Source organism: Gossypium raimondii, chromosome 4, assembly GCF_025698545.1.
Source record: "Gossypium raimondii isolate GPD5lz chromosome 4, ASM2569854v1, whole genome shotgun sequence".
NCBI classification, from domain to species: domain Eukaryota; kingdom Viridiplantae; phylum Streptophyta; class Magnoliopsida; order Malvales; family Malvaceae; genus Gossypium; species Gossypium raimondii.
This window is the reverse complement of record NC_068568.1, coordinates 25,205,172-25,277,260: the sequence shown is the minus strand read 5'-3', so window position 1 is coordinate 25,277,260 and position 72,089 is coordinate 25,205,172. Positions and strand designations below refer to the sequence as shown.

Sequence of the window (72,089 nt, the reverse complement as noted above, 5' to 3'; positions counted from 1 at the left end):
TTTGAATTAATTTTTTTTTAAAATACTTGTTCAAATATGATTTAATATAGATTGAATGAACAACTCAAACTTTGGAGAGGCCTTATTACTATTAGAGGTGTTAATAGGCGAGGCCAGACCGAGGCCTGATTTCAAAAAGTTTTCCAGGTTCAAGTTTGTTTTGCCTAAATGAACCATTTCTCTGTTTAAAAATAATAACAAATGATTTTATATTTAAATTTAATTATAACAGTTAATATTAATATAATTTTTATTATTTTAAACAGTAAAATGAGTCAAGCTGTGCCAAATAGAGGTTAACAATAAAAGGCCAAGGCTTTCCAAGAATGAATTGGGCCAATCAAGCTGACTAGGATACATAGCCCATGAACACCTCTTATTACCATTTAATGAGTAAATAGCGTATTTTACGAAAATTCGAAATTTCTTATGTTTTTAATATTTTTAAAATTTTAAAATGATTTAAAAAAACTAATTTTTTCTTTTAATTTTAAAAGTTTCTTTTCATAAATTTTTAATTTTTCAAAAATATAAAATATTTATGTTTTAATTTAAAATATGAAAAAAATTAAAATTTTTTAGGCAGTTTTAAAAAATAAGGGCTATTAGAACCTACAGTTGTTAAATGCTTTGAAACTTATGTGTTGAATGGAAGTGTTGGACTATAGTGGCCACTCCAGTTGCCATTGAGATAAACAAGCAAACAATGAACACACAAATTTGTTAATGCAATTCGGTTTCCTATGTCAGCGAAGCCTAGCTCAGTGAGTAATTCTACGATCTTTAATTCACAATACAAATGAATAAAGTTTTCTCACTCTCGAAGTAAAGACCTTACTTTTGTATCTAAAGAATTGAACACTTATCTCTAAATTTTCCCCTTACAAATTTAGGTTGTAAACACAAAATGTTTACTATCAAATGCACTTACAAAAATATGTTCCTAAATGAACAAATAAAGTGCTCTCAAGTGCTCTATACAAAACATATACAAGTCTCTCAATAAATAGAAAATTTCAAGACTTGCTAACATACTAGAGATCGAGTTACACTCCAACCTTTTAATAATAAAACTATAAAATAACAAAAACAATATACTAATAAAGACTAATGCAAAGTGGTTTCTACATGCAATTCATTTCTAGTTTCAAAAAACTATTAAAGGGATCAATTGAACATATATACTTAGGGCTCAAATGATTTATAATTAAATTCTAGCTTTTCCTCTATGAATTATAAATTCATTTAGTCACGAAGTCATTCCACTATATTATTGTGATTAAGCTCTCCCCAATCACATACTATTATGAAAGCTACTCGATCAGTGCTCATACAATGACATTGTCATAAGTGTGTTACCCTCATAGGATATGCTTAATTTATTTGGGATAAATTCATTCTCCTAATATAATCCTATTTCATCTCATGGTAATAATTACATCTTCTTTTATAAAAAGTTAATTATTATATAATAGTAATTAAGTCATTTATCATAAAAACAAACGACCCATGACCTTATTTACTCTTTATCTATCATATAATGCTAAGAAGAGGATATCATTTAGTCATTTCTTGGGCTATGGATTTCACTATTGTGAATGATGCTACAAACTGCAAAAGTTGTATACTTAATTGTTAGAGTTGTGTGAATTGAATCCTGTCATTTGTTAAAGAAATAAAATAGAGAGACAAAAAAGGGGGATCTATGAAACACTTGACAGTTTGTCATACTCCACAGCAAAACGATGTTGCAGAACAAATAAATAGAACAATAATTGAAAAAGTTCGGTGCATATTGTTGAATGCTTATTTATCGAAGTCGTTTTGGGCTGAAACATCCTCTACAACATGTTTTTTAATTAACCGGTCCCCATCCGTTGTCATTGAGAGAAAGACTCCACAAAAGGTATGGTTTAGTACTCCTGCTAATTGCTCTGATTTGAAGATTTGTGGGTCTTTCGTGTATGCTCATGTTTATAATGGTAAATTGGAGCCTAGATCAAGTAAGTGTGTTTTTTATTGGATATAAGGCTAGTGTTAAAGTGTATAAATTATGGTGTCCTGAAACTAGGAAAGTTGTAATTAGTAGAGATTTTATTTTTTTATGAGACGGTTATGCTGCATAACTTACCTCTTAAAGAAACTTTCAATAAAGACCAGTAGAGATTAAACACACATATGAAAAATATGGAGCTTCAGATTGATCCAGGATCTACAACAGTCTACTCCTCAGGTTAGTACATAAACTCAAAGTAAAGTTATTTTTTCACCACAATCAACACTACAATATTCTATTTCCAAAAACATACCTAGAAGAGAAATTAAACCTTCAAAGAGGTTTGCAGAAACTAATTTAGTTGCTTATGCTTTAAATGTGGCTAAAGATATAGATGCATATTAAGAGTTGTCTACTTATTTTGAGACAATAAGTTGTAAAGATTCAAGCAAGTTGATAATTGCTCTAAAAGAAGAGATGTAATAACTTCATAAAAATAGTACATGAAACCTAGTGAAGCTTCCTAAGGGTAAAAATGTTGTTCGATGTAAATTAGTGTTCAAAAAGATATAAGACTCTAGTAGTTAAGAAACCAGGTATAAAGCAAGACTAGTTGCAAAATGTTACAGTCAGATTCCAGTTGTAAACTTTATAGATGTGTTTTCTCTAGTTGTTAAGCATTGTTCGATTTGAGTATTGCTTAGTATTGTGGTCATGTATGATTTAGAATTTGAGCAGTTAGATGTGAAAACAACATTCTTATATGGAGAACTTGATAAATATATTTACATATAACAACCCTAAACCGGGTCTAGCATTAAGAGTTAAAGTTGAAGTGGATGATATTGGGGTTAAAGTAACATTAAAGGTAGGCAAGTGTAACAAATCATCATCACTAGACACATTTATTAAAGGAAACAAATGCGACTCATTAGTAGGAAAATTAAAGGGGGAAATTCTCATGAAAAACTACTTCAAGATTAACAAAGAAAATATTGGTTTAAAAAATGAACAATAAATACCCCTTTTGGACATTAGAATTGTACCAGCCCGTTTTCAATAAAATTAGAATAGTGGTTTCGAGACCACAAATACGACATAAAAAGATTTATTTTATTATTATTTTAATGTCTACCGTATGTTAGCGATATCATGTAAAAATTTCGATAAGAAATTTTGATGTTTGCATGCCTAATTAAGTAAAAAGAACTAAATCATAAAAGGTGAAAAGTATAGTTCTATTAGCTAAAGGTATTAAATTTCTATGAATTTTTATTATGAGTGACTTAAATGGTAATTAAACCATTTGATTAGTTGGTGGACATTTATGGGCATAAAATGAAGTGATTATAAAGTAAATTAATAAGGTTAATTATGTAATTTAATAAATAAAAGAAAATTAAAACAAATTAAGGATGGTATCATCTTCTAACTTGGCTTCTTCCATCGAAAATATGAAGAAAAACCCTCCATTTTGCACCTTGAATGTCCAGTCAGCTCTCTCTTGCATGTAAGTATGATTTTGTTCCATTTTTAATAATTTTTATGTTTTCGGGATTGTTGTAGCTTAATCTAGCTAGCCTAAGGACTAGTTTGCAAAATTTTTAAAAGATTAGGGTTTTTCCATGAACATATTTGCATGATATTTAAATTTTAATGAAATATTATGAATCCTTGTTGATAAATAGACAAGTTTTGTAAAGTGATTTTTGATAAAAATGTCAATTAGGGATTTATTTGTAAAAGAGTAAAAGTACATGGTGAAATTGTGAAATAATTATTTGTATGAGTTGATATGTGTACATAATAAATTTGGCTAGCATGGGTTAGGGATGAAATTGCATAAATTCCCATTTAAGAGTGTAAGGACAAATTTGTAAAGAAGTTAAAATGTTAGGGGCAAAATGTAAATTTGTGAAAGTATGAATTTTGGATTAAATTGAATAGTGTGTGAATTAAATAGATTGAATTTTCTTATTTAGATCAAGATAGACCTCGTAGGAATTTAGATTGAGGTAAAGTTAAAGCTTCAGATTAGTCAACTCCGTTTCTATGGCTTAATCGTCGAGGTAAGTTCATATGATTAAATGCCGATTTAATGTTATTATAAATGATATGTTAGTATGTTAAATGCTATGTAAACTAAATGGTGAAAATCCAACGATGCCATGATGTCTATCGAGGCCCATTTGAACCTTAGGAATTTGTAGGATACAAATGACATGTCATTAGGGTTCCATGTTTCGGGTGCTGGTCTTGAATGTCCTATTGATGGCTGAGGTCTTGCATTTGTTGCGGATACTCCACAGTTTGTGTGAATCGTGTAACTTACATTCTGACCCACAATTCGTGTGAGAAATGATGTAAAGGAAATGAAATGTTAAGGTTATATGTTTAGCACACTTCGTGTGAGCTATTCTGCGTATTCGATAATATTCTAAACAGTTCAACGGGCATGAAAATGAAAGAAATGGTAAGTGTTCAAAAATGAACCATGACATGTATGAAAAGTAAAGTAATGGTAAGTTTCATTGGAAGGATACTTTGTTAAGAAAATTGATGATTTCAAATGAATTATGTTTACGTATAAAGGCTTATCTATGTTAAGTTCATGTGATTCATGTTGAATATGCTAACATGTGTTGTTGGTGGTGCTTAGGCTTGTGCCAAGCTTGTGGTTGGATTTTATAATGCTTATTCTTAATGTTTATTAATGAAATGGTAGGTTATGTTTTATGAACTTATTAAGCATTATGTGCTTACATAGTTTTCTTTCCTATGATTTATAGATAATCGAAAGCTTGTTCAGTTGAGAAGCTCTTCGGTAATCTTTCACACTATCCTGCGATTATACCGGTAGATTTTGATGTTTTGGTCTAGGTTATAATGGCATGTATAGGAGAACTTTTGTTTAATGTCTAATTGATGTTGTGGCATGTAAATGTTGCTTTGAACTTGTGGTACTTATGGTACTTTAAAGCCTTTATGGTTGGTGTTGATAAGTCTAAGTTGATATATGTTTTGAATGAACAATTTGGTATGTGGTGATGAAGTTTGATGTGTGTCAATTGTGGTATGTTTTGGTATGGAAATAGGTTAGTTGTGAATGGTTGATGAATAATTAAGTATGCACATGTTTAAATATGTTTGATGTTTGATGATTGAGGTGCCTTATTGGCATATTGGTTGGATGTATTTTGGATCTTTGAATGGGTCTTTTTATGCAGACCTTGATCATGTTTTAAAGTCTTAATCATGCGTGCAAATGTACTTAGGTATATGATTGAAATGGGTGAATGAAATGACTTATTTTTGGCCTATTTCTAGTCCACACAGCCTAATATACGGGCGTATGTAACACACGGCCATGCGACATGGTCGTGTGTCCCCTGTAGGTTTTTAAGGTTGCATTTCGAAAGTTACACGGCCTGGCAATAACAAAAGTAGCATTGGGTGAGAATTTATCATGATAGTGGGGTTTGGTGGCATAAAAAAAGTAGCCAAACACTTTTAAATGTGATATTTTAAGAGGTTTGCTCAATAACATTTCAAAGGGATTTTTCTAATGCAAGACTTCAGTGGGAAGTCTATTGACTATATAACAAGCTACCATAAAAATTCACCCTATAATTTGAGAGGAACCTTAAAATGCAATTTCAATGCTCCTGCTACCTTTAAAATATGTTTATTCTTTCTTTCTGTAACTCTATTTTGCTCTGGAGTATCAACATAAGAACTTTGATGCTTAATGCCAAGAGAAGCAAAAAAGAGTATTACATTTATTACTAAAAAAACTAAAATCCATTATCACTTTGAATAAATTCCATATAAGCTAAAAATTGATTTTAAAGAAGAGCATGAAATTGTTCCAAACACACTATGGCATCAGTTTTAAGTCAAAGCAAGTATGTCCAAGTTATTCTTGTATGATCATCTACCATGGTTAAAAAATCAATGCCCTTTATGTGTAGAAATTCGATACGATCCCCACAAGTCAATATAGATAAGTGTAAAAGTAGTGTTAGATTGAGTATGACTCACAAGAAAGCATAAACAACATTGCTTGGCTAAAGGACAAATGGAACATTTTATAATATGAGTTTTATTCAAATGTTTACAACCAATGAAAGGTATGTAACTCAGTTTTGACAATGAAACATTAGCAAGATGAGCGTGCCACAAAGATGTAGTATCAACAAAAGTAAAAACTAAATTACAAGAAACATGAGTAGAAGGATTTGAATAATTAAAAAACTATAGTTGAAAATGTAAAGACCATCTTACCAATCCCCTTCATCTTTCCATTGTAATGATCTTGCAAAATGCAAAAATGAGGGTAACATAAAATTTAATATCTCGAGTAAGTTTAGAAATAGAAAGCAAAGTGTAAGTGAAATTAGGCACATAAAATGTTGGGTCACTTATATGCCCCGTGGCGCAGCAGAAAAATTATTTTGGCGATCGTCAACCACGGATCCATATACGAGGAACAAATCGGGTTGAAATATGGCTAAAGATATACCTTTTTAGAACTGAAAATAATGAATAATGTTGTTGGTTGAAACCATTTACACGATGTCAATCCTAGCCATAACAAAGTGTCTCGGCCTCTACGTAGTCCACCCAATCAATCGCGAACAAAAAAACTCTTTTGAACTTTTCAAAGAGTATCTAAACTTTTAGTTGCTAGACCTAGTTTAATTTTCTTACTCACATATACATGATTCGAGATTGTATTCTTTTTAATAATATCATGTATATAAAATACAAAATAATTATTTTTTACTTTTCAGAGAAAATCATGAAAGATATTGAAATTATATTCTTTCCAAAAGAATACTAACTTCCATAAATATTAACTCTGGAAAGGTATTGCGAATTGTATCTGTTAGGAAATCCTATTGGCCAGGTAATTCTATCCACCAGGTTATTTTATTCGCCTGGCGATACTATTTTTCAGGCAATATTGTTTGCCAAGTTGTTCTACCAAGCGATATTTCTCCACTAAGGATAATAATTCGCCATAATCGTATGTAAGAGGGTATACACCCATTTTATTGGCGTGAAGTTTGTTCACTTTAACCATAGGGTGTCACCCTATAAGTTCTTTTAACGTTGGTAGAAATACTAGAACCTTTCTAATGTTACAAGCAATGAATGGCATCTAGCAATGCATCATTGCTGCCTAAGTTACAATAAGTCGTGATTCGACAGAACCTTTATGTGATGAACTTTTCATGTAGTATAACTTTTTATCCTTTATATCTAGATTGGACACAAGTCATGGTTTAGTCACACTTGTATAGTTTAATCTCATATTTCTTGATATTTTGAGTAGGCTACAATAAACAAATAAGTGTGATATCTCATATTAACTTATTTGAGCATGACCATGCGTTTCTAGTCTTACTTCATCAAGTGGCCCAAGATATTACTCCCATTATGTAGGAGAGATAAATCCTATCTTGATCAATCATATCCCACTACATGGATTGTGGTAGATCTAACATTAGTCTTTATAGTTCAACCTATTACGGTAAATGTTTAACTACATTAAAATATACAACTCACGATGTTGGGATAATGATGATCTCAAGTATGAGGATCATATACATAGTTATCACTATGAGTAATTTTGTGACTATTACATAATAATCCAAGAAACATACTCATGGTGGGTTAGTCCAGTATGTTGTTCTTTAACACATACTCATGTATTGATTTTGACATCCCTATGTCAATGATAACACTTTGTCATCAATCAACTACACATTAGTCTCAATGCATTATTATTTTCCAAGCCCACAATAATCTTGACTAAGGACCTTTTAAGAATAATCATATTATTCTTAGGACTTTATTATTGATAAGTTTATACACAGAAAAGAAACTAAAATAACAATAGCATTGCCTTATATTAATAAACAATGTAAAATGAGTTTGTAATTACAACCATCTCATGATTGGTCTTCGGGCATACTTTAACATAAAGGACATTAGTGAGGTGGTTAGTTGAAAAGTATTTATAAGTACCAATATGAGAAAGAGGCATAGACTCACCATTCGACAACCGAATAAACTTGTGGTTAGAATCATAAGAAATTGAATAATCTAAGCATTGTAAGTCAAATATCATGTGACCAGTAGCTCCCGTGTCCAAAATTCATTCTAAAGATGTGCTTTCAACATTGTTGTAGTTAGAAATCATACTTACCAAATTGATAACCATATCAATGGAAGGCACTTTATGCAAAAGCTCAAGAATCTACTGATATTGTTACTTAGTGAAGAGTAGAGTGACTTGAGCTGGTATAACATCTTATTTTTCTACATCGGAACTAGTAGCATTGTTGGCTTTTTTCTTTCTAAATTTGTGAAACACCTCTAATTCTAGTTTAGTAAAAGGTACTGCTTTGGGACTGAAACAATGAAATTATGTGGAAATCTAGAGGTGGAGGTAATAATGGTGGTGAGGGGGAGTGGAAGAAGAAGGTAAATTTTGATGATCAAACTGAGACCATTTAGAAATGTTGAGGGTTAATTTGTTAAAATTATGACTAAATCGTAAAATTTAAGGGCTAAATTTATTATTATACCGATTTTTAACTGCCACTTCAGCTTCTTGTCAGAGATTTAACGACACTTAATGAAAATAGACCAAAAAAATAATCTCGATTAGTTTGGTGATCAAATTAAAAAAGATTAATATTTAGGTGACCAAAAAAGAAAAGGAGCAATCTTGGGGTGACTGTTGTATAATTTATCCTAATTTATATATAAACAATTTTTTAGTTCTTTAAATTTTAAAATAAAAGTGATTATCTTTTATTTTAAAGAGATCGGATAAGAGATATGGTTCCAATAAAATTGAAAAGGACACAAAAGAAATCAATATAGAATTCTCATGTATAAAACTTGAAAATTTTAGATCAATATTTTTCTTAAAGAGAAATTATTTTATTATTTTGGACGAAAAATATTTAAAATTTAAATATAATAAATTGGTAAAATATAAATTATTATTTTATTACTAAAATTTACCATGCAATCGAAAATATTTAAATATATGAGTTAATATACAATTGGTATTTAAGTTTAGTTTTAATATATAAATTGATATTTAAATTTATTTCGACAATTATGATTATGACATCATTATTTAAAATTAAAATATATATTTTTGTAAATTATAAATTTTAATGTGACTCAATAAATATTTTTATTATTTTGATTTTGATTTAATATTTTATAAAATTATATTTTCTTTGATTTTTAATATTTTTATTTCTATAAAACATTATATTTTGTGGTTCTTTGTATAAAAATTATAAAATTTTCCTTTTTGATTCTTTATAAAACTTTATAAAAATATTTTTAACACTTATTTAATATTTTTAATTTTTAATTATAAAATTTATGAATATTAGAAATATTTTTTAGATTTAAAAAATTCGGATTATGACAATACATGGTCAAATATTCAAAAAATATCAACGTGGTTTTGCATAGTATCAAGTACCAACTTTGGCAGGGAAATGAAATACAGGTGTACTTAAATAGGAAAGAAAAACAAAATTGGGTATCAAAATGCACCTTAAAGATAAAACTCAAATACCAAAGAATAAAGAGAGAGAGAAGGAAGCCTCTTGGTCGAAGAAACCTAAAAAGACACCGCTTCTTATTAAAAAAATAATAAGAAACACCTTTTCACCTAACAGTCACCGTCAACCAACTGCCAGTCTGGTTTGTCTAAGTAACAAGTCGCTCCCCGTCAATCGTGCTGACCAAATCAGACCAACGGCCTAGATCACCCCCAATTTCTCCAAACTGCTGTACTCAATCTTTCTTCTCCCCTCCATATATTCCCCCTTCATTTCCAGCACTTTTCTCTCTTCCCTAATACCAAATCAATCCTCAAAATCTCTGCAAACTGAGATTTATATACATATCTGAACTTTAATTTTCTGTAAAATCGAAACCAGATGGAGATGATCCAGTACAACCGGTTCACCGCACACCTCTTGCTCCTCTCGTTGATTCTAGTTGTTCCCTTGGCAGTCGCCACCGACGTTCAGTATTGTGGTTAGTTTCTCTAAGCCCTAGGTTCGCTGTTTTTTTTTTTAATTAAATTGTTTTTATTTTATTAATCGATGAAAATTCTATTATTTGTTTACCGAGGAAAGTTAATGATGTTTTTATTTTTATTTTATGAAATTAGCTCTCAATATTAGGATGTAAATTTTTAGTCTTTGAATCTAAATAATAATAATAATACAAATGCAGATAAGCAAGGTGAGTATGATGTAAAGGTTCAAGGTGTTGAAATTTCGCCTAACCCGATCGCCAGGGGTCAGCCTGCTACCTTCAGTATCGCAGCAACAACAGGTAACTTATCTATGTTTTTCAAATAATGTAATTGTTAATTAGATGGTAGCTTTGTGTCGGTATATGATGATTGATGAGGCTTGTTGTAACATGCGACCAAAGTGTGTAGTGCTTTAAGCTTGTGATTGAAGGTGGGCGTTGTTTTTTATAATGATGTACAGGTGCAGCTATCGATGGGGGGAAACTGGTGATCGAGGTTGCGTATTTTGGATGGCACATTCACAGTGAGATTCATGACCTTTGTGATGAGACATCTTGCCCTGTGTCAACTGGTGATTTTGTGGTTTCTCACTCACAAGTTTTGCCCGGATATACTCCTCCTGTAAGTCTGAAACTTATGTTGATTAATAGTTGCTGAATGGTTGGATGTTCTTTTTAATTTTTGTTTGCACCAATATTCTAGCATAAGCAGAAGAGTTAAAACGCTCTGTCGAACCTTTTTGTCTAGTTCTGGTTGAGTGTGCTTTATGTTTAGGTATTTTGAGTTGAAAGGAATATATATGCATATATATATATATATACGCACACACATAAAGAAAGAGGGAAAAGGCTTTTCTTTTCCTTTCAGAGTAAAGGAAAAACAAAAGCAAAGGATTGAAGATCAAAATGAAAATCAGAAAAACTAAAGGCAATATGGTTGGTCCTTCCCTTCTACTTTGTTTTCTTGCAAGGAAATAAATTGGGTTTTTATGGGATTGGAACTATGCTGAACCCTTCCTTCTCTTTCCCTCATTGTATTCTCATCTGGTTAAACTAATGCAATGCTTCAGACTCCCTTTACTTCAAGTTTTTTAGCAACCTTTTCGATCATGCAAAATATGTATTGGTGTTTTTGCAAGAGTTATCGAGTCATAACAGGTTCAGTTCTTTCCAAATTCTTTTGAAAACAACTTTTAACTCATAACAGATTTGAATCATCATTTTCAGTAATACAGTTGAGTTTTAGTTGTTTGCCTATATCCCAAGCTTTGTTTCATCGACTATGATATACCACAAGCTTACTCACTGCAGTAGGCTTGTTTTCTCAGTTTTAGTTTATTCTCACAACTAAACAGTGATTTATGTATGTTCCAAATGCAAAGAACAATCGGGGTTTCTGCATGCATTTATTTTGGTTAAAATGGAAACCTTTTTGACTAAGATTGCTCTTCATTTGCTTAGAAATAAGTCCCTCGTTCTTTCATCTATTGTTTATTTGTTTGACATAATATATTGGAATTGATGTTGCTTGTTGAGAAGTCTAAAGTTTGCATTTATTTGTGAGATCAATCAGCAACAAAATCGAACAATTTTGATTCCAATTGGAAGCCTTTCGAGGTCAATGAGATGTAATGTAATAAGGGATTCACCACAATCAAACCTTGGAATAATTACTTCTGATAAGTTTTAACCTTATGCAGGGCCCGTACTCTCTGAAAATGAAGATGTTCGATGCAAACAAACGTGAGTTGACATGCATCGGATTTGATTTTAGCATCGGGTTTGCATCATCTGTGGCTGATAGTTAAACATTAGGATTTAGAACACACGTTAATGGCCATGTAAAGTACTCTATGCTGTTATGTTCTCTATATGCCTTGTTGGATGGTTACCTGGTTCTTTAATAAATTGCTCGACATTTCGTAGGATATTATGATTTTTCTGAGTTGCTCAATTTTTAAAATATTCGTATTTGATAATGTATATAGTTCGAGAAAACGATACTTCAAATGTATGAGTATATGAACTTTTAAAAATTTTAAATATGCATTTGGTAGTTTACCTCTTGGGTTGCAATTGGACATGTTTTAATGATAATTTAACTCATAACATTTACAATTTTTTATTAATTTGGCTCTTATCTTTTTTTTAGTTAAATTTAATTATTATTTTTTAAAATTGTTAAATTGCTTTTTTTAATAGAAGTACTAACTAAAACGTTATAAAAGTTCATAAAAAATAAAAATATTAATATGAAGTACACCTAGTCAATATTTTTATTAAAAAATATTTCTAATATTTTTTTTGAAAAAAAGACCATAAATGGCCTAAATTTCATTAATAGAATCCTGAATTACAATTTCGTGAATTTCTCCAGGATAATTCACATCAAAATCCCAAGCGCAATTATTATTAGCTTATTATTACTCCTGGGGGCCTACTTCATGTTGGCCGAAGCAAACATCTCCAATTTCCTGCATGTTTCATGCTCGTACTTACCCATGATGGTAATATCCATGCCGCGTCTTTTAATTCTATTTATTAGGCTAGCATTATCGGATTCAAATAGAACCTGCTGGATGTTTAATCTCCCGGCCAGCTGCATCCCTTCATCCAGAGCCACGAACTCAGCCCTTTCGCTTGTCACCTCCATGTTTTTACAGCCCCTGCAACCGCCAACCATGAACCCCACTTCATCTCTTGCGATAACCTCGTACCCCATTCTCCCATTTGACACCGTAGCGTCGACATGTACCTTTGCAAAACCCTTTTTGGCTTCTTCCAGTTATTGCACGCAGGGGTAAAAGGAATGATAGGCTTGTGGCTTAAGTTGTGAACTCGGAAGTCATTACTCAAGGTGAAGGCTTTATCCCGAATCACGCTCGCCCCTTCCTCCTTGCCCCGGAAGGTGAAATTGTTCCTGCTGTTCCAACTATTCCAGAGGAAGATGATGAAGTCTTCCAGCGCTTTCTTATCGAGCAACCTCATTGAAGCTTCCAACCAATCAATGCACGGCTCAAAATTGCCGCTGATTAGCCTATCGTCCAAGCCGCTGCAGGAGAGAATAAAGAGGAGGGCATCATCGACAAAAAATAAATGGTTAATGCTCGGCCCATTAATGCTATCCCAAATTCCCCGAATAAGCCCACCCTGTTGAGCACGGATTAGCATTCTCGAAAATGCCTCCATGCAAAATAAAAAAATAAGGGGATAGGGGATCCCCTTGACGGAGACTCCTTTTATTATAGTTTTGGTTAAAGTCCCATTAAACTTAACAACATACTTAACTGAACGAACACATTTCACAATTAAATTGATCCAAACATCAACAAAATCCATATTCTTCATAATGGCTTTGAGAAACTTCCACTCAACTCGATAGTATCCCTTGCTCATGTAAAGTTTAACCATGAGCCTTTTATTTAGGGCGTTTTTTGAGCTTTGAAGGTAGTGCATAAGTTCTTGCGCAATTGTCGTGGATCATTCTTCTCGGGACCAAGGTGCTTTGATTCTGGCTTATGCACGAGGACAAAACATCCTTCAACTGATTCGCTAAAGTCTTCTTGATAATTTTGTAAATTACCTTACATGTACTAATAGGTCGAAAATTAGACATAGCAATGGGTTCTTTAAGAACAATTATTGTTTTGTTAATGCAAGAAAAATATTTTTGACCGTTAAAAAAATCATGGCAAAGGTTTAGAATGTCTTTACCCACAACCTCCCAGTTTTCTCGAAAGAAAATACCCGAGAGGCCGTCAATGCCCGACGCCTTGCGGGGATCCATTTGGTTGAATGCGGCTAAAATTTCTTCATCCGTAAAGTTCTTCATGAGCATGTCATTGATTTCATCGTCAACGCACTTAGGAATACAGCTCATCTCCACCTCATCATTATTAATAATGCTCGACGGGAACAGGTTTTGGAAATAATCCACAGCAATCTTACAAATGCCCTTGGTATCGTACACCCATCTTCCACCATGGTCTTGAAATCTCTCAATATTATTCTTCTTGTGTTTGCTTGTGGCCCTCACGTGGAAGAACTTTGTGTTCCTATCCCCTTCTCTAAGCCAATTGATCCTGGACCTTTGTGCCCAGTAACCTTCCTCCTCAGTATAGAGCTTACCCAACTTGATGCGAGCTTCTCTAAGGCTGTTAATATTTGACGTAGCGATGGGCCCATCGATGGTCCTATCTATTTGCTCAGTCAACTCGCGAATTTGAGCACTCATTCTATTTTATTTGTTAAACTGCCATGGCCCCAGAACCTCACGAATCCCATCAATTTTCTCCAAAGTATTATCGCCTCTATTACACCAACTATTCTTGATAATCTCCTTAGCCCTCTTGTCATTTGCCCAACACGCAATCGAAAGGAAAACCTAGGGTCTCTTCGTTTCTCTTTTGGCTTCTTACCCATAGTGTCCAGTAACACAGCATCGTGATCCGATTTTGTCTGTCTAATAACGTTAGCATCTATAAAAGGAAAAATACAAGCAGCATTAGAAGACATCACAAAGCGGTCTGAATGCTCTTTAACTAAAGCATTACCGTCCCTGTTGTTTACCCAGGTGAACCAGCCCCTCGAAGGTTTAATATCGACCAACGCCAGCTCCTCTAACACCTCTCCGGCTTCCTTCTCCTTCTTTCCTTTTCCGCGTCATCCATAATGGCATTGAAGTCTCCCCCTACGATCCATTATTCTTTGACTGCTCTACCAATTCTTCTAAGGATTTCCCATGATTGGTCTCTAACATTTGGATCCGCATGGCCCCCCCGTGAACCGAATATTGATCCTATTGTCAATCTTCACTAAGGAGTCAAAATGTTAAAATTGTACATTTTGTTGCTATAAAATTTAGTCCATATACTTTAATTTGAGACATATATCATTGTACCTTTTTTATTTAAAAGTTTTGGTCTCTCTATTTAATTTTTCTATTAAAGTTGACAATATCAAAGGTAAAATAACTTTTTTAGCCCTCAACATTAATAGTTTTTTTTTGTCAATTTAATCCTTACTCTTTAAAAGTACATCTTTTTTTGAAAATGTTATAAAATAAAAATAAAGAGAGTACAAAATAAGAGAAATATTGATAACAAATGAGACATAATTTTTATTGATCTACAATGCTTCTCCAAAGTCTATATTTATAAACATAAGAAGTATAAATAACATAAACACTACTTCTAATGAACATTAGAGTCCTAATATATATCAAAGTTCTTATCTCGATGGACATCCAATCTTGAATACCAGCTTTTCAAATGATCACTTGAACAAATTTGATAAACTTTTATATCATCATTTTTTTTGAAAGCCATGAGTGAGGAAAAATTTTGGGGAAATATACTTTGATCTCTTCAAGAGTTTCGACAATAATCATAGCAAACTTTGATCAGGGTCATTCTATAGTAATAGATATGTTTAATCAATTCAATAAGTAATAACAAAAATATGTTGAACAATTTCCTAGAATTTATATATGCTTTCAGTATTCTAAATCCTTCAAAGTTTTAATATAAACTTCATTAAATAGTGATTGATAGAAATGTTGCAACACCAATCATTGACGCATATCAAATCTTTCATGAACTGCCAACTAATAAGATGCGTAAAGGTTATTGCATCCACCACAAAAGACTATTATATCTTTTAATAATCAATGCCGGAATTTAGTGAAAAACTTCATTTTTCTAATTTCATTTTCACAAAACTACTCATTTGTATCTCACTGACTTTGTACCTTTAGAGATTTGGACTACTAGTCCAAAAACTTCATAAATTTAATTCTACTTGAATTGTGTCTTATCATTTTGGTTGATCTATTTCATGCCTATAATTCTCAATAGATTTCATTCAATATCCTCAATTTCTTTCATTATCGCAATAATACTATTGCATGCAAAACTGTTGTCGGCAACTTTTCATTCTCACACGGTTCCATATTTTTTTTCATATTGACGTAACTTATTGAGATCTCGTTATTTTCACTATTTTCATCTTCAATTTCAGGTATCTGAATCTGTTTTGGATTTTTAATAATTAGTTATGTCTTGGATCACTTCTAGAGTACTCGCCACCACTTTATGACCATATAGATTTATTAATTTCTTTTGTGAGAATTTTTTTACTTTGGAACCAATCGATCGACCATGCTTCAGACATGCATACTTTCGTTTATTCTAACATATTGTCCTAATAGGACATCGATTCAAATTAAAACATTAATTGGTATATAACACTCAGTTATTCTCATCAGGTCAATAAATACATATGACAATTAAATTGTAATAAAATGAATTATCCTTTTGAACTTCTAGTTCAAATTACTTTCTATGAGGATTTAGATAATGATAATTCATTCTAAGTAATTGATTTCATCCAACTATTATTTCCCTCCCCTAATATTGGGAAAACTATCAAATCAAAATAATAATCATCAAATCTGTCATAGTTGAATATCCAATTCATTCAAGACATTTAATAATAAAGGAGATTCATAATTAATATATATTCTCAACTTTTTCGAATACTCATTTTGTGCATTGTGGTTGACAAATATATATTAATTTTTGAATCCAACTTGAATATACATCACACATTTAAAAATTCTAAAATAGATTGTATTTGGCTCTGACCAATTCTAATGGGGAGTATTTATCATAACTTATTGACATGATGTGTACAAGTGTCAAATCATGTAAAATATCTTATCCTTATACATATACACAAAATGTTTTGTCTCAAAAGACATGGTTTAGCTACTAATTGGAGGAATTAAATCATTAATTCTACTAAATCATTTTATACACAAACATCAAGCTTTGTGATACTTACTCGCATAGAGTATCTAGCATATAGTAATCATTGAAAGCTTGAGTATTAAACTCACCAACATTAATAAGAAATGTCTCGATTGCATAATTTGAAAATTTTATTCTTAAACAAATCATTAAACAAGTAATCTCGCAAATAATAGGTTGTGATTTGATAACTCACATGCGATTATCTTATAGATGCATCTACCAAAATTATATCAAAATATCCACTTGTTGGATAAATAGACCGATATTTCTTTCAGAAATGTAAGAGATTTAATCTCAAAATTTTTTAGTGGGGTTCTAATAATTCATTTTGTTTGAGTACAGGCAACACTTGAAAACTGAAGAATCTTTAGGTTCTTTAATAAATTTCCATTTAAATTCTCATTTTGTTGCATCATTATTGATTGGGATGGTTTAACCATGCCAACTAAATAATAGATTTAGACTAGTAAACTTCAAGTTTATTGTGCATGTGATTCAACAATACTAATGTAAAATTTTGGTTTACCCTTGTATGTGATTTAACCATACAAACATATATACTAGCATTATACTGAAGAAAACACCAAATTAATAAGTCTAGAGGTAGTCGTAGATGTCATCTTTGAAGCATCCAAACATAGAACATTAGCCTCAATACAATAAAATCAAAGTCCAAGTGACATGCATTTGTTGCAAATAAAATCTATCAATTTTTAAAATTCGTAAAAATGAATATTTCATTTGTATAAATATGTGCAAAATTAAGCAAAGCTTATAAGAATACTATAAATGCACAACAATTAAAATTTTACATATAGTATAGGACTAGTAATATGAATTTTGACTTTAATCATATAATCAATCTCTATATTATCTTCATCTTTACACTTTTGGCGGTGAAAAAAAATTAGTATGGCCACCCTTCGATGATTACTATAATTCCACCTACTAAATCCACAATTACGTTATAACACCCCTCGTTCGGTCAGATCTCCGGACCCAAGTTTTAGGATGGTACTATAGTTACTAGAACATTCATACGCAAACCATAACATTGAATTCAATGTAAATCATCAAGTTATTCTAAATACATGCATAATAGAAGTTATGAACCAAATAGAGACTAATTCGAGCAGAAAAACATAGTTTAATAGATTTGAGCATGATTAAGGACCGATTTGAAAATTTTTAAAACTTAGGAACTAGGTATCGATAACAAGTAAGTAGTATTGATACTCCCATTAAGAAGAATCGATATTAAATACGGTATCGGTACCATTTTGACATTCTGCCAAATTTGAAAATTTGAAATAAAACCATTTTATCGATACTTTCAAAAAGGATCGTTCCTTAACAAATACGTATTGATACTTTTATGGGTATCGATATCAATTTGGCATTCTGTCCATTTTAAAAAAAAAACATTGTACATTTGGTAAAGTAACGATACCTTGGTCCATGATACCTTGGTCTAGTTTGAAAATACTTTTCATGCCCCAAATTTATAGATCATTATAATGGTGCATAAAGGCACTCAATCAACCTATATTAAATCCAATTAAAACATCCCAAATTACCTCAAGTAAACCATGTTTAATAAATCTACTAATATACATCAAATGGTATTCTAACATGCATCCATTTCTTTACTTAAGTTACCATGCACAACCTTAATACTTATTCATTCCTCACTAGTCACATGAACATCAACCCATTCACCTAGGCACTCAAATATTGACATCCTCATTCATGTGCAGACACTTTTCAATTACAAGACATATATCACTTTAAATGCTAACCAGAATCTAGTTCCACAATATCACCACTCAAGTGAGCATGAACACATAACAAGATTTATCAACATAATATAGCCATCAAAACAAGTAGTATATGCATACCATAACCATTAACATCCAAGATAATACTTATATACATCAAGCTTCTATACATTTATAACTCTATATACATGCCAAAATATCATATATCTCCCTTTCAAACCAACTAATCCAACATTTCCACAATTTGGCATCAAAACATATCAAATTAACTTGAATAAACTCAACCTCATCAACCAAGTCTTTTAACCATATCATGACATCATATTACCTATGTAAGTGCATACTCAAAATGCGATTTCAAATACCAAATGCCTAATTCAATCCATGTACTAAATGCATATGTTTTCAACTAAGCATACTCTTTGCCATAATCATACCAACAAGGATTTCAAGCCATACCACTATACAAGTAAACCAAAACAACTCCTAAGCACATCCACACATAATCGAGCCTTAATACGGTCAAAAGACTACCGAACCAATACCGGGATGGTGTAAGCTTCGATGATTTGCTTGACGTGTTTCGCAAGTTGGCAATCTACAGAGAAAGAGAAAACAAACGAGGTAAGCATATACAATGCTTAGGAAGTTCATAGGCATTAAACAAATAAATTACCTTAGTTTACAATACAACACTACATGCTGCTTAGCTCAGTAAACTTTGCCTAAAATGGCAAATCAAATATAAGAAAGGTGAGTAAACATTTAACCATATTATATAGCAATTCAAATATAAAACAAACCCAATCACTTAGAATCACATTCAATATCATTCTCAACCCAATTCATGTTAAACCATATGAACTTCATTCCCATACCATATCAACTCATATTTATATCAAATATACATCAAACTTAAATTTAGTGTCAACCACTACTTCGTTTCATAATACGAATTTTGAATCACATTCATTGATTTATCACATTTCCATGTTAGCCCTTCGGGCTTGTATAATCAATTCATAATATGTATATGTATCTTCCAATCATTATATCAACTCAATTTGAATATTGGACTTGAATGGATACACGGATCCAACCAATCACACCAGTTTGGCACTTAGTGTCTATCGGATAAATCTGAAATAGTAAGTTACGCCCAGCACTGGTTGGTAAAATAGAAAAATAGATGTGCCTAGCATTGGTTGGTATAACCAACATATAGGTGTGTCCAGCAGTCTTCAACTCGTAGTCGTAATAAACCAGTACTCTTTATATTTTATGGCATGCCAATTATATCCCACTATGCTTGAACAATTAATAGGGTACCATCATGTGCTCACATCATCCCTTATTCTTCAAAAAAATTTGCCCTTAAATCACCATATATAATATTAGGAGATAAATTAGCTACATTAAAACTTGCACTAATGTTATACTCACATAGGAGACCAATTTTATAAGAATTATCATTAATTCTTTCTAAAACTTGAAAAGGTCAATTTCCTCTCGGAAGGAGCTTATGTAATGCCCCAGTTCTGACAGGTACGAGGTTTGGCAAATAGTCTCAAGGTGTTATGATTGGCGGAGTGGTATTCACCAATGTACATTTTGGGTGTATAAAGTGGGCGGATATAGTTATGTGTTTCAGTTAATGAAAACGCTATCAAATGGCTATGACAACTGGAATAAGGTAGTGACCTAGTAGAATGGTGTTGAGAGTATAAGTTCATGTAAGAAGTATAGTGCACCTTAAATTGTGATATTGTGCAAATTATATTGCAAGGTAAGTTGGTTAGGAATCAACCGAATGGGAACAAAAATAATTAAAAGATAAAGGGGTACTCAAATAGGTTTCTCAGAAGTTGTGGACTTTTAGATAAGGCTATACACTAAAATGTGACACTTGTCAAGTTCCAATAGTGATTTAGATTATATTAATGGATATTTAAGATTTGGATAAATGAGTTCTCTTCTTTCTTCTTCTAGAATATTGTTATCTAAGGCTTAAAAAACAAAGAAAGGGTATTTCTTTGAGTTGAAGATGAAGTCCTAGATTATAGGGATGATTCTCTATGTGAAGGTAAGTTTTATGGTTTCATGTGTTATGGAATATTAGGCCTTTAAAAATGTATGAACTGTAAGATGAAGAAGTAAGCTTTTTATGCTGGTTATCTGAGTTAGAGATGATGACAAGGTTATTTTAAATGAGTTTTAATGGTGATTTTCTGTTTTGTAAGGTAGTAGTTGCTGCAATCTCTGATTGGATGTTGGATCTAAGGTTTAATATGCTATCCGCAGTTGTTAGGTGAGTCCCTAAATCAACTATTGCATGTATATTGTTGATGTGAGTGCTTCTATGAATGATGATTGAACTATGCAATCGAAGTAGAAAAGTATGGTATGGTGATGATGCTATTGCATGTTTGTTGGATGAGTCTTAAAAGTTAAAGTATGGTTGTATGGGTATGTCTAGAAAAATGTGATGAGATGTGAAACCATTTGGGTGTTTGTATGAATCGAGTGTTGAGTAATGAATAAAGCCAATGTATGAAGAGTCTATCAAGTGAGTCTATATTTGTTCACCATGGGGGAGTAAAAAAGGGGTTTGTCGAAACTTTAAATATGATCTCTAAAAGGAAAAGTCTATGGTCATGACACCATATTATGTAAGAGCATAGTTGGGCTATGACATCATATGGAAAAGAACTAAAGGAAGGTGATTACCCAAAAAAGGGTTCTCTACGTGACCGAAGACAATGAGGGGCAAACCTCACGAAAAGTGAGTTTAGGTGAATTTCTATGGTAAACACAACAGAAAAATGAAGCCTTTGTGGTGATCTATGAAAAGGAAGCCTTTGTGGAAAATTCCGTAAGGAATGCCTTCGAGGCACACCCTTAATGACCACCCTTTGTGGTATATTCTGTAAGGAAAGCCTTTGTACCATATTCTAATAGATTCTCTTATGGTGTGTTCTATATAAAGTTATATAGAATGTTCATTATAATTCTTTAAAGGGCTCTGTAAAATCAGTATGGTATCAGGTATCTATCAATTGTATGGAAAGCCTTATACAAGGTTAAGATATGATCGAAGATGATGAATTGATGAATCTTTCTATGGTGGTGATTTTCCATAAATTGATGTGGCAAAGTAGGCTTTTCCGACACACTTAAGGAGCTTTTTCTCAAGAAAAATAGACTTTTTTTCTTAGTTTTTCATTATTTTCGTATTTTTATATTTTTTGGTAATAAGTGAAAATTTATTGTTTTTGTCTATTTTTTGACCCAAATTGGCTGATAGTGCCACTGGGAGGTCTAACGTGTGTTTGAGTGATGTAGGGACATGTCGAATATAAAAAACGAGTGAGAATGACATCTAGGGAAAGGGTATCACGGTATCGAATCCCTGGAATAGGTATACATCCAACAATATAGAAGACCAAGAAGACCTTTTAGTGGTATCGCGACATCTTCCTCGAGTATCGCGTTATCCACCTCTCAAGGAAGACCCCCAAATTCAATATGGCTCGAGATATCGCGATATCCTCTTCTAGGTATTGTGATATCGCTTTCGTCAGAGGGACAAACTTGGACAAAGAGGGCAACCTTTATCTACCTGACCTACCAATCACACAAAGCCCGTATTGGGGCAATTTTGGCATCAAAAAGTCAGCAGAACACCCTTCAAAACAGCCAAAAATTGTTAAGGAGGAGAGAGACAAATTTTAGCTTAGTTTTAGGTTTAGTTTTCTCTAGGTCTTCTTTAGTTTTTCTTTGCACTTTTCTAGGGTTTTTATTTTTCTCTTCTTCTACCTTAGATTAGAGTTTAGTTTTCTATATTTAATTCTTGTTGTTGATGTTGTTGATGTTCTTTATGTTAGTTAAGTTAGTTAACACTGTAGCTAAAATTTATTTTACACTTCTAGTCTCTTTACCTTACTTTCGGGACTCTTTAAGCTTTAGTTTAATGTATTTCAATTTATTTTACTTTAAATCTGTTAAAGCTTATTCCTTTTATGTTTCTTGCTTTATATTTATTTGTTAAATGCTTTTGGTTTAATGTTATTTAAGTTTTCTTGCGTGAAAATCTCAACTTTCACTTTTTTCTTAAGTTTTATTTTCATGGCTACTTTTTTTCCTATTGTTATGTTTATTTTCTTGACTTTGAGCATGTGTAGCTAAATCCTTAAGAAGGTTGGTTAATGGAGATATGGATAAACTAAAATCTTTGGACAAGTGACTAAATCGTAACAAATTAGACTAATTTCAGTAGAACTAAGAACTTAGGTAGTTAGAACTAAGAACTTAGGTAGTGACGCCCCTCAGGGAATATTAAGATAAAGTGAGATAGAAAGGTAATCTTTTCGCACACCCATTCTTTAATCCCAGATTAACCGACAAGATTGGAAGATAAATCAGACCTAATCCGTCTAACTCGGTAAAATTGAGATCAGAAGATAAAATGGAGTCACTTGGTAATTTACGCAATTTATGTCTCTAGTCCCAGATTTGGTAAACCACATCGAAGTCAACCAAAGACTATTAGTCATTTACTGGATATTCCCTCTAGTTTACATTTCTTGAAATTTAGCCCCTAGAATAGAATATATAATTTTCTTGCAAACTTATCTTTTATGAATTGTCGTAATATAAAATTGTATTAGTAGCCAGTTAGCCTCTATTGTGTATGCTTATTATTGCTCAATCAAATCTTCCTTTGGGTTCGATCTTTAGAATACTTCGATGTTTCATTTTAACACTATAAATATTACAAGTGACCTATATGCTTGCAATAAAATCGAAATTTAAAAATTATTTCATAAATTAGTTGTTTTAATGCGTACATGTGTAGCTGGTCAAGTTGTTGGCGCCGTTACAAGAGAAGACGGTGTAATATTGAGTAATTTTTAGTGTACACTTTTGGGTAGAGATAAGTAGCCAAAATAGGATTTATAGATACGACCTTTTTTCCATTTACTTTTTATGTCATTCAACTTTTAGTTAATTTTCTTCAATCTCTCGTGCTTGTAAGAACATTGTATAACTTGAAATAGTAACAATGTCTTACCATTTGAGCCGAAACCAGAATGTATCATCACGCATGGTCTCCTTACTAGATGCTATGCTGCGTGATTAGAGATGGTTAAGACCTAGGATAACAACACCTAATGTTGAGGTTCCATATTCAAGATTAATCCATCTCTTATTTCATGGATTGTGACTAATCTTCAATTTCATAGAGACGGTAATGAAAGTCTAGTGGACTTTCTACACAAGTTTGAACACATATGTAGCACCGTAAGCTATGAAGGGGTACATCCTGACAACATCAGACTCCTGTTGATTCCCTTTTCTGTTGGAGGGAAAGCAAAGAAATGGTTGGATATGTTGCCTCCTATCATTATCACTACATGGGAAGAATTTCTTTAGTTGTCCGTAAGGAAGAATATGTCCATTGAGACTATACTCTATGCTTATGAAGAGTTGTTTGAGTTCCAGCCAAAAGAGACTAAAACTTTAAGGAAAGTATGGGAAATGTTTAAAAAGATTTTGAGAAGCCTCATCGGGAATGGAGTAGAGACAGCAGCACAATTGCAATGTTTTTATGCTGGGTTGGATGCAGACCACACGGCAAGATTCAATGTAATTTTTTGGGGAAGTATTTGGACTAGAATAGTGAGAGAGATAATGGTCCTACTTGAGAATGTTAGCATCAGTGATTCCTTTTTCAAGGATAATTGAGATTATAACAATAATAAATCTAATGGTGTTTTCATAAGATTAAAGATCCAAGATGTGGAAATGTTTCAAGGACCCACCATACCAAGGACGACATTAATCAAAGAAAAATGAGAGGTCTCAACACAGGAAGATTACGAATTGAAACCATTTTTGGATATCGAAAGTGTTGAGTCTACCGAAATTGAGAGCATAGAAGAATGTCAAGTGCTCTCTATGCCAGACATGGGTGAACTAAATATTTAACAAGAGGATAATGACTTGTTTGAAGACTTGATGTTCAATGGGCGCCAGACTATGTACATCGAATTTACTGGTGGAAACACTGTAAAGAGACTTTAGGGCCTCTTAAAGATGCATCTGAGAAAATGATTCCTTTGACAACTAGACCTCTTGCACTTGAATTGTAACTTTTACCTGAGGGTCTAAAGTATGGGTATTTGGGAGAATATAACACCTTACTTGTTATTATCTCTACCCGGTTAGGGGCAGAAAGAGAAACTGCATTCCTTCATGTGTTGAAAGCACATAAACAGATGATTGGGTGGATGATTGCTAACATCAGGGGAATAAGCTCATCCTTTTTCCAACATAAAGTATTCTTAGAAGAAGGAAAAAATCCTGTGTTGATGCACAACGATGACTCAACTCGGCAATGAAAGAAGTAGTGAAGAAGGAGCTCACAAAGTGGTTAGATGCCGATATTGTCTACGTTATTTCTAATAGTGATTTCGTATGTCCCATACATTGTGTCCCAAAAAAAATAGTGATAGTTGTGGTTTCAAACAAAAAAGACAAACACATACAGACTAGAACTGTGACAGGGTGGCGTGTCTACATTGATTATCAAAAACTTAATGATGCCATAATAAATTATCACTTTCCTTCGCCATTCATTGATCAAATGTTGGATAGAATAGTAGGGAGAGAGTTTTATTGTTTCTTAGAAGGATATTCTGGATATCATCAAATTCCAATTCACTCGGATGATAAAGAAAAAAACCACCTTCACCTGCCCATTCGGTACTTATGCCTTCCGAAGGATGCCTTTTGGGTTATGTAGTGCTCCTACCACATTCATGAGGTGTATGACATCTATTTTTGCTGACATGATTGAGGAAGGGTTGGACATATTTATGGATGACTTTTCAGTATATGGAGATTCCTTCATTGAGTGTTTGTGAACTTTCAAGAAAGTACTTGAACAATGTGAGGAAACACATTTAGTCCAAAATTGGGAAAAGTTTCATTTCATGGTTAAAGAGGGCATTGTCCTGGGGTATCAGATCTCAAAAAAGGGACTAGAAGTTGACTGGGCAAAAATTAAAGTTATTGAAAAACTCCCACCCTTATCTTCACTATGGGGAATCTATAATTTTCTAGGACATGTCGGCTTTTATCGGCGTTTCATCAAAAACTTTTCTCACCTCTGCAAACCGTTAAGTCATCTTTTGCAGAAAGATGTTCCTTTATCTTTGATGAAGAATGTAAGCTTGCTTTCTTTACCTTGAAGCAATAATTGGTAACCTCCCCCATCATTTCTAGCCCTAATTAGAATGAGTCATTCATTATCATGTGCGATGCTAGCGAATATGCTATTAGGGTTGTGTTGGGTTAAAAGAAAAACAAGGTTTTACATGCTATTCATTATGCTAGTAAAACTTTGAATCTAGCCTAGTGCAATTACACCGCCACCAAAAAAAGAAATGTTAGTGGCAGACCATTTATCTCGTTTAGAGCATGAAATTGACCAAAAGGGAAGAAGAGCAATAGATAACACCTTCATTGATGAACAACTATTTGGTGTGGATTGTTGCTTTGTGAGGAGAAAAATGCCCTTAGAACCGTGGTACACTGATATAATAAACTACCTTGTGCAAGGAATTTTCCCAACAGAAGCTTCCAGTCAATAGAAGAGAAAAATATCCCATGATGCACGAGATTATATTTGAGAGGAACCTTATGCCTTTCGACAATGTACATATAAATTAATACACAGGTGCGTAGCCGAGGAATACATGGAAGATATCCTCATAGGGTATCGTACTTTTTCATGCGGGGGCCATTTTGGTGGAAAGAGGACAACACAGAAAATACCACAATCTAGTTTTTATTGGCCAATAATGATCCGCGATGCATACGAATTTTTCAAAAGATGGTATCAATGCTAAAGAACTGTAAAAATTTCCAAACGTGATGAAATGCCTTAAAAAAGAATCCTTGAAGTGGAAATCTTTAACATTTGGGGAATTGATTTCATGGGACCTTCCCCTAACTCTTTCAGGAATCAATACATTCTAGTGTTAGTAGATTATGTTTCCAAATGGGTCGAAGTGGTAGCCTTGTCTTCTAATGATATCAAAGCAGTGGTGAAGTTTCTCCATAGGAACATCTTTTCGAGATTCAGAACACCTACAGCTCTGGTAAGTTATGAAGGGACACACTTCTGCAATAAACAATTTTTAGAATGCACTCTCCAAATACAACGTGAAGCATTGCATAGCTACAACCTATCACCCGTATTCTAGTGGTCAAGCGAAGTTCTCGAATTGAGAAATCAAACAAATATTGGGAAAGACAATAAATTCTAATTGTAAAGATTGGTCCCTACACCTTGATGATTCTTTATGGGCATATCGGACAGCTTATATAATCTCTTTAGGGATGTCCTCGTATAAGTTTTATGAAAAAAATTGCCATCTACCTATAGAGCTAGAAAAGAGAGCATACTAGATGATCAAGGAATTGAATTTGGACATGAACCTTACTAAGGAAGCCCATCTATTACGAATGCATGAACTTTAAGAATTTCAGTTCTTCGCTGATGAAAGGTCTAAGTTGTGTAAGGAGATTACATCACGATGCAATGATAAGGACGAAACATTTTGTGCCAGGACAGTAGGTTCCTTTTTTCAATTCTCGTTGGAAACTGTTTTCAGGTAAATTAAAGTCAAGGTGGACCACTCCATATATCATTAATAAAGTACTAACTAATGGAGTGGTGGAGCTTGAAACTGAGGAGGGTCAGATATTCTTAGCCAATAGGTAGCAAGTGAAGCTATATTTTGGGGGGACACCAGACACACTCAAAGAGGTCCAATATTTGAAGTGTGACATCAATAATTATACAAGTTTTGATCTAGAGTCAAATAGAGGAGAAGAACTCGAGGAAGTGTGTGACCTTCGACAAGAGATTTGAACTTCCATACACCATAATGATAACAACTTGTTGTTACCTTTTTGAATTTTATTTTGCCCTCAATAAGCTATTCGTAATGATGATGATTGTACATATTCAGAACATCGTTCAAATAATGCATCTACCACTACACTGCAGGATACCATCTCCATAACTCTTGACACTTAGAGTAGAGTTGGAGCTAGCTTGTTTAAATTTTATACTTACTCATCATGATTTATGTTGTAGGGAAGGAATTTTAACCATTATGTGATTGTTTTAGGGGCTAAGTTCAGTGGAATCCTAATATCTAGAAATGGATATCGTGATTTCCTACACAGTTTCATTTTGGAGAATTATGATCTTACACAGTGAAATTGCGATATCAAACTTCTGGTATCGCGATATCTCGAGAAATTTCAAAAATTAGGGGTTCTATACATTTGGGATATCGCGACATCCATTAATGGATATCACGATACCAAGTTTGGATCAAGATATACCCTTTTAGGGCATTGTGACCCTGCATTTTTGAGGTCTTTTAAACCTCAAAATAGCCCAAACACTCTATCTCTACCAAACTTCTTAAGCTTCAAACCCTAAGCACCCAAAACACCATTTCCATCCTTATTCCTTCCAATTTTTCCAAACCCTGCACGTTACTAGTAAACTGTTTTTGCTAGTCTTATTCTTTTTCTCTTCTTATGCAAAAGTTTCTTAAATCTTACGGTTTGCTACTACCCTTTCACACCATGCCCTTGCGAAGATTAAGTTCAATGGGATCCCGTGACATGTCCACGAAATCTGTGGAACGGAGCAATTGGAAATTTATATCGCTAGAGGCAAAAAATTTCTTTCGAGAGCTTCATGGACAACCTTTCATCCAAAAGTGTGGCTTTGACTCTGAGAATTATTTCGAGGAAGAATTTTGGGGTTCATGCAATTACATGGGTGGAGAGACACTGGCCTCAAGGTTTTGTAGACTTGTCAATGGTGTTGGAATTCTATGCCAACTTGAAGTTCTCTATGCCACACATGATTATCGTAAGGGGTCGCATGGTAGGAATTTCACCCTCTATAATTTTAGAATTCTATAATGTCCCATATTATGAAAATGATGTTGATTTGGAGGGTATAATTTCATATTTAACGGAAGGAAAGGGTGAATGGATGCGAAGTGAATATTCAAATCTACCGCTTCCATTTGATATGACTTCACTGAACCAGTTAGCGAAATTGTGGATACAATTCATTTGAATGAGAATTTTCCCGTCCCTTAAGGGAAAAACTATTGATCCCTTCCATGCCATTTTGTTACATGTTATTCTGTAAGAAAAACAAGTATCGTAGGGACATGGATTTATATGTACATAATGCGTTGTGTAGTACAAAATGAAGCTAGGATATTCTTTCCACATCCAATCACTGATTTATTCTGATTGGCTGGAGTCCCAATCGCACAAAATGAACAAATAAATTGTTCAATGAAAAGTCTGAGAAGTGATCCCTTGTATGAAAAAATATAGGGACTTCAACAATAGTTACATGATGAAAGAAATAGAAGGTGCAGAAATAAGGATAGCTCGTCAAATTCATCACTTAGAGAATCGAAAATAGAAAAAATTCTACAAAAATTCGTAACAAAGGTAGATAAATTGATAGGATGGCGACAGTACGATTCCAAGATGATAGAGGCAATGAAAATATATGTCGCGTGTTACACAAGTAATTATGGATTAGATGCACTAGTTTGGCCGAAAAAGCCAAATCATTACAATGTTAAAGAAAGATGTGGATAAGAGTCTCATGCAAATCAAAAGAAGGACGCGAACGAAGAAATGAAAAAGTAGACACTGTATCGAATAAAGACGAAATGGAAATTATGTAGCCCCTAATGCGACCTTCAAGAACGGGGTTACTCTTGAAAGATTCTAAAGAATGGCCGAAATGTGCCTTAAGAGGAGCAACAATGAAGAGCAAAGGAAAACAATCATTGATTAATGATGCTACTTTGGATTTGGATTAGTTACATGTCTTTGCATTTTATTTACTTTTAATGCGGCATGTAAACTTTTAAATACATTTGGTTTTTATTTGTGGACTTTTTTATTTTTTTGTTGTTTTTCTTTATTTAATTTTCTTATGTGCAAGTTACCCTGAAAGACTACACAACAAATAGAGCTTCAATGAGGAGACAAACACCCAAGCTAGTCTGATGCTCCATTCTAGGGAAGTTCGGTAACCTCCTAACCTTTATTTTGTACACATTGGAGAAAATGTGTAGTTTGAGTGTGAGGGGTGCATATAATTTTTATGTGTGTTTATTTTTGTTTTTATGTTTATTTGTGTGTTTATTTTAGTTTTTATACATTTTTCAAAAAAATTCAAAAATCCCAAAAATATTTTTCATTTTTATTTTTAAATTTTCCAAAAATGCAAATATATTTTCTTCTTTGTTTTTAATTTTGTTATTGCATGGTGCTTAGACTCGATTGAGTAGTAACTTAGTAGTTTTACATATCAAATGAGTATATAGGATTGCTAAACATGTAAATTTTGAATGATTCTAGATAATTTATTTCTCATAATCTGTAGATTAATTTGATCATTTGGTTAATAGGTATAATAGACTAGAGGCAATAACAAAACGAAAATGTATAAAATGTATTCTAGATAAATGTAATGTTTCAAATAGTCTTGAAATCATAGTGTACAAAGAAAATATCAAGTATCTTCTTCTACATTATTAGAGAGATAAGGAAGGTGAGAGAAGGAGAAATAAGGCAGTGAGATGTAACGATCACATTTTTAGGGGGGGACTGGGAACAATGTCGTGTGCTATACTATTCATAATGCTTGAACGGTTTTGATATGAACTTTCTTTGAATTCGTACCAACCTCAACCTCAGAATGTTATAAGCCTAAAAGACCTTTGGGACTCGAATAAGTCACCGACGCATCAATTTGTATATAACTTGCGTTTGTTAGAATGAACATGAACAATTCTTTTTAGTGATCCGTATAATTTATTTTGACGGACCACATTTTTACATGTGTTCATTTACATTGCCTCTATCTCTATTGACACTTTACCTTTTTGAACTAATAATATTTGCTTTAGGAGTAGGTAAATTAGCTAGATATCATTCTTAAATTGCATGTAAAGTAATTCTCGTACAAATTTGATGTTGTATAGCTATATAACTTAATTGTTTGATTTAGTCCAAGGGTTGTCTTTTTTCATGTTTTGTGTGTTTTCTTGAGGACAAGCAAAGACTTGAGTGTAGGGGAATAAGATCTACTACAAATCGATGTGGCAAATTAGGCTTTTCCGACACACTTAAGGAGTTCTTTCTTGAGCAAAATAGATTTTTTAGATTTGTTTTTTTATTATTTTCATATTTTTATATTTTTCGGGTAATAAGTGAAAATCTTTCGTTTTTATCTCTTTTTTTACCCAAATTGGCCAATAGTGCCATTGGAGGTCTAACGTGTATTTGAATGATGTAGAGACATGTCTGAGGTAAAAAACGAGCATGAACGACATCAAAAATAAGGGTATCACGATATCCAACCCCTAGAATTGCGATACCTCCAACAATATAAAAGACCAATGAGACCTTTCAGTGGTAACGTGACATCCTTCTTGGGTATCGCGATATCCACCTCTCGAAGAAAACTGCCCAAGTTTAATATTTCCCGAGATATCGCAATATCCTCTTCTTGGTATCCTGATATCACCTTTGTCAAAGGGACAAACTTGGACAAAAAGGGCAACCTTTGTCTACCCGACCCACCAATCACACAAAACATGTGTAGGGGAATTTTGGCATCGAAAAGTCATCAAAACACCTTTCAAAACAACCAAAAATTGCTGAGGAGGAGAGAGTCATATTTTAGCTTAGTTTTAGTTTTAGTTTTAGTTTTCTTTAGGTTTTATTTAGTTTTCTCTACACTTTTCGAGGGTTTTTATTTTCTCTTTTTCTACCTTAGATTAGAGTTTATTTTTCTGCAACTACTTCTTATTCTTGATGTTCTTTATGTATCACCCCTTACCCATATTCGACACCGGAATAGGGTACGAGGCATTACCAGAACACATACACTTATAAACATGTTAAACCGAGTTATAAAATTTCATTCAAATTTAAACTCTTCAACTTTTTAACATGCTTTTATAAATCTTCACGTTATAACTTCAAAATACTATATTTGTAACAAATAAGGCTTCTAAGACCCAATACATACTCATGCAATTAAATACTTCATTTCCATTTCATTTAATTCATGATTCTCATGTTCACGATTCAATTCAATTTCTCAATCCAATATACATTTCAATACCATAATAATTCATTTAATTCAAATCATATCATTTGCAATTTTCATTTAATTCACGTACAGTTCAATTTCATAAAGTTCAATACTAATACATATTTATCATTTAACTTAATGTCCCCTTTTTGCGTCATTTTACACTTCAAGCATGAACTTAGTATTTCATTTCCTTTCCACTCTCGTTTCCTATGCATATCACACAAGATAAAAGCATTACACTCAACCATAGTCGCAAGCTAGTTCTTTTTCAAGACTAACCACATGATAAACCATTTTAATAAAGATTACAAACTTTAAACCTTACCACCCTTTTATGATCACAAGCATATTTCCATCTAGGCATTTACCATCTCGATGCATAATTTTATAAATTTAATGTGGCGTAATCCAGCCACAACTTGGCCAAACCTTAAGCATACACACCAAACATGCTAGCCAAATAAACATATAGTATAAGCATTATAAGCATGGATAAGCACCACATTTATTTATGTATCAAACTTATCAACATGAGTTAATTCATAAACCATTTCTGACATTGCTACATACCAAATCATACACCAAGTATACCACATACACATACTATCAAACTTTATTTTCTCACATGAACTTTAACCATAACTAATAATGCACAACTATAAACATCATTTCTTTTCAATCATTTATCGATTATAATCGAGCATATGACCAATTATACACAAATCATTCATATGTTCTTCCAAATTTCCTCCTCCTCCTCTCCATTCCACATCCTTAATGTACATAAGACTTTTAGAAATAACATTTTCTATAGTTTCACTATTCACTTACATGTATACTTAAAACTGTCTCTCCGAGTTAGAGTCACTAAATTATTTTTACCCGAAGCTACAGAGCTCCAAATTGAGAACCATTAATTTTCCCCGAAACTAGATTCACATATCTTCTTATCATAAAATTTTCAGAATTTTGGTTTATCCAAATAGTACAGTTTATTCTTTAAAGTTTCCCATGTTTCACTGCTTGATATTGTTTCTGTTTGTTTCTCTTGAAAATAGATTAACTGAGGATTCTAAACATATAAACTTTATCCCATAATTATTTTTGTATAATTTTTGACAATTTTCCAAAGTCAGAACAGGGGATTCCGAACTCATTCTGACTCTGTCTAACTAAACTTCAAATATCTCAAAAATATATAACTCTTTTGCTTGCTCTGTTTCTTTTATGTGAAAATAAACTCATTCAGCTTCAATTTCCTATATTATTCAAAGTCACACAACTGTTGCTGTCTAAACTGTTTTATTGCTAAATGTACTCTTTCATAATTTCACTTTTTCACTTTAAATCACAATTAAATTCAAAATTCACTTTTCCATTTCTAAATCGATATTCAATTCAATTCCACACCTATATTCATTATTCAATTACACTTAGTCAATTTCCCGATGAACACTTCAGAATAATAACAAATACTCGATGGATTCAGCATATAGCAACCACCTTATTAATCAATGATGTCCGGTGGAATCAGCACATAGCAACCACCTTACTAATCAATGATGTTCGGTTCATATGGTAGCCTGCACACAGTACTACACATGTTACCTTTACCATCCGATACACGTAGTAGCCTGCACATAGTACTACACACGTGATCGAAACTATCCAGTACGCAGAGTAGCCTGCACATAGTACTACACATGCGACCTATCATTTCGGTACACGTAGTAGCCTGCACATAGTACTACACACGTGACCATCACTTTCACTTTTACATAGTGGCCTACACACAATCCGTGCCACACATGTGATCATTTCTGTCACTTCATTCATATCCTTTTTTGTTCCAAAGGTTCATTCAGGAATTTTTCACTTTTTCTCACTTTTCTTTTTATCGATCAATTTCAATTTCTCGTCTTTCTTGATTTATAACAATACATTTAACTTATATAACATTCACACTACTCACTCCAGTCCAAAAATCATACTTTGGTAAAATTACGTTTTACCCCTGAAGTTTCACAAAATTATGATTTTCCCCTAGGCTCGTAAAATAATTTTTATTCAATTTCCTTGCATTTTAGGCCTAGCTGAACCATTTTCATAACTATAGCAGTCCACAATACTCACTTATTCACACACTTGTGACATATTTTATAATTTTTACAAATTAATCCTTTTAGGCATTTTCATCCAAAATTACTTAGTACAAATTATTTATCACACTCCAAACATTCATATTCTTCTATAAAACATCAAAATACATGCATATCATTCATGGGTAAATTTTTAAACACAAACCCTAGTTCAAAACAATGGTAAAAATAGGTAAATCTTGTTACAAGGATTTCAAAAACGTAAAAATCATTAAAACGGGGATAGAACGGACTTACAATCGAGCTTTGAAGCTTGAAAAACCCTAGCCATGGTTTCTCCATGCAATTTTCGGCCTAGGGGTTGAAGATGGACAAAAATTGGCTTTTAATTTTTTTTAATTCATTTTAATAACTAAATAACCAAAATGCCCTTAATGAAAAACTTTGGAAACATGCCTAACCAACCCATTTTTGTCCACCAACTTAACCAATGGTTTAATCACCATATAAAGACCTCCAATTTAAAATTTCATAACAATTGGACACTTCTAACATATAGAACTCAACTTTTTCACTTTTTACAATTTAGTTCTTTTGACTAAATTGAGTGCCCAAACGTCAAAATTTTCGAATGAAATTTTCACGAAATCATTTTGTGAAATCGTAGATGATAAAAATATAATGAAAATAAATTTTTTTCTCGTCGAATTTGTGGTCCCAAAACCACTATTTCGACTAGCCCCAAACTCGGGCTGTTACACTTTATGTTATTTAAGATAGTTAACAGTGTAGCTATGGTTTATTTACATTTCCAGTCCTTGTACCTTGTTTTCAAGACTCTTTAAGATTTAGTTTAATGTATTTTAGTTTATTTTACTTCAAATATGTTAAAGCTTGTTCCTTGCATGTTTCCTGCTTTAGATTTCTTTGTTAAATGCTTTTGGTTTCATGTTATTTAAGTTTTCTTACATAAAATCTCAACTTTTATATTTTTCTTAAGCTTTACTTTCATAGCTTCTTTGTTTCCTATTGTTATGTGTATTTTAGTTTATTTTATGTCAAATATGTTAAAGTTTGTTCCTTTTTTCTTTAGATTTATTTGTTAAATGCTTTTGGTTTCATGTTATTTAAGTTTTCTTGCATAAAAATCTCAACTTTCACACTTTTCTTAAGCTTTACTTTCATGGCTTCTTTGTTTCCTATTGTTATGTTTATTTTCTTAACTTTGAGCATGTGTAGTTAAATCCTTAAGGAGGTTAGTTGATGGAGATATGGATAAACTAAAATCTTTGGACAAAGGACTAAATCGTAACAAATTGAACTAATAGGTGCCATCATTGAGAGGAACAGAGCACCAAATAGAATTTTTATTGGGAGCTGCTATTCCCAATCGTCCCTCTTATAAGTGCAATCCGGAAGAAATAAAGGAGCCGCAAAAACAAATAGACTAGCTCATGAGAAAAGGTTATGTGCACAAAAGTTTGAGCCCATGCGTTGTTCTGATTTGCTTGTTCCGAAAAAGGATGGGACATGGCGGATGTGTATGGATTGTCATGCCGCAAACCAAATTTAGCATGTGATTCCTTGCTTAGACCATTTACTCGATGAGTTGCACGGATCGAGTGTGTTCACCAAGATCGATCTTAAGAGTGGTTATCAACATATCCGAATGCGGGAGGGGGACGGATGGAAAACAACATTCAAAATGAAGTATGGATTGTATGAATGGCTAGTTATGCCCTTTGGGTTAACTAACACCCCAAGTACATTTATGCGACTCATGAACCACATTCTGGGCGCGTTCATTGGTAAGTTTTGTGTTGTTTATTTCGATGATATTCTTGTGTATAGTAAAAGCCTGAAGATCATACTAATCATTTGAAATGTGTTTTAGAGGTACTGCGAAAGGAAAAATTATATGCTAACCTTAAAAAGTGTTCATTTTGCAGGGATAAGGTTATCTTCTTAGGTTTCGTAATAAGCTCCAATGGAGTTGAAGTTGATAGGGAGAAAGTCAAAGAGATACAAGAATGGCCTCAACCTAAGAGCATAAGTAATGTGAGAATGGATTGGCTAAATTTTACCCTTAGTTTGTGAATGACTTTAGTACAATAGCTACTCCATTAACCGAAGTTATTAAAAAAATGTAGGTTTTAAATGTGGTGAAGAACAAGAAAAAGATTTCCAATTAATTAAAGAAAGACTCAATAACTCACTTGTTCTTGTTTTACCTGATTTCACAAAAAAAATTGAGATTGAAACTGATGCCTCAGGTATAGGTATTGGAGTTGTTTTAATGCAAGAATGTCGTATTGTGGTGTACTTTAGTGTGAAGCTGAACGGGGCCACTCTAAATTATCCCACTTATGATAAGGACCTTTATGCACATGTTCGAGCATTGCAGACATGGCAACACTACTTGTGGCCTGAGGAGTTCGTGATCCATACAGATCATGAATCATTGAAACATCTCAAGGGCCGACAAAAACTCAACAAAAGACATGTTAAGTGGGTAGAGTTCATCGAAACCTTTCCCTATGTTAATGGCTACAATCAAGTTAAGGATAATATTGTTGCTAATGCGTTATCACAAAGGTAAGCCTTATTGTCCAGTTTAGATTCTAAATTGCTTGGCTTTGAGTATATAAAAGAATTGTACCCTCATGATGTGGACATTGGTAATGTGTTTGAAGCATGTCAAAAAGAAATCCTTTGGTAAGTTCTTTCAACATGATGGATTTTTGTTTAAGGAAAATAAGATTTTCTTTCCAAAAAGTTTATTGCATGAGTTGTTAGTTAGAGAAGCCCATGGTGGAGGATTAATGGACCATTTTGGGGTAACTAAAACTTTGGGTACGTTGCAAGAATATTTCTTTTAACCTCACATGAGAAGAGATGTAGAACGAATTTGTGAAAAATGTATAGCATGCAAACATTCCAAATCTAAAATTAAACCCCATAGACTGTATACCCCACAACCTGTCCCTAGTGAACCTTAGGTTGACTTCTCTCTGGACTTTGTCCTAGGGTTGCCTAGATCTAGACGGGGTCAAGATTCAATTTTTGTGGTAGTAGATAGGTTTTCTAAGATCACACATTTTATTTCATGTAATAAGACTAATTACACCTCACATATTGCTAATTTATTTTTCAGGGGGATCATGCGTTTGCATGGAATGCCGCGAAGCATAGTATTGGATCGTGATGCTAAGTTTCTAAGTTACTTTTGGAAGACATTGCAGGGAAAGTTAGGAACTAAGCTCCTATTTTCAACATGTCATGCACAAATGGATGGGCAAATGAAGGTGGTTAATAGGATGCTTTCCACATTGTTACGAGCCATCATTCGTAAGAATTTGAAAACTTGGGAGGATTGTTTGCCTCACGTTGAGTTTGCGTATAATCGTGCCATTCATTCTAGTACAAAGTGTTCACTATTTGGAGTTGTGTATGGGTTTAATCCTTTAACCTCATTAGATTTTATTTTGTTACCTTCAAGTGAACACACTAATTTGAATGGTAAGATAAAAGCTGAGTTTGTAAAGAAACTCAATCAAAATAAACGAGATCAAATCAATAAAAGAATGAAGCAATACGTATCCCAAGCAAGTAAGAACCAAAAGAAAGTTGTGTTCGAACCTAGAGATTGGGTTTGGGTGCACATGAGGAAAGAAAGGTTTCTGACTCACTGTAAGTCCAAGCTACTTCCTCGAGGCGATGCATAACATCCCAAACTCGGCCCAATCGTTATAGCCGAATTTGAGAAGCTACATTGTCCACCGGAATGACCTAGAAAAAATTTTGCAATTTCCAACGTACTTCTTAAACCATTTACGCGGTTTGTTCAAAACTAGTAAAATCGAATGTTCAACTTTATTTTCAATCTCATTTCAAAATCATTTGTCCATGAAAATGGCCGAAATACACTTTCAAATTTTAAAATATATATATTTTAAAACTATTGGCTTATCAAATCAAAACAAATGAAATAAAATGTTTATTTTAATTTCATAAAAATCGCACAAATTTCAGAATCGAAATAAATAATATCTCCATTGTAAACATCCAATCATTTGTTCAAAACTATTTGATTTCCAATTATACTTCTAAATCATTTGTCATTTTATTCAAAATTTAGAGAACTTGGTTATTCATCATTATTTCAAAAATAAAAACACAGAACTTCATAAATCAAATGTCTTTAGAAAATTGACTTGTAAACATTAATAATTTTAAAAACTAAGACTAATTTTATTAAATACTTATTTTTAGAAATGCAATGAAAAATGTGTTATTGATAGATTTTATTTTAAAATCTAGTTTCAAGCGAAATCTTATCAAATACTAATTTATACAGTTTATAAAACTTAATGTTATGCAAACAATTTATGCAAATCAGAATGAAAAATCCCTAAAATAAAGTCTCATGCCACAATCCATACTCAAACTTATTACAAACCCAAAATATCAAAAGAAAATTTTAATTACTTTAATTTACAAAGACTTTCAAGAAACTCCTCCAAATGTCGTCGTTGTCGAATCCTAACTGTGGGGTTATCTGTAAAATTAGAAAACTAAAGAGGGGTGAGCTATAAAGCTCCATGTGAGATTAACATAAACACAACCACATACATATAAACATATACATTATATAATCTTAATAATCATATTAGTTTCATATAACTCAATATTTCACACTTATACTATGCATGATCATGGAAATGCAAATTTCATAAAACGGTGCAGATTTTATGAAAACGGTCCTACTCATCTCCGCTACACACCAAAATGGAGTTTTCCCAGAACTCATCCATCCAACACACCAAATTGTGATCAGTCTCACGATAACGTAGATAAATTGCCACATAATCAAAATTATGGACAAGCCATCAGAGTCATAGATAAACAACAAGATAATCAAATCGTGAACAATGTCATATTAATACAGATAAACTGCCATATACTTCCACATTTCACATATCCCATCTCATGCATGTAATATGGCCAAAACCACTCGAAATGATATAGGCATGTTTAACATGCAAATCACATATGTCCTCATGGTACTAAAATTTCACATTTTATTTTCATATGAATATCACATATGTCATATAATCACATAACATGAGAGTGAGATGTACATATTTTTCACATTAACAGTAAACATCAATATCACATAACATGCTTTCCACAACGTATACGATTTGGAGAAACACTTACTTGATAAAATTCATAACGACGATTTATCTCTCTTTATGGATACATATAGTATCCCCATCAATCAACATTATTTAAATAACAACATTTTTATCAATATAAAACAAGTCTTAATTTTATTTAGTGTTAAAACCCACATCTGATAGTAGATGACGCAAATCATCAATCTAAAGAGACACCCACGCTCGAATCTAATTGATAGGTTACTCTAATAATAATCAATCGAAGATTGAACTCGTTCCCAACGTTAAGGGTTTTTGGAATGGTATCGATCGACCCTTCATCAAATGTAGAACATGATGCGTTAATTCTTAAAGAAAAAAACATTAAAATCCTTTAAACACATACAACCTATAGGAAAAAGTAGGGAAGGAATAATAGATTTCATTCCACTACCATACTTACTTTATTTCAATTAAAATGAGAGGGTCGAAGGATCATTGTGCTCTTGAGAAGGATGAGAATCTAGAGAAAATGATCACTTGAAAAAGTGAGTCACTCAGTTTAATATTTTAAAACATAACATTTAAACTTATTAAAATAGAGTCTTAGAATTTTTGTTTACTATAAGGATTACAGAGGTTAGAAAATGTGAAGAAAAGAGAAAGAATCACCAAAGCTGGTGGAGACGCGGCGGCGGCGATGCTACAGCGGAGGAGGAAGAAAAAAATAATATGATTTTGGTTACTGCCTTAAAGGAGGATATAAATTAAACACTTAACCACTCTACCACTCACTTCCTTGTGATTAAATTAGCAAGAAATTAAATAAAACATAGGATGATTTATGCTAAGGGTTTTAAATAAATTTGCACAAAATAGAAATTAACGAAAGGGAAGGGATTTGAACATAGATCATCAAGGACAATTCCACCACTACTCAATCACTATAATTGATATCTATTTATTAACAAATGTGCGAAGATAACCCTAAAAATAGGGCATGACCACTCTCGATTCATTAACCCAATTTTTACTAACACGATTTTTGGGATGTGACGCGATGAACCAATCCAAGTGCTTGAGAGGATCAATGATAACGCTTACAAAATAGACCTTTCCAGGGAATATAATGTGAGTGCAACCTTTAATGTATCCGATCTATCTCTTTTTGACGTAGATTCAGATTTGAGGGCAAATCCTTTTGAAGAGGGAGTGAGCCCAAGCTCCAAGCCAAAATCCAATTCTGACAAGATAAAGCAAGATTGAAGTGGGCTGATCCTCAAAACCTAAACTCGCAAGAAGCATCTAAGGCCTTAACCGATCCCTTGTATTTACCAGTTGGGCCAATTACGAAGGCTCGAGCTAAATTTTTTAAGAAGGCTCTTAATGGGCTGATGAAGAGACTTTGGGATCAAGCCCAATTTGATCGTGGGACAATTTCAAATTCAAGTGTGGTACAATTTATTCAAGCAAAGGATGAAACCCCTAATGGGTTTGATTAATCATGGGACAACTTAAAGGACTTTCAATTAAGTTTTATTTCAGTTTAATAAGTTTGCATTTTAATTTATTCCATCGATTATGTTTTGCATCATAATTATGTGTTACATATGTTTTAGCATGAGTTTGTGTTATATGTTCATATCTACATGCACATAGAGTGTTTGTCATCTTATGTTATTACTTTTATCATATGATATAAATATTCATGAATTATTTTAGCATGATTGAGTCAAGTGTCTAGTTTGTGTCACATGTTCATTATTATATGAGTGTATGTGTGTGTATGTGTTTATAGTATGCTGATTTCTATCATAAATGTGTTTGTTCTTAGTTAAGTGTCATAGCTAAATAAGAATGTGAAAAGTTACAAATGTTTAATGTCTATTTATTTATGTTATAGGTGACTATTCATTGGACCAAGAATGACTCTTCAAACCTGATCGATTTTATGCCCTCAAAGTTCATTATGACACCATTAACAAAGATGCATGCCCAAGCATTATAGCATTCGGTCAATGGAAAAATGAAGGGATAATAAAACTGCACATTTAAGGAACATTAAGCTTTCATCAAGTGAAGAGACATGACTTTTCGGCTATCCACATAAGTTATGAACCAAATTTAAATGCTTGTGTGTGAATGTGATAATAGCTTGTGTGAATATCTTAGATGCCGAATTTGAAAAGTCACTTATAGGTCTATATAAAGCTAGTGATTTAACATTTGTAAGGTTACAACATTTATGAATTGAACAATACATTTGTGAGAATTTTCTCTCTAGTTCTTAACCGACCGAACTTAACAAACTTTCTAAGTTTGTGGCGTTCATTATCTTATTACTTCATTCACCATCCCAGGGTGTGGCGACTTCACTTATACCAAGGTTCTAGTAGGTTCGAGAGTTAAGCGAGTCTTTGCTTTAATATAGCTTAGGTTGTTTAGTTACAACTACTATGGGTCAAGGTTTTCATCTGTTGAACCATTTCAAGACGATCTATCCTATTCGAGCTATTTTCCAAACTATCCAAGTTCGAGAAATCACATCACTCTATATTTATGGTTACACCTTCTACCTTCACATATAATTTACTAGTTTGTAAAAACCATCGGCTCAACATAATTATCACCATTAAGCGTGACTACAACAAACAAAACACCTCTTCTAGTATACCCCAACTATCTATACTTTAGATATGATATCCTCTTTATATTTTTGGTTCCACTTTTCCTATAAATCTTTCATTTCATTTCCAAAATGATGTTAATATTCAATTTAAACAAATCTCTATATCAATCATTCTAATTGACCTATTAGATAGAGTTGGAAAATAAATATCAATTCAGTCGTGAAATGTTAAATGGTAATCTTGGAGATAAATACTAACAAATTTGACAAATTTCTAATAATATTAACAAATTCAATAATACTACAAACACAATAAAAATAACATATTTTAGGCATTTTTAATAATAGTAATAAAATAACAATATATTAATAATACTACAATAACAATACTTACAAATTCAATCATTTTAATAAAATAACATAACATATAAAATATCAAAAGCAACCCGACATTAATAGTTTCCACGTAAACCTCAACATTCAATCCATTATGAGAGATAATCCGAAACAGTAATATTACAATAAAAATCTCCAAGTTATTCAGGACAAAGCCAAATAGCCTGAACCTAGTCAAGCTTACCAGGCTCCATGATCAACAGGGTTTTGAAATTTCTTTTTCTAGCCTAGTCCACCCAAATTACTGAATATACATGAATAATTACTCAATTACTGAATATACATGAATAATTACTCAATTATTACTCAATTATTGGGCAGGTCTACTCTCTTTTCTAATTGTTCTTTTTGAATATTGAGAAGATGCTATTAATATGACATTTTATCACATATACCTTTATTAGTTGGCAATGGCAAAATTCTAACCAGATTAAAGCTTCTATTTTTATTTTTCGATACCAAGTATATAGCAAGGACTAAATATAAAATAACAAACTAATAGTGCTAATAAGGGATTAAGAAAAAAAAAGAAATTTAAGATGAAACAAAAGCCATTGCAAAGCTTGCTATAAATAATGAATGTCTCTCTTATAGCCTATTTTCTTGGCTGACATTTGGCTGTTCATTTTTAATTATACCATCATCTTTAGGGCACTCAATTGATCAACTTTTCAACACTATGAAAATGGGAGGAACGAATTCAGGTTTGGGACTTCATTCATTTTATTTATTTTTGACACGAAGCCTGGTATTATCTTCATTCCATTCAATTATTTAAAAAAAAAAAGATAATATCTGAAGAATCTGATTTTCCAGTAAGGGGTTTTACTTGTTTTAACCGAATAAAGTATGTATTTTTCTTTCTTTATTTTCACTTGTTTTAACAGAATAGAATGGTAAATGTTATTTAGTAGGTTTAGGATAGGGACATTATTTTAATAAAATCCTTTTCCCATAAATTACATATTTGCTGGAATTGGAGTATAGGTGTGGGATTTGATATTGTTGAATATGGGTGTATTTCTTAAAATGTTGGGTTTTTATATTCACTATTCCTCAAAATCAAACCAAGTTTCTGATAGGCGTCCAATGGTGAAGGGGTTACCCCCACTCTTTGAGTTTTAAAAGCAACCCAGCACAAAGGTTTTGAGTTTTGACTTTCATTTGGAAACCAAAACAGAATCCTGAATTCAGTCATCCATTCTCAATTTCGTTTCAAGTTTTTTCCATTGAATTGTCAGGGCTTCAGTATAAGAGATGAAAGGCTTCAAGGGAAGATTGCTGAAGAAACTCAAATTCATACCTACTATCAAGTCTTTGAGAAAAAGCTTTGCCTTCCACCCATATCACAAACACCCTTTCTCCAATCATAATCGCTATAGTCAACCAGTTTACAAAGACCAAGACTGCAAAATCAACATTCATATCCCTGACCCAGTTATCCATTCTAAAGATCAAAAGGGTAAAGGAACTGCTTTGGATCAATTTGATGTTGGCCACCAGGACAATAACAAGCCTGCACCCAAGATTGAGTTCAAAGAGACTGCGACTAAAGAGGGTCATTCTCAGCTTCCAATCGCCTCAAACGCCTTTGACAAACCTGAAACTGTGAATATACATTCACCCTTGAAAGATTTCGAAGAGAAATGTCCACCAGGTGGGGAAGATTCAGTGGTTTTATACACAACAAGCTTGAGAGGGATAAGGAAAACATTTGAAGATTGCAACGCTATCAGATATCTTTTGAGCAGTTTCAGGATATTGGTCCATGAAAGAGATGTCTCAATGGACATGGAGTTCAGGGAAGAACTATGGAGGTTATTTGGTAAAAAAGTAATCCCTCCAAAGCTGTTCATAAAAGGAAGATACATAGGAGGAGCTGATGAAGTCATTGGACTCCATGAGGAAGGAAAGGTTAAGAAACTCTTCGAAGGGATACCTTCAAATATCCCTTGTAGTGAGTGTGCCAATATGCGGTTCTTGGTTTGCCCCAACTGCGATGGCAGCCGCAAGGTTTTTGCAGAAACGGATGATGATGATGAGATGTGCTTGAAATGCCCTGATTGCAATGAGAATGGGTTGGTTAAATGCGCTGCTTGCTGCTGAAAAATTGTTTTACCTTCTTTGACGATATGTTTCACCTTTTGACTTGATGTTGTTGTATACTTCCCTTTGCCTTTTATATAACAGATCTCATTTGCAGGCCTCGAAATAGTTTGTTTTGTTTGTATATGAAGAAAACGACCAATTGCGTCTTATTTTCCATCAACTCATATAACAATGGTATTGATTGTGATGTCTTTGGTATTTGAAATATCTAATTTTCCTTCATTTGCCATCAGCTTTTGCAACATTTTTTCAATATTCAAATTTATTTGGATGGGCAAATTAAAAACAAATATGTCTTACACTAGGAAGCATAGACACGACTAATCCGTGTCGTTCGTGTGTACGATACGGACTCTCGTCGGACACATCCGAATACGTATAGAACACGCCGGAATACGTTAAAAATAAAAAAAGGTTGGACACGGTCTCGACACGGGTGTTTAAAGACACGTAACAGACGCAGGAAAAGTAGATGGTGGCTGAAATTTTGGCTTTCAAAAGTAGCAGATAAAAAGTCAGCGACGGAAAGAAGATGAGGTAAAAAAGAAATGTGAAGTTTAAGATTTCCTATAAATGAATGTTGGATTCTCATCAGAGCTGGGGGAAGAAGAAGAGGTGCTGCTCGGTTTTTTGGTGTGTGGTTTTGTTTACTTTTACTTTATTGCTGTGACTGTAGGCTTAATGGGTTGTGGGGCCCAAGACTTGGGGGACTGTGGAACAATAATCGCACCTTTTTATTCTTGATTCTTTGAATGGAAATCTTAATCAGTTTCAAAAAATATTAACTTATTTAAGAAGCTTTCGAGCATTGTACTAGCTTTGTTGCTTTTGACGTAAGTATTTTAACATAAAAATATATATAAATATTAAAAATATTTTTTTTATTTTCGTATCTTGTTATATTCGTATTTTCATTTTTTTTAAATTATCGTGTTGTCATGTTTGTATCGTATCATACTCGTATTGTGTGTCTATGTTCATACTTTATAGGTCTTATACGATTCACAATACATGCATATACTTTGAGCTTTAGGGTGGGTTTGGATGGACGATTGGGTGCGGTGCGTTTAGCTTACTTTTTGTCTCACGCTAAAGTATCTAATCTCACCGCCACCGCTGTTTTTACACTAACCGCAGATAAACGCACCGCCCATCCAAACTCACCATTACTTCTTGATAGTGTTGTGAGTTCAATTGAAAAGTTTTTCTTTTTTAATAATGACTAAAATAATGATAAATGATGTTTTTTTAATATTTACAGGAATGGCCCAATTTAGGTTTTTCAGAAGAAACCCAGAAAAACACTTCCAACTGGAAGCGCTTTCTATGTGTCACTAGTAAAACGCGCTTTTTGCCACATTACCACTAAAAGTGGCAGCATCTATATATATATATTTGGCAAAACAAGCTTTTATATAGACTCAAAGTCTCATTTCCCTTATTTTCTTAAACAATGTGGGATATGAGATATGTGTATATATAGACTCATGAATAGATTTGCAGCTTGTTACTAAACAATGTGGGATTGCTTCCTTTTTTAACTAACATAAGATTAAAGGCTACACTATATTTTATATTTTCTTTTATTTTTATCATGAAAATGTTATACATTTATATCGTATTTGTGTTATTTTTGTTTTATAATCATGTATTAATTTATATTTAAAATATTATTTACACTTACAAATCTTTTATCTTATTTTACAAATAACAACATAAGATTAAATGTTACATAAATCTTTTTCTCTATAGAAATATAGAGAGTATTCTAGAATACATATTAAGTTGAAAATAAATAGATAAGAATGTAGAGTGTTGTATTTTGTTTTATATTGAAATTTTATTTATTTTAATTATTTTTGTTGAGCTCATTTCAGTTAATTCATAACAAACTTTGAAATTTTAGTATTTGTGTAAACACTAATAAAAAGTATCATATGATCATGTAATTATCACTAATAGCCATGCTTGTTTGGTTTCTTTTATTATTATCATTACCTTTTGAATTATACTTTTATACTATTTTTGTATAAAATGAAAGTTAGAATAAACAACCTTCAAATTATATATATTTTTGGTTAGATATTTAAATTAATTTTTGTAAAAAATGATCTAAATTATAAAATCATAACTATTATGGCCTATACTATTATATTTGTTAGAAAAATTCTTTCAACTAATTAAGAGTTGATACATGACATTTTAATAATATTAAAAATTAAATTAAATTAAATTATTATTTAATAATATCTCACACACACACACACATCTTCACTTCTCTCTCCATTTATTCACAACACCAAACATGAGAAAAGTTGTTGGTATAAGAGTAAGTAATCCCACATTGTATAGGAACAAGCTACAAACCTATTCATGAGCCTATATATACACATATCTCATATCTCACATTGCTTAAGAAAACAATGGAAATGAGATTTTAGGTTTATATAATGACTTATTTTGTAAGTTTTATTTCTACATTAATAGGTGGCACTAAAAAATAAATATTGGTGTTGCCACTTTTAGTGTTGATGTGGCAAAAAGTGCTTCAAGATGGAAGCATTTTTCTGTCAATATGTTGAAAATATGTCTAGCTGGAAGCTTTTTACTGGTGACACATAGACAACGCTTCCAATTGGAAGCATTTTCCCTAAATCGACCTATTCCCGTAAATATTCAAAAATTTGACCTATTTCTGAATTTTTTTTTAAAATGGCATTTTGGTGATATTTTAATCTTTTTTTTTTTAGTTTCAAAAAAGGAAGTTGAGTTTAAAGTCTCAACCAAAAAAAAATCATTACTTATCGCTAATCGCGTATCAAAATATCTTGCATTACTGGAAGTGCTTGAGTGAATACGTGTAACCCGATTGCGCAATCTCTAGCCCATTTAGACATCGCATTTACCGTCATGTTTGTCATCCTTGCCACATGCCTAATTTCAACCTGCCAATCCCTCTTCATCCAATTGAAAATCTCCAATCCCACCTTATGAGTCCTAATCTTCCCAAATCCAAGTATTAAATCCACTGCACTCTTGCTATCACTTTCGACTAACAACCTACGCACCCTTTTTTCCTATGCTATTCTGACTCTATTCAGGATCGCTTGAAGTTAAACATCCAAAACTGAGCTCACTTCTAAATTACGACCATAACCAGATACCCAATCCCCCTAGGACCTCTCACCAAAACCCCCAGTCGTGGCATTACCAGAATTAACATAAACTCCATCATCCGCATTCAATTTAACCAACCCAATCGGAGGTTTTTCCCAACACATGGAGATTTTTTCCTACATAGTCGCCCCCATTTTCTTTGACATCATAGCCCAATACCAACTAGTCATGACAATATCATCAGTACTCAGATGTTGATCAACAAAAATTGCCAAGTTCCTACCTTTCCATAACCTCCAAAATACATTAGAGAACATGATTTCCCACCCTACCCCTTAACTAACAAATTATCATCATTCTTGATGTTAACCAGTAACCAATGTTCAAAATCAAGAATAAAGAAAACATTAGATAGACTATCCTGAACTAACCTTTTCCAAGCTACTTGCGCTAATGGACAAGTTCTTAGAGCATGTTCAATACTTTCTACCACATAGCCACACATATAGCAGGATTTATCATCAGATAATCTCCTTCGGCATCTTTCTTCATTAGTCAGAACTCTACCATGGATGCATAACCATAAGAATTGCCTTATTCGTTGTGGAACCTTTGCTCTCCAAATCATTTTCCATTTTGCATCTACCCCCATCCGAGGACTTTGATTAAGAGTTTTACAACCCCCTATTATTGTGTAACTCCCTGATTCAGCTGCTTTCCAATAACAAATATCTCTTCCTTCACTTTCCAAGTGTGGACAAGATTTAACCAACAAATGAATAATATGGTGAGGTAATTTACCAATAAAACACGACAAATTCTGATTGCCTTCTGGTGTCACCATCGCGTAGGCCGTACCATTCAGAAATTTTGGTTGCGGTACAGTCAATACTCGCTTAATGGACCTAAGTCCCTAAACTAGAAATTTTTCCAGAATTTCACCTCTCGACCAGTTACCACATTCCAAGCCATATTCCCTTGTATGTCCTTTCAAATGCTCTTCAGTGACCACCAAATATAACTGCAGCTACTAAAAGGTATATTCTCTAGTATACATTCAGCTACCTTATATTTTGATCGTAAAACTTTCACCCATAAAGGCTCCATATTGTTAATGAAATTAACTCCCAATTTCATCAAGAAATCTTTGTTTTGGCTACGTATATGCTTAAATTCAAGACCCACTCTATCCATTGCCATACAATATTTGCCCCAACCCACCAAGAAGATCTTTCGTTCATTCCTCATAGCTCCCCTATACAAACTTATTTATTAGCTTTTGAATTTTCAAACACACCCCATTTGGTATGAGAGTTGACTACATAAAATAACTTGGAATAGTAAAAAGCACTGATTTAGCTAAAGTCACTTGGTCAGCTAGAGATAACAACTTTGCATTCCAACCACTCAACCTTTCTGGACTTTTTCAATTATGAACGAGTACATTGAGTTGGTAACACGCTTATGAAACACAGGTACTCTAAGATATATCCCCAAATCCTCAACTTGCTCTATCCTAAGTTTGTTAGTTATTTGGGTTGCCAACGCATTTTCCACTACTATCAAAAAGAAAACTTGGGATTTGGATTTTTTTACTTTATGTCCCGAGCATCTTCTAAGTTTCTTTAAAATTTCATTCACCATGTTGGCTTGATGTATGTCTGCCTTACAAAACAGAACGAAATCATCTACAAAAAAAAGGTGTGAAATACTCGGTCTATCGTCCGATAACCATATCGCCTTCCACATTCCATTTTTAATAGCTTATTTAATACAGTGTCCAATCCTTTCCATATCGAGAACAAAAAGATACGGTGATAAGGGATCACCTTGCCTAACCCCTCTTAATGGTCGAAATTAACTCATATACTCACCATTCCATGAGATCTACATGGATGAACCTATAATACAGTTCATAATCAAAAAAATTAATTGAATCGGTAAACCTACGTACCTCAAAGTTTCCTCAAGAAAGTCCCATCAGGTTTGATCGTATGCTTTCTTAAGATCTACTTTAATGGCCATCCACTAAGGTCTCTTTCTATCTCATCTCATTGAACGAACCACTTCTTGCGTCACCAACACATTATCAATAATAGCTCTTTTAGTCACTGGAAACACGAAAATATACACACTTTTTCATGCCTTTTTTAACTCAAATTCATGCAATTTCGTAGTAATTCTTGTCAAAAAATATACAATAATTATAAAATAATTAAATTATACTTAAATTATTAACATGTTGAATTTTAATTAATTTTATAATAACTTTTGATTAAATTTGATTTATTTTTGACAGATTCACACAAAAGACAAAATTGGCTCGGCAGACACTATTAGAAGTGCAAACCAATAAGCGATTTTCGAAGCATCAAGGCGAATTAATTTTTCAGTATAAGACGGTCCAAATTATGAATATCAATTCATAATATAATTCATTTTAATTATAATCCAATTTATTTTGGGTTAAAAAAATTATCAATTAATTATAAAAAAGGCCCAATTGTGCAAACTGATCTAATTGAGCAACTGGGCTGCTCAAACCTGTCCAACATGCTGACCCAATCAGCTTATTTAGCTGATTATTTGGATTGCAAAATAGCCCTTGAATCTTCCTTAAAATTGCATTCAAACCCCTCTACTATTCAAGCCTTTGTAGATTTGCCCCTAGCTAAATTTAGCAAGTTTGAAAGCTTCAAACTTGCCACATGTGTGGCTGGCCACGGGGGGAGTCTATGGCTGCTGATTTTTGCTATTTTTAGGAGCCTTCTCAACCTATAAATACCCCCTTAGCTTCTCATTTCAAACACACCTCTAATCCTTTCGTTCTTCACTTCCCTCTCACTTTCTCTCTTCAAAACCCCTTTCTTTATTCTTCTTTTTCCCTTCCATTCCCTTGCCGATTTACCCTCTTGGAAAAGAGCCTTTCAACCATCGTTGAAAGTAGCATTCAAGTGCTCATAGAATCCTCAGTTCAATAAGAACAAGTGGAGAAGGAGGAGTGTAGCAAACTAGTCAAGCCTCGAGAAATAACAGATTTGATTCTAGTTCCCTATCCTTTAATTTTTATTGTTGTTGTTATGAACACATCTATGAATACTTTTTATGTTGATATGTTTAATTCAATTCATATGGTTTTAATTTAATTTGTGTTAGGTTGATTGCATTTCGTCCACTTAAGTTATTAAAATTGTGTTTGTGTTGTTATAGGCCTTGGTAAGTTGTTTGATTAAGTAAAATCATGATTAAGTTATTCTTGCATTATAATTGTAAGGTAACTAATGAATTAGTTATTTAATCATGTTGAAATTGTAATTAATTGACACAATACTTAATCAGTGCATGTTTAATCTTCTAAGGTAGTCGAGGGTTAAATTAGCGACGATATTAGACGGTATATTAGCCTTGCATGACTTTCAAGATTATTGTAACTAAACTGTTTTAAGGTAGGAATACATTGTTACCTCACGTAATCTTTTACATGCTTATGAAGATTGATTAATTGATTGAATTGGCATTGGAAAATGTTCAAGAGATTAGTTAATTTAATAAGTATGTATGAGCGATAGTTAGTAAATTCTTGAGTTCTTGTGAATTTATTCATAACAACATGAACATCAATTTAGTGATTCTAAGTTAAGAAATGTAATTAATCTAACACAATTATGTCTTCTTGATTAAAATCATCTTTTGAAATCGTGCATTGGAACTTTTATTTTTATTTTATTTTACGTAGTTAAATTTTAGTTTTTAATCACTTTCTCAAAATCAAAATATTTTTCTTCGCCAAAGTGTTTTTAATTGCATTCGTAAATAATTTTTTTCACAGTCTCTGTGGGCACGATAACTCGACATTTACTTGTCATTTTATTGCTTGTTGTGATTGTGTACACTTGTACATTTCCATTGTTCCAAGTTTTTGGTGCCATTGCGAAGGATTGTTTTTAAAAGTCATTATTTGTGAATTTGCATTTTGGTTTATTTTTCTGTTCAATTTTAACTTAATTAATTTTTTCTGTGTTGTTTCATGTGTTTATGAGTATTGATCAAATTATCGATTTACTCCCCATATACCCTGAGATTGAAATAACTTTTCGACAAAGAAGAAGACAAACAAGTTCGAGAAGGGCCAAAGAGATGAACTATGAAAACCCGAATCAAATAAACGGAGTAAACCGTGCTCAAAATCACATCTTTATTGAGATGATAGGGATAGAGCTGTAAGACAGTATGCCATGCAAATGTTTCATGATCTTAATTCGAGTAGTAGAAGACCCAAATTGAGGCACAACAAGCCAGTCATGTTCTAGATGCTTCAGACAGTGGGCCAATTTAGTGGAATGCCTACCGAAGATCCTTACATTCACTTAAGACTGTTTATAGAGGTGAGCAATTCTTTCAAGTTAGTTGGAGAACCCAAAAATGCACTACGATTAAAATTGTTCCCATATTTGCTAAGGGACAAAGCCCAAGCCTGGTTGACCTCATTGCCACCAAATTTCATTTCCACATGGCAAGAGTTAGCAGAAAGATTCCTCATGAAGTATTTCCCACCTAGTAAGAATGCTATGTTGAGGAACAAGATCAATGCTTTCCAACAAATGAATGATGATTCCTTGTATGAGGCATGGGAAATGTATAAAAAATTATTATAGAAGTGCCCTCATCACAGAATCCCTCATTGCATCCAACTTGAGACTTTCTATAATGGTCTCAATGCTCACACAAGGATGGTAGTGGACGCTTCTACTAATGGTGCTCTCCTTTCTAAGTCGTATAAGGAGGCCTATGAAATCATTGAGAGGATTGCCAGCAACAATTATCAATGGACAACCAATCGAATAACATTAGGAAGACAAGTCGTTGGAGTACATGAAGTGGACACCCTCACTTCACTTGCATCTCAAGTATCTTCAATTTCCTTAATGCTTAAAAATTTTACCACTAATCGGTTTAATAGTTTTGTAGCTCAGCCACCCAATCAATTTGAAAATATAGTCTGTGTTTATATTTGTTCGAAGGAAATTTGTTCAAAGAATGTCCATCAAACCCAGAATCCGTGTCTTACATGGGTAATTAGAACTAGCATCGAGAAAGGTAATGACTACAATCTAATTTTTATAATCTATCTTGGCGAAACCACCCTAATTTCTCTTAGAGTAATGAGCTAGACCCAGTAACACTTATGCCCAACCTAGACCAACCCAGCCACCTATTTTTACCCAACAAGTTCAGAAGCAACCTCAAGCTGAAACTTCCAATGGCTTAGAAAACTTGTTGAAGGCATACCTAGTAAAAATGATACCTTAATCCAAAGCTAAGCAGCCACATTGAAAACCCTGAAAAACCAAATGGGTCAGCTTGCCATTGAACTTAGAAAGCATCCACAAGGTTTGCCTAGTGATACGGAGAATCCAATAAATTCGAGGAAGGAGCATTGTAAACCATTGACATTGAGGAGTGGAAAGACATTAGAACCAAACACTATCGAAGTTGAAGAAAAGCCAGCTAGTGTTCGAGACTCAGTGGAAGTTCAACCGAGTGTTGAAATTCCAATTTCACCGAAACCAGAATCTGTGAAATCCTATAAGATAGCTTCTGAACAAGTCAATTCTAATAAACTAACAACTTCATTAGATACAGAATTACCATAGAAGATGAATCAACCAGTTCCAGTAAAGAATCCTCACCACCCTACCCTCAAAGACTTCAAAAGCAGAAATAGGAAGTCCAGTTCAATAAGTTTTTAAACGTACTCAAGCAACTTGATATCAAGATTTCATTGGTAGAAGCATTTGAACAAATGCCAAATTACATCAAATTCATAAAGGATATCCTATCCAAGAAATGGAGACTTAGAGAATTTGAGACGGTAGCCTTAACGAAGGAATGTAGTGCATATCTTCAAGATAAACTACCCCCAAAGTTGAAAGATCATGGATGTTTTACCATACTTTGTAACATTGGAGCAACGTATTGTGGTAAGGCACTATGCGATTTGGGTGTGAGCATCAACTTGATGCCCATGTCCATATTTAGAAAATTGGCGATAGGTGAAGTTAGACCTATTACAGTTACATTTCAATTAGCAAATTGATCTTTATCACATCTAGAAGGAAAAATCGAGGATGTATTGGTATGTGTAGATAAATTTATTTTTACTGTTGACTTTGTTATTCTGGACCTTGAAGCAGATAAAGAGGTGCCAATCATCCTAGAAAGACCTTTCCTATCAACTGGAAGGACCCTTATCGATGTGCAAAAGGGCGAGCTTACTATGTGTGTTCAAGACGACCAGGTAACATTTAATGTTTTTAAGTCTATGCGATTTCTTGACACACTTGATGATTGTTCTACAGTGTCCGATTTAGAGGAACTAATCATAGAAAAGGAACTCAACTATGTTGAGGAGCAGTTGGAGCAAATTTTGATGTCAGACCCTCCAAGTGATGAAGAGGGAGAGGAATACTTACCTTTGCTAGAAGCTAAGCAAATGAGATTTAATCTACAATCCCACTTTGAATATTTAGAGTTAGAGAATAGGGATTATGCCCAACCAAAATTGTCAATTGAGGAGCCACCTAAACTAGAACTGAAGGTACTTCCCTCACATTTAAAATATGTTTAGGTAACGCTTCTACTTTGCCTATGATTGTTTCAGCAAAATTGACTGTAGAGCAAAAAGAGAAACTCATCATAGTGTTGAAACAATTCAAGAAGGCTATTGGATGGATCATAGCTGATGTTCATGGCATTAGTCTGTCTGTGTGCATGCACAAGATCATCCTAAAAGATGGCCAAAAAGTGACGATTAATGGACAACGAAGACTGAACCCCATCATAAAGGACGTGGTAAAGAAATGAATCATTAAGTGGTTAGATGCGGGCATAATTTACCCCATCTCAGATGGTTCATGGGTAAGTCTGGTCCAGTGCGTGCCAAAGAAAGAAGGTATTACGGCCGTTGAGGATGAGAATAATGAGTTGATACCGACTAGAACGGTTATGGGATGAAAAATTTGCATCGATTATCAGAAGCTGAACAAGACGACTAGGAAAGATCATTTTCCTTTGTCGTTCTTGGACTAGATGCTGGATACACTTGCTGGGAGAGACTATTACTATTTTCTCGATAGATACTTGAGGTATAATCAGATTACAGTAGCACTAGAGGATTAACAGAAAACAACGTTCACATGCCCGTGCGGTACATTTGCATTTAGATACATGTCATTTGGTTTATGTAATGCACCTGTTACATTTCAAAAATGTATGATGTCTATTTTCAGTGATATGGTTGAGAAGTATTTGGAAGTGTTTATGGATGATTTTTTAGTATTCAGAGATACATATGATGATTGTTTAGCCAATCTAGCCAAGGTACTAAGGTGATGTGAAGAAACAAACCTCGTACTCAACTGGGAAAAGTGTTATTTCATGGTACGAGAAGGTATTGTTCTAGGGCATTGGATAACGAGACATGGAATCGAGGTAGATAAAGAAAAGGTAGATGTTATTGAGAAACTCCCACCTTCAACATCTGTAAAGGGTGATAGGAGCTTTTTGGGCCACACTGGTTTCAATTAAAGTTTATCAAAGACTTCTCCAAAATTGCTAAACCCTTATGCAAATTATTGGAGAAGGACACGATGTTCAACTTTAATGAAGAGTGCTTAAGAGCTTTTAATGATTTGAAGAGTCGGTTAGTTTCAGCACCCATCATCGTTACACCAGACTAGGATTTGCCATTTGAACTGATGTGTGACTCAAGTGACTTAGTGATAGGAGCTATGATGGGCCAATGAAGGAATAAAGTTTTCCATTCCATCTTCTATGCAGGTCGGGCTTTGATAGTAGCTCAATTGAATTATATGGTAACAGAGAAAGAGTTACTTGCTATTGTGTTTGCTTTTGACAAGTTTCGATCTTATATTGCAGGTACCAAAGTGACTGTTTATACGAGTCATTTGACAATTAAGTATTTACTTGCCAAGAAAGATGCGAAGCTGAGATTGATTCGATGAGTACTTCTACTCCAAAAGTTCGATCTAGAAATTCAAAATCGAAAAGGGGAAAAAAGTTAAGTAGTAGACCACTTGTCCAGATTGGAGCCGCAAGAAGGGAATTCTCCATTTATACCATTCAGCAGACATTCCCAGATGAACACATACTGAAGGTAAATAATGTCCATAATACCCCTTGTTTTGTTGATATTGCTAACTATTTAGCTTGTGGTTTGATGTCGATTGATAAGACTTATCATCAAAAGAAAAAGTTTTTTCACGATGTGAAGTACTTCATGGAAGAACCATATTTGTTTAAAAAGTATACAAATCAAATGATCAGGAGATGCGTGGAAGAAGATGAAGTACATAAGATTCTATATCATTGCCACACAACTTCGAGTGGGGGACACTTCAGAGGTACACATACTACAGTTAAAGTATTGCAAGCCAATTTCTTTTGGCCAACACTATTCAAAGATGCGTATGCTTACGTAAAGAGTTGTGATCAATGCCAGAGGGTTGGAAACATTACCAATAGAAATGAGATGCCCCAAACAAACATCATTGAGGTAGAATTATTCAATGTTTAGGGTATTGACTTTCTCAGTCATTTCCCTCCATATTTTGGGCACAAGTACATATTGGTAACAGTAGACTATATGTCTAAATGGGTTGAGGCCAAGGCATATTCGATGAACAATGCTAAGGTTGTGATGAAGGTTTTACAGAAGCATGTGTTCACAAAGGTTTGGAACCCCGAGAGCTATCATCGGTGATGAAGGGTCCCATTTTGTGAACAAATGGTTGAAATGGTTACTCGAGAAACATAGAGTGAAGCACAAGGTTGCCACAGCTTACCATCCGCAGACAAATGGGCAAGCTGAACTGGAAAAAAAGAGATCAAAGGCATACTCGAAAAGGTAGTTTGCCCAAACTGACGAGATTGGTCCAAAAGACTGGATGATGTTTTATGGGCCTACAGGACAGCATGCAAGACACCTTTATGTATGTCACCCTATAGGTTGGTCTTTGGTGAAGTCTGTCATCTGCCATTGGAGTAAGAACACAAAGCTTACTAGGCTTTCCAACAACTCAACTTGGATTTTAAGCTTGCTAAAGAGAAACCGATGCTTCAACTCAATGAGTTAGAGGAGTTCCGAATGTTTACAATGATGCCAAACTATTCAAGGAAAGACTGAAAAGATGGCATGCAAAGCACATTCAAAATTGAGAATTTGAAACAGGTCAACAAGTTTTGTTATTCAATTCAAGATTAAGGTTCTTTACAGGTAAGTTAAAATCACGTTGGTACGGTCCATTTACGATTCACCAAGTTTTCTCATATGGAGTTGTCGAACTTCAAAGTAAGAGAGGTAATTTTCGAGTTAATGCTTAGTGCTTAAAACATTACTAGAGGGATAAAATTAAGCGGGATACAGTCTCGTTCATTTTATCAGATATTTAATTTTTCTTATTTTTCATTTTAAATAAATGATTTAAGGTATATTTTTGGGATTAGTATGTTTAAATAAATTCTGTCTAGGAGATTGGAACTTAAGCGGGATCGCTTGTGACCCCTCCAAATCTTCCCTGGGAATTGATTTTAACATAATCTTTTGAGAAATTATTCCCTAAATGGAAAAGTAAATTTTTAGTTTTTCAAATAAAAGGGTCAATTTTGATCCAAGTTTTAATTGCAACTCAATTTTCAAATTTTCTTTTAATTCTAGATACTTAATTGAACTATTTTCAAAATTTGGTTGCTCTTTTGTAAATATTAAAATTAGATGTCACTTTTGTAAATATTTTCAAAGGCATCTAGAATAAATATTTTTAATTTAATTTAATTTATAAGATGATAATAACTAGTATATACTTATATTTATTATAATATATCTTAATTATTATCAACTTTATATAGAATTAAGATTAGTTTAAATTTGATCATATTTTAATTAATAGCTTTTATTTCAATAAATTAATAACCAATAATAATTTAATATGCATTATATTAATTATTAATTGTTTTTAACCTTGTGTATAATTAGAACTTAGAATATTTTAACTATTAAATTGTTTTAAGAATTCTAATTGAACTCCTATCCTCTTCACTATAAATTCCACCAACCATCTCCATCATTCACCATCCATTAAACCAACCTCTATTTACCCATTCCACCATTGATCCTAGCATCCAAAAACTACCAAGTGCCGCAGCTCCTAACCACCAGCAGTAGCACCGCCGAGCAGCCCCATTTGGCTAGCAGCTCCACACGCACGCTACTGTTTCTACTCATGCCAAGCCTGCCCCCAGCTCTAGCTTATGCGCGCCAATGCACTAGCCCTACTACTCACCCGACTTGCTGCCAACTGCCCGCACATCTGCTCACACCAAGGTCGTGCGCTGCTGCCATTCCTTCCTTGTGCCATGCGCACCCTTGCACAACCCAAACACCCTTGTCAAATTTGCACAACACTTCCACCACATTTAGCCGATAACCCTTCCAACCATCCCTCAGTTAAATTTTTTTGCTTCTAATTTTATTTATTGAGTTCTTAATTTCTATATAAAGGTGGTAAGACAAATTTTTCTCCTAAATTTCAATTTTCTTTAATTATTTAATTTTTCAATTTATTGAATTATTAATATTTTATATTAATTAAATTTTTGAGAAAATATTTGTTTCCATCTTATGTTTAGGTTAATTATGCCACGCAAGAGAACTCGTGCCTCTGTCCAAATTGACGAATCCCAAAACAAATTTCACTGTGAAGAAGCCAAAACAAGATACGAAAGTGTCTTCAAGAATCAACAAATGCACTCAGAAAAAGGCTTTACATTGAAAGAAAGTAATTATATTGATTTTGTGGCGCGCATTCGACAAATTGCTAAAGCTCTCAATTGGGAGTTGTTTTGTGAGAAATACTGAGTGCATATGAGAAATTAGTTCGTGAATTTTATGCAAATTTGATCTCAAGCGAATTGACGGAAGTCTCTGTCCGAGGAATCAAGGTACCAATAAGCTCAACCGCTATTAATGAATTATTTGAATTACTTGATTTCGAAGACGATGAATATTCTTGATGAGAAATATTGAGCCTGAAAATCTGCAAGAAATTCTCGAGGAACTTATAGTTCCAGGTTCTAAGTAGACTGTGTCAAAGCAAGGAATTCACACTTGTCATAAAGAATATTTGACACCACTAGCGAAGGTATGGTTCTATTTCATTCGATTCAACCTTATGCCTATTACACATGGGACTACAATTTCATTAGAGAGAATGGTCTTGTTATACTCGATTTTAACTGAAAAGACCATTGATGTGGGAAAAATCGTTCTGAGAGAAATGTTGAATTATACCACTATACGTTCTGGTCTAGCTTACTTTCCTTTTACGATAACAATTTTGTGCTTGAAAGCTAAAATTCTTACAAATGTAAAGAATACAGGTTATAACTAGGGCATAATCACATATTGGGACTTCTACTGAATAGCCGGAGACTCTGTTATCCAACAACTAGTTGAAGAGAGCGAGGATCCCGATTAAGAAGAAGAAAATCTTCTAGAGGTTGAACCAATGCAGTCAGTTGAAATCCCTGATAAGGTAGAACTAATGGAACCAACAAACGAACCTGACATGACAACCTTAATGTTCAAAACTCAATCACCTCGCCCAGATCTTTCAGATGAGCTGCCAAATTTGATGGACATAATGCAACTTATGTAGTGGCAACAACAAGTTTAGTGGAGATATTCAAAAATACGGGATGACTCAATGAGAAGCGCTCTTACGAAAATATTCAATGACCTGTTTATTTTTGTACCTAAGTTTCCAGATTTTATATTTGAACCATGGAGTCCACTATCGAAGAGGGAAAGAAGCGATTCATGCAAAAACAAAGATGATGGAGCAAAAGATGAGTCAGATTCTGAGGGACTTGTAAATAAATAAGAAAGGGGGGATCTTTACCTTATGTTATTTTCTTTCCTAGGTTATTTTAGGATTAAGATCTATTAGGATTTTTAATTTTTTGCATAATAAAACAAGAGATGGAAATCATGAATAAAAATGAACAAGTTTTTATAATAAGAAGTGTGACAATAGATATAATTGGATCTAGAAAGAGCTTGGTACTTAAGCAGTCAAATTGACTCACCTCCTCTTTTCTAGAGTCCTACCTAGTGTATAGTATTTATTCACTTCTAACAATGAGGACATTATTCATCTTAAGGTGGAGGACCGAAAAATTGAAATTATTTCCTCCCAGAATAAAACTTTCATTTAATTATGATTAGGTTATATTTTGTTCAAAAATTTGAATTTTGTTAAGTATGCTAAACTTCAATATGAATAAAGTTCTATTATTTCAAATAATTGTTATGTCAGCTGAATTATGACATAAATGTACTCTTAATAAAGTATGTAAATCATACCATGAAATTTTATTTCCTTAGGAAAGCTAAGCATGCATGAAAGTTTAAGTCTTTAGAAATGACTTAGTAATTTCTTGAGGTGAAATCATAGGAAGCATGAAATGTTGAAAATGATTTAGGCAACTTTTGTTTGAACCGTTTGAGCCTTTCAAGCCAACCTTAATAATTTTTTTTTGAAACCCAACTTTGAGATTATATGGCCTAATTTTATTTGAACCTTTGCAATATTTAGCCATCGCTTTTCTCTTAACTATTTTTTATCCCAAACACTAGACTCAGAACTATTCAAAATATTTTTTGAAAATAAGTTTGGAGGAGTTGAAAATAAGTATCAAATAATCAAAAAAAAATTTTAGTACATACAGTAAAATGCTCATGAAAAAAAAGAAAAAAAAAAGAGGAGCATATGTACTTGAAAGAAAATAGATGTACAAAAGAGCATGTAAAAGCAAAATAAGTTGGTGTATTGGAGGTAAATATTCCCAAGGTCCGATTGAAGCTGAGTCTAGGGTTTTAAGCCTAAATTTATCTATCTTTTACCTACCCTACCCTAGCCACGTTACAACTTGTTTAAAAGACCTATTTATTCAAATTTCTGTGCTACCTACATTAGTGGAGAGAAATTTCTATGTTCAACATATGAAGACATAAATTAAACTTAATAATTGCAGCTTAATCTTGAATAAGGAAACAAAATCAAATTGGTATGGATTTAATATGTCTTTATTGAGTAGGCATTTAGTCTATTTTTGCTATCATAATAATAATTGAGATTAATTTGAATGATATGTATACTTAAGTAACAAAAATATCAAATTTCTTATTCTTGAGCATAAATATACTAAATTCATAATTTTGTGAAGAATGTTTTTCTGAAAGAATTTTTCAAAGGTGTTTCCGAGAAATTCTTTTTAATTTGTGCATTACTCTAGATGAGCAATGAATTAAGTTTGGGGTGTGGAAACATGAAAATATACACACTTTTTCATGCCCTTTTTAACTCAAATTCATGCAATTTCATAGCAATTATTGTCGAAAAATATATAATAATTATAAAATATTTAAATTGTACTTAAATTATTAACATGTTGAATTTTAATTAATTTTATAATAAATTTTGATTTATTTTCGATAGATTCGCACAAAGGGCGAATATTGCTCAGCAGACACTACTAGAAGCGCAAAACCGAGAAATGATTTTTGAAGCATCGAGGCGAATTAATTTTTCAGCTTAAGACGGTCCAATTTATGAATATTAATTCATAATATAATTAATTGTAATTATAATCCAATTTATTTTGGGTTAAATAATTGTTATTAATTAATTATGAAAAGAGGCCCAATTGTGCTAAACTGAGAGACTGATCTAATTGAGTAATTGGGCTGCCAAAACCTGTCCAACATGCTGCCCCAATCAGCTTATTTAAATGATTACTTGGCTTGCAAAATAGCTCTTGAATCTTCCTTGAAATTGCATTCAAACCCCTTCACTATTCAAGCTTTTGTAGATTTGCCCCTAGCTAAATTTAACAAGTTTGAAAGCTTCAAACTTATCACATGTGTGGCCGGCCACGGGGGGAGTCTATGGCTGATGATTTTTTCTATTTTTATCAGACTTATCAACCTATAAATATCCCCCTTGGCTGCTCATTTCAAGCACACCTCTCATCCTTTCATTATTCACTTCTCTTTTACTTTCTCTCTTCAAAACCCCTTCCTTTGTTCTTCTTTTTCCCTTCCATTCGCTTGCCGATTTACCCTCTTGGAAAAGAGCCTTTCAACCACTGTTGGAGGAATTATTCAAGTTCTCATAGAAGCCTCGGTTCAACAAGAACAAGTGGAGAAGGAGGACTGAAGCAAACTAGTCAAGCCTTGGAGAAACAACGAATTTGATTCTAGTTCTCTATCCTTTAATTTTTATTGTTGTTATTATGAACACATCTATGAATACTTGTTATGTTGATATGTTTAATTTAATTAATATGACTTAAATTTAATTCGTGTTAGGTTTATTGCATTTCGTCCACTTAAGTTATTAAAATTGTGTTTGTATTGTTATAGGCCTTGGTAAGTTGTTTGATTAAGTAAAATCATGATTAAGTTATTCTTGCATTATAATTGTAAGGTAACTAATGAATTAATTATTTAATCATGTTGAAATTGCAATTAATTGGCACAATACTTAATCAAGGTATGTTTAATCTTCTAAGGTAGCTGATGGTTAAATTACCGACGGTATAGATGGTACATTAGCCTTGCATAACTTGTAAGATTATTGTGATTAAACTATTTTAATGTAGGAATACATTGTTATCTCACTTAATCTTTTATGTGCTTATGAAGATTGATTAATTGTTTGAATTGTCATTGGAAAATGTTCAAGAGATTAGTTAATTTAATAAGTATGTATGACCAGTAGTTAGCAAATTACTGAGTTGCCGTGAATTTATTCGGAACTAAATGAACATGAGTTTAGTAATTCTAAGTTAAGAAATATAATTAATCTAACACAATTGTGTCATCTTGATTAAAATCATCTTTTGAAATCGTGCATTGGAACTTTTATTTTATTTTATTTTACTTAGTTAAACTTTAGTTTTTAATTACTTCCTCAAAATCAAAATATTTTTCTTCATTAAAGTGTTTTTAATTGCATTCATAAATAATTCTTTTCACAGTCCGTGTGGGTACAATAACTTGACATTTACTTGTCACTTTATTACTTGTTGTGATTGTGTACTCTTGCACATTTCCATCGTTGCAGTCATAAAACTCACCTGACTTGGTACCACCAGGAGAGGCATAATGAATTTTAACCTCCTCACAATTGTTTTCATTATGATATTATACGCCATAGAATATAAACTAATCGGTCTACATTGACTCAAAGTTTCTAGTTTGTCCACTTTTGGGAGAAGGACCAACACAGTATTATTAATCATTGGGTCCAAAGGTTTCCCTTCGAAAGCTTCCAACACCATTTTATAAACCGAGTCTCCAACAATATCCCATTGACTTTTTGCATGCAAATCGTCCTTTCCGGGGGCTTTTAATGGAGCCATAGATTCCAATGCCGCCTTTACTTCATCTTTTATGATTCTCGATTCCAAAGCCTCATTAATAGACACCGATAATTCTTCAAAGTACCCATAATCAGACAGCCTATCACAATCGGTACCATCTATCGAACACAACTCTTGAAAGAAACCTCCCCCATACCTTACTTTGGCTAGTCATATATCTAGACACTATTCTTCACTATTTATTTTTTTTCATTTTTCTCTCCTCTCCTCTCCTCTCTTGTCGTCCACGACATTGCTCTTCCCTCCTTTCTCTCATTTTTCTTCCATTTCAGCATCTAGGACACCCATTTCTCTTCCACTCCTCCACCACACAAGGCCACTACACCGCTGTCATACCACTACCTCTTCCCATCACCACCGTCCCTGTCACGTCGTTGCACCACTGCTGCATTGCTACCGCCGGTCATTACCCAAAACTCTAATTTTTCTTCTTTTCTTTTCCTCTTCTCATAATCCATTACTATTCATCCCAAATCTAATTTTTCATATCTGTTTTAGGGATTATTCCCAACCGATTTTTCTGACTTTTATTTATTATTTTAGTGCAAAATCCTCCACTCTAGTTGACTTTCCAGGATTTATTATCGAGCCCTTTTTCTCTGCTAATATGTAAGTATGGAAAAATCCTTCGTTCATAACTCTCTCTTTCGTATTATTATTTTGATTAAGATGATTCTAATGATTTGTTTATCATACATTCATAAAGTGTTATTCAAAATCCCGGAATCGCGTTCCAATTTTTAAAAGGGTGCGTTCTGGCGAATAATAGTGTAAGTATTTTGCCAAATCATTAAATCAAGGATTATTTATTTATTAATCCATACTAACACATGCCTTGGTTGAAACTGTACTGACTCAAGAATTAAACTCCCCCTTTCGAAGTGGAATCGAGATTTGTACAATCGGACCTATAAGGTGGCGGGACCTAATTGATTTAAATAAATAATAATATAATTAATCATCATAAAATGTTTATATTTGAGAAATATTTAATTGATGTTTAAATAAGATTCGAAATGTGATATTAGGCAAATACATTATGTATTCATAAGGATTGATAAAATCCGATAAAAAGGATTCCATGTAAGTGTTTCCAAAACTTTAGATTTGTGTTGATTGATATGTGATTTGGTGATTTTTCATTAAATGTGATAATATGTGGTTCCTAATACTCATGATATGTGATATATGGCGATCTGATTATGTATGAACAATAAACATGATATTGATTACCGATATTCTGATTTGCATATTAAATATGTTAATATTTTATTATTTTTATTCGCATGTTAAGCATGCTATTATTCTGATTTTGACTCACATGTTAAGCATGTCATTATTTCTGATTCTGATTCGCATGTTAAGCATGCCACTATATTAAGCAGTAATGAGATCTGATTCACATGTAAAGCATGCCTACTGAAATCTATTTTGTATGCCATATGACATGTATGGGGTTGGGATAATGTGTATGAAGGAAGTATCTGGCAATTTAATTGCATATTGATATTAGTAAGCCATCGTTGTCGAGCAACTTGGGGTGTTGGGTCATCATTTCCAGGTAACTCATGCTGACTTAATTAGCGGTATACCCGCAATATTCTACATATGATAGTATATCTACAATTATTTGGTGGCTCGACCATAATATTCTGTTTCTGGCAGCTTAACTGAACTATCTAGTAGCTTGTCTAAATTATTGGTGTGTTATTGGATGGATGAGTTCTGGGGAACTCATTATGGTGTGTAACGGAGATGGGTAGGATTTGTTTTCTGGAAAAAAAAAGTTGCATTGACATCGTCATTATGCATTCTAATATATGTGATTCTGTGACTGAATATTTTGTATGTTTCTTATATGCTTAAACTGATGCGATTATATGATAAATTCTATTATTATGATTTGTAACCCACACTAGGCTTTTTACGCCTAAACCCAGACTTGCCACTGCAGACTAGCTAATGTAATCTCTACAGGTTACTAATAACACTAGGACATGTGGCACTTTGGGATTGCAACCCGCCATATGTAGCCAACAATGTCTCCCAAATCTAGGAACCGAATCTCTCTCTTTCTTCTCTACCTTCAACCTTACATCCTCCTTCTTTGCCTACCCTTTAAACCACGGTCCACAACGGCTCTCTACCTTGCATCAAGCTAGGTGAATCGTCGGAAGCCGTTTTGATCCTCCTTTGTTGAATCCTACCCTCAACAATTTCCAATTTTTATGTTTTTGTATTTAATAAACTGATTAGTAGTAAAGTCCTTAAAATAATACGATTATTTTGAAACTACCCTTAGTCAAGTATTATTTTGGGTTGGGACAACAATAATACATTGAAACTAATGTGTGTTTGATTGATGACAAGATGCTGTCATAGATATGGGATATCAATACAACACATGGGTACATGTTAACAGAATAGTATACTAGACTGACTCACAATTAGAATGCTTTTAAAATATTATATAATAGCTACAACAATTCTCATAGTGATAATGTTGTACATGAGCTTTTAGACTTGAGGTCATCATACTTCTAACATAAGGAGTCGTATACTTTGATGTAGTCAAACATCTTTTGTATATCACAAATTATGTAGTGGGATATGAGTGATCAAGACATGATTTGTACCTTTTGTATAATGGGAACAATATCTAGGGTTCATTAATCAAGTGAGACTAAAAATACATGGTCGTACTCAAATGTTTTAAGATAAGATGTAGAATTCATTTATTTATTTTAGTCTACTTAGGATTCAAGAAATAAAACATTGGATTGTAGACTTAGAAACATTATCATAAAAAAGTTATATTGGACCACAACTTTCTGCAACTGGGTAGCAATAATGCATTCCTAGATTTCACTAATTATTTGTAATATTATAGGTGTTTTAATATTTTTGTTAATATTAGAGAATCTTACGTAATCATACCGTGATTAAAACGATTGAAATCCAAAGAAAGATGACATTGTGTTTGACCTATCTCACCAAGTTAAATTAATTGTAGAAATTTTCATATAATTAATTTAGTTTCACAAGATTAAAAAGTAAATACAATATATGTGCATACTTGAGGCACATATATATGGATGATTCAATTCAAATAATGTGAATTATATTTCTTTAACCTCTTTGTTTTCCCCTTTCTATTGCTCTTTTCATCCTCTTTTTTTATTTGCTCAACAAAAATTTGTTTAACCCCCCGCCCCAAATTTTCCATCACAACAAGCAATTTCCTGGGTTCTCTTGCTTTCTAATGGCTCAAAGCTCAAACATTTATTGCTTTATTCCATAAAAGAGGTTGGAATCTAAAACCCCATTTGGGAGATTTTGGTATCTCTCCCTATTGGATGAGAAAAAAATCTCACAAAGAACTAAAAAAGGTTCTTCTCTTGAGCCTCACCATTGTAGCAGTTATAATCATTATTTTGATTTTGTTGACTCATAGTTATAAACAAAACGCAGAAAAGAAAACCAAGGGAAAAAACCTAGATGATCAAAGATTAAAGATGCTAAGCTATCTCCTTGAAGATTCAGCTATTTGAGATGAATGTTCGGGAAGAGAGAAAAAAACAAAGGGATGGATAAGGAAGGTTGACATAGTTGATCTCCTGTAAATCAAATGTGAAGAAGATTCAAAGGGAAAAAAAACAGAGGTTTAAAAGAAGAGGAGAAGGCACAAGTAGAGGTGCTCATGGGCCGCGCCGGGCTCAAAAAAATTTTGTCCAGGCCCGGCCTAGGGAAAAATTCCTAAGCTCGAGTCCGGCCCGACCCATTTTTTTAATAAACACCAAAAATTTATTTTAAAAATAAAAAAATAAAAAAGTATTTTAAAAATATTTTAAAATAAAAAATAAAAAAATAAAAAAATAAAAAAATAAAAAAATAAAAAAATAAATTTATTATATATTCGGTAGGGCAGCCCGCCAAAAAGTGGTGCTCGAGGCCGGCCCCTTTCTAAACGGGCCTCATTTTTTGCCCAAACCCATATTTTGGGCCTATATTTTACCCGAACCTCCCATATTTCTAAGGGGCCGTCCCGGCCGAGCCAGTTGCCTGCCCATGAGCACCTCTAGGCACAAGGATCTTTAATTGTTTTTTTTTATAATATTTATAATACTTTTAGAATTTTACTACTTTTTTAAAAGTAATTACTTTTATATTTTTATTTATTTTAGAGATTTTTATTATTTTTTAAGAATTATTGCTAAGAAAATTGTTAAAAGTATCAAAATGATATTTTAGTTATAGTTCAAGGGTCAAATTAGTTTTAATCCTTTAGATTAACATATCACGTCATCCCTTAATGTAAGAGTGATTAAAATGTAACAATTTGATAATGTTAAAAATTATTACGTAAATTTTAAAAGTTAAGTGACTGAAATGTAATTTTAAATAAATTATAGTAACCGTTAGTATAGTTTACTGAATAATTATTTGTAGTTTTGGAGTAATTATTTTAGATAGAGCACATCCAAGTCATGCTCCGAAGGTTGTAGTCGAGGAGGCGGACATTAGGGAAGGCCTATACTGTCGTTATATGCTTCCACATTGTGGAACGACAACACAGTGATCGACTAATTTGGTATGTGACAACCTAGCGTTGATTGATTAACCGGGCTCATGAATGTTGAGAGTGGTTTGAACACTAGCGTCGAGAATTTATTAACCAATCCAAGACCATCAGTTTGACATGGATCCCCAATACATGGTTTAATTTAGGGCCAAGGAATTACTATTCTTTTATCCCGACGATGTGTATCCAATTTGCCCAAAGACATCGACATCGAGTAACCACCGAATTTGAAATCAGCAGTTCAAGCGCAAGCACGTGCCACGTCCGTTGATAAGCCTATGCCAAAACTGGCCCATCCCGAGCCAGACATTGGCTGGCAATCGTAGTTCTTGTCGACATTAACCTTGTCAAGGCAGTAGTCATATCCCAAATCCTCTTTAGGTTATTTTTTATTAGAGTTTATATGTTATGTACATTACAAATGACTTTAATTTATTTAGATAATCTTTTATAAATTTAAGAAAATAGCTATTAACTTAAAAAAACTATTTTACATTATCACTTAAAAATAATTTATTAAAAATCAAATATTTTTATATTAAATTATTAAAAAATTAATCCCCAACGTAGTATCTTATTCCTAATATATATATATAGAGAGAGAGGTGAATAAAAATAGAGATATAAAGCTATAAAAGACAAAATCTCATTCTGGTTTTCCGACAAGTGATGATGAAATCTGTTTTTACTATTTTAAAATTTTGTTGTCGTCATTCACGTACGTTATAATAATCTCTAATATATAGTTTTATAAAAAAAAAAGAAGAAAAAGGAAACAACAAAAACAGAAGGGCTCTGGTGGGGGGTTGATGAATTAGAGCCTCAGCAACCCGGGAACTCAATTGTGCGGGCCGTGAACAAGCTCCAAAAAAACTGGCGATATAAATTACCAAAAAGAATCTCAACCGTCGATCACAATGTTGGGCAACAATCATGCTTTGATAAAATAACGCCTAGATATCTTTCACTGGATGTGAGTCACAGCCTATTAGAACCCAATTAAACGCGTAAAAGATGTTGCATTTGTAACGGAAAAACCTGTCCTCTTCCGTTCTTCATTTTTCTGTTTTCTCTTTTTCTTTCTTTTTTTCCCTCTTGAAAGGGGAGAGAAGAAAAGAAAAAAAAAATAAGAAAAAGAAAGCCGGAAACTTTAGCTCTTTGTTTCTTCTTTGATTACATAAATTAATAAAAACCCTACTTAGGAAATCTCAAATCTCATTATATAATACCTTTTCTTTTCTCCATTTCCCTTGGCTTTTAAAAAAAAAAAAATTCAAATCATTGTGTTTGGCCATTGTGATTGTTTATTTACATTGGATTCTTGAAGGTTTCTTCTTCCTTGTCTTCTTTTTTAACGATCATTGCTAACTGCATATTGAGGAAGGATTTGAGATTAAAGGGTCAAATAAAATTCCATTTTCTTTTTCTGTTTTTTTGATGAAATTGTTTACCATTGAATCATTGGCTGCATTGGGTTTTTCCCAAATTTAAAGGTGCTGAGGGTGGTTTGGATTGGCGAAAGCTCCATTTTGATGGTATTTTTCAGAAGCCAAAACAACAGAACCGTATAAGGATTAAGGAGAAAAGAAAATGGGAGTTTTATAATGTTATGACATTTGGGTGGTTATAGATTTCTTGGATGTTGGGAGAAGGAATTTAGGGTGTGTGGAAATTGAGAGTCGTTTCGGTTTTTCCAGATGGGAAATGTTTGTGCTACATTAGGGATCTGCTCAGTATGCGCGAGTTGTTGCGGTCCTAAACCAGCCGAAGAGGATCAAAAGAAAACCGACAACGAAGGTGAGAAGTCCGAAACTAAAGAAGCCGAAGCTGGCGCCGCAGCTGCTGACGGTGCCGAGGTTCAGAAGGACCCCCCTGAAGAGATGAAGATTGTGAAGGAAGAGAAAGGACCAGGAGAAGAGACCCTAAGCCAAAGGCAAAAATCAAAGGTTACCCAAAGACAACAATCGTCTATGACGAGGCAACAATCAATGTCAATGTCCACGCCGATGCAAAGACAACAATCAACCCTCCAAAGACAACAATCAAAGGTTACCCAAAGGCAACAATCTAAGGCTCCCCCTCAAAGACTTGAATCCAAACCATCACAGGTTGCAGTTGCAGCAGCGACCGCAGCGGTGGCGGGGAAGGAAGAGGCTAAGGCTGATGCTGCGAAACCTCGGAAGCCTCATAATGTGAAGAGGCAATCATGTGCAGGGCTGAAGGTGGATGCTGTGTTGCAAACCAAGACAGGTAATTTGAAGGAATATTATAACTTGGGGAAGAAGTTAGGGCAAGGCCAGTTTGGGACAACTTTTCTTTGTGTGGAGAAAGGTACCGGGAAGGAGTATGCTTGTAAATCTATTGCCAAAAGGAAACTTGTGACTCCAGAAGATGTTGATGATGTCAAGAGGGAAATTCAGATAATGCATCACTTGGCTGGCCACCCTAATGTTGTCACCATCAAAGAGGCTTATGAGGATTCCGTGGCGGTTCATGTTGTCATGGAGCTGTGTGCCGGGGGAGAACTCTTTGATAGAATTGTACAAAGAGGGCATTATTCTGAAAGAAAGGCGGCTGAACTAGCAAGAACGATAGTTGGTGTTGTGGAAGCCTGCCACTCCATGGGAGTAATGCATAGGGATCTTAAGCCTGAAAATTTCCTTTTCGTTAATGAACAAGAGGATTCACCCCTTCAAGCCATTGATTTCGGATTATCGATATTCTTCAAGCCTGGTATGTTCAAAATCCTTGTCTTTTGGTGCTTGATTTTGGTTTATGGTCTTCTATTCTTTACTGAGTCATGACAATTTAACTGCAGAAAAGAATTTCGATATCAATGGAGTTGTCTGCAAGTTATAATTTCACTTTTTTATTGCAAAGGAAAAGGGCATTTCTCAATTAGAAATTATAATATCTTAAAAAGAACTTCATGGATAACAAAATGTTTTATCTTCACATTTACACTAAGAAATCATATTTAAATTGATGTATCACTTCGAGTGATTATTTATTTTCTGCTAGAAGCAAATTATAACCAACTGAAACTTTATAGGTAAAATTTGAATATGATGTTCAGAATTGTATATGCAGTATACTTTGATGCTAACCGGACGTCAGTTTTTAATTACTTGAACCCAGGGTATAAGATATGGGCATGCGTCCGACATGGATATATTATTTTTTCTTAGGTTTTTAGTATATTTAGAGGATCGTTCTCCAAAACCAATGTTTGAACATATGTCAGATTGGAAATTTAAGAAAAATAGAGTCCAGATAACATAGGTTAAAAGCCGGTTCATTTACAGGGAAAAACAAATTGGAGAATTCTCCGGAATGTTGAGAACCTGTCTGTGCAATAAGCAATGGTGTTGTTTTCTAATGAAGGTCCTATAATTTCAGGGGAAGTCTTATCTGATGTGGTTGGAAGCCCATACTATGTTGCACCCGAGGTTTTGCAGAAGCATTATGGTCCAGAAGCAGATGTGTGGAGTGCTGGAGTGATCGTTTACATTCTCTTGAGTGGGGTACCTCCATTCTGGGGTGGTAAGAATTCTTCAGATGAGATACCATTTTTGTTTCTGAAAGTTTTGAGCTTTGTACTTTGAGCCTTTTTTTCAAAATTTGGTCAATTTCTGTGTGTTATTTTTCTTCTTTTTATATACAGAAACTGAACAAGAGATATTTGAAGAGGTTTTGCATGGTGAGCTTGACTTCACATCTGATCCTTGGCCTAACATCTCTGAAAGTGCTAAAGATTTAGTGAAAAAAATGCTTGTCAGAGATGCTAAAAAGCGGATAACTGCACATGAAGTACTGCGTAAGTCTTTTTTCTTTTTGCTTGGGAATAGGTTAATATTATTAAAAACAAAGAGCAGAAACACTGCCGTGTCGATTACAATCTCAAACTAGACTACATATCCCAGCATGGAACAAAGTCATAAACAAGCTGGAATAAGTAATGGATAACTTGGATGTTGATAACATGATTGAGGCTAGCTTTAATTCTCAGTTAATATTTGCTTTTCGATCTTTTTCATGTTTTTCGGTGGTTATAATAGCTTTAGGATAATCTGGGAGGCCATAATTTCATTTCTTACTAATCTAAACCATCATCTTTGTTCACCATTGCTATGGCCAAACTGTTATCAAGGATTCAGATTTTACAGTTGGGGTTTCATAAAATTCTAAGACTATTGCTTTAACAAGATGATTCTTTGGTGTTAGACTATGGAATTTCAGTAAGTTGCTAATTTATTTTGGTTCCTTTCAGGCCATCCTTGGGTACAGGTTGATGGGGTTGCTCCAGACAAGCCACTTGATTCCGTAGTATTAAGCCGCATGAAGCAATTTTCTGCAATGAACAAGCTAAAGAAAATGGCCTTAAAGGTAAGTTTCTGCCGCTGAGACAACATTGGTCTATAAAACTTCTTAAAAAATATACTAAATGAGTGAAACTCTTTTCAATGCACAAATCTCACCACCTAAAATGGCTTACCCTTGTTCTTAGCTCCTTTTTTATTTCCATTTATTTCAATTTTGTTTTTCAGGTCATTGCTCAGAGACTT

At 33.3% G+C, this 72,089-nt stretch overlaps 3 protein-coding genes and 1 non-coding gene across 4 annotated transcripts in view; 3 read left to right on the top strand and 1 right to left on the bottom strand.

Annotated features, from left to right (window-relative positions):
* The first annotated feature begins 9,699 nt into the window (after nucleotides 1-9,699).
* Nucleotides 9,700-12,009, top strand: LOC105766578 (uncharacterized). Its single transcript, XM_012586075.2, has 4 exons — nucleotides 9,700-10,078; nucleotides 10,280-10,381; nucleotides 10,543-10,703; nucleotides 11,782-12,009. The coding sequence occupies exons 1-4, from the start codon at nucleotides 9,979-9,981 to the stop codon at nucleotides 11,887-11,889; spliced, it is 471 nt and encodes a 156-aa protein (XP_012441529.1). The 5' UTR covers nucleotides 9,700-9,978; the 3' UTR covers nucleotides 11,890-12,009.
* Nucleotides 12,010-43,164: 31,155 nt separating this feature from the next.
* LOC105766579 (uncharacterized protein At3g28850) lies at nucleotides 43,165-44,460 on the top strand. The gene has a single exon (XM_012586076.2). It carries the CDS (start codon nucleotides 43,449-43,451, stop codon nucleotides 44,295-44,297), a length of 849 nt encoding a protein of 282 aa, XP_012441530.1. The 5' UTR covers nucleotides 43,165-43,448; the 3' UTR covers nucleotides 44,298-44,460.
* Nucleotides 44,461-51,985: 7,525 nt separating this feature from the next.
* Nucleotides 51,986-52,092, bottom strand: LOC128040833 (small nucleolar RNA R71). The gene has a single exon (XR_008195639.1). It is a non-coding gene; the product is annotated as a small nucleolar RNA R71 (small nucleolar RNA).
* A 16,497-nt stretch (nucleotides 52,093-68,589) lies between these two features.
* LOC105766580 (calcium-dependent protein kinase 26) overlaps nucleotides 68,590-72,089 on the top strand; it is a 4,586-nt gene continuing 1,086 nt past the window's right edge. Inside the window, exons 1-5 of the mRNA XM_012586077.2 lie at nucleotides 68,590-70,257; nucleotides 70,924-71,067; nucleotides 71,189-71,341; nucleotides 71,795-71,910; nucleotides 72,072-72,089. The exon at nucleotides 72,072-72,089 is cut by the window's right edge and continues 150 nt beyond it. Of these exons, the coding sequence (XP_012441531.1) occupies nucleotides 69,222-70,257; nucleotides 70,924-71,067; nucleotides 71,189-71,341; nucleotides 71,795-71,910; nucleotides 72,072-72,089 (1,467 nt within the window). The 5' untranslated portion in view covers nucleotides 68,590-69,221. The remainder of the gene's footprint in view (nucleotides 70,258-70,923; nucleotides 71,068-71,188; nucleotides 71,342-71,794; nucleotides 71,911-72,071) is intronic.

What these genes read in the sequence shown, in the direction of transcription:
- LOC105766578 (XM_012586075.2), top strand. Translation starts at nt 9,979, where the DNA reads ATGGAGATGATCCAGTACAACCGGTTCACCGCACACCTCTTGCTCCTC. An exon ending in CACCGACGTTCAGTATTGTG is followed by an intron (nt 10,079 to 10,279) that starts GTTAGTTTCTCT and finishes ATACAAATGCAG; the next exon opens with ATAAGCAAGGTGAGTATGAT. An exon ending in CAGTATCGCAGCAACAACAG is followed by an intron (nt 10,382 to 10,542) that starts GTAACTTATCTA and finishes AATGATGTACAG; the next exon opens with GTGCAGCTATCGATGGGGGG.
- LOC105766579 (XM_012586076.2), top strand. Translation starts at nt 43,449, where the DNA reads ATGAAAGGCTTCAAGGGAAGATTGCTGAAGAAACTCAAATTCATACCT.